Source organism: Cucumis melo, chromosome 5 (assembly GCF_025177605.1).
Source record: "Cucumis melo cultivar AY chromosome 5, USDA_Cmelo_AY_1.0, whole genome shotgun sequence".
NCBI lineage: Eukaryota > Viridiplantae > Streptophyta > Magnoliopsida > Cucurbitales > Cucurbitaceae > Cucumis > Cucumis melo.
This window is the reverse complement of record NC_066861.1, coordinates 22,959,133-23,022,313: the sequence shown is the minus strand read 5'-3', so window position 1 is coordinate 23,022,313 and position 63,181 is coordinate 22,959,133. Positions and strand designations below refer to the sequence as shown.

The following is a 63,181-nucleotide window of genomic DNA, read 5'->3' as shown; positions in this document are numbered from 1 at the left end:
CAGGTAAAGGATTTCTTACTACCGGACCCCAAACCAAGACTGGAAATGTAGTAACTCATATGAAGATTACAAAATAGCGACTGTACTGAACTGATTGATGCATGTATGCCTAGAAAACATCATTAGTATGTACTCTTGACTGATTAAAGGTGATATGATTGTCAGTTGTAGATTACATGTATATACATGTGAATGGGTTGTTCTGCCGATGAAGTATGGATGCTCGGATGTTCTATGTAATTTAGTTATATTGATGGACCGTGCTGTTAACTGAAATAGTAATGTCGATGGATTATGAAAATCTTGATGCTATGTCTAGTTAAAGAATGTTGTTGGGTTGCTATTTGTTGAGTTACGTCGTTGATGGACCAAGGGTTCGGAAACCTCGTGTGTAGATTCTGTATTCGCTGATGGAATGTGTTGTAGACTGAATAGGGACGTTAAGCATAATATGGACGTTATGCATAATATAATTTACTTGTAGTTATGCTAGCGTTTGGACTGAAACGAAATGATTGTCGGGTGTATTTCCGTAGTGATGATTTGATTCATTGGCTGGACTTAGATAAGATGACAGTATTGTTTGAATTGGATATATGTATAGTGACTGATGAAACTGTTGACTAAACCTAAACTGTCTGACTGACTAAGCTTATAAATTGAGCCGTTAGCTCGAACGATGATGTGATGTGACTGTTGTAGACGGTTTAGTATGGACAGAGGGGTAATAGTTAGCTTTATCTATGGGGTAGTGTACCTTGCAAGTACAGTGTCCTTCGGGATTCCTTGACTGATACGTGCATCCTCCGAGATCACTAGACTGATATGTGCATCCTTTAAGATCACTAGACTGATATGTGTATCCTCCGGGATCACTAAACTGATGTGTATCCTCTAGGATCACTAGACTGGTATGTGCAAACTTCGGGATCACTAGACTGATATGTGTATCTTTCTAGATCACTAGACTGATATGTATATCCTCTGAGATCATTAGACTGATATGTGTATCCGACGGGATTACTAGACTGATACGTGTATACTTTATGATCACTAGACTTATTGATGTGTGCGTTCTACGGAACCACTAGACTGTTTTATGTAAGGTACCCCTTAACAAGAAGCTAACTGTTATTACCCCACCGGGCGTAGTATTGAATCCCTTACTAGGTATATTTTTATACTCACCCTTTACTCTTTAACTTTTTCAGGCAAAGGTAACGTGAGGTGCTGACCGGCGAGAGGCAAGAAGGATGCGTGAAGGCCATATGGACATGTCTAGTTTTTTTATGCTTCTGCTGAATGTATTTGTTATTTCTGTTTCTTTTTACTTATTAAATGGAGTCATGGTTGGAACAACTGTTCTTCTGTTTTGTCTTCATGACGCCATGAACTATATTTTGAAACTTTTGGAAAGTGATTTAAAATAGGACCCGAAATTGCTTTTCTTTTTATGAGTTTGCATGTTTTACTGTCAAGTTTTAGCAGTAAGTAGTAACCTCAACTTAGTCCGAAAAGTTGGGTCGTTACATGAACCTAGGAATTTTCGTTTAGCATTGTTAGCAGATGGAATAAATCCTTATAGTGATATGAGCTCCAAGTACAGTTATTGGCCAGTCGTGATGGTGATTTATAATCTTTCCCCCATGGTTATGTATGAAACAAAAGTTCATGATGTTATCAATTTTGATTTTGGGTCCAAAGCAACCAGGAGATGACATTGGGATATGCTCAGAACCATTGATTGATGATTTAAAACTTTTGTGGAAATGTGGTGTGCAATGTTATGATGCCTATAATGAGGAACTATTCAACCTAAGAACAGTTCTATTATGGACGATTAACAAGTTTCCAACATATGGAAACCTTAGTGGATGTAATGTGAAAGGGTATAAGGCATGTCCAATTTCTGAAGATAACACATCTTCAATACGATCGAAATATGGAAAAAAAATGGTAACCTTGGGCATTGAAAATTTCTACCACATAATCATCCTTTTCGTTGTCAAAAGAAATCGTTTAATGGTCAGTGAGAACTTGGAAGTATTCCAGAACCTTTGTCTAGGTAGGTTGTATTTGAAAAAAAACTAAAGATCTGACTTTGAAAGAGGAAAAATAAACAATAAAAGAAAACACTCTAAAGGAAGTACCAAGAGTTTTTGGAATAGGAGGTCTGCTTTTTTTGAGCTCCCCTATTGGAAGCATCTTCATGTTAGACATTGTTTAGATGTGATGCATATTGAGAAAAATGTTTGCACGAATATTTTAGGTACACTTCTCGATATTCCAGGAAAACTAAGGACGGTCTGAATGCTAGACGTGATTTAGTTGATTTGAAGATTTGACCTGAGCTTACTCCTATTAATGGGGATAAAAAAAAATTCATTCCCTCTGCTTGTTATAAACTTACTGAGAAAGAAAAGATGTTTCTTTAGAAGACGTTATCAAAAATGAAAGTTCCTCGGGGTTACTCATCCAATGATAGGAATCTTGTGTCAATAGAAGATTCAAAATTGAATGGTCTAAAATCTCATGATTGTCATGTCCTCTTACAACAATTGCTCCCCGTTACCATCAGATCTGTACTTTCAAAACATGTTCGATATGCTATAACTCGTTTGTGTCTCTTTTTTTAATTCTATATGTAACAAAGTTATAGATGTTACACAAGTAGAGAAGCTGCAAGAAGACATTATGATTACATTATGTTTACTAGAGAAGTACTTCTCTCCTTCATTCTTCACGATAATGGTCCATTTCACTGTACACCTTGTTAGAGAAGTAAAACTTTGTGGGCCCATTTATTTGCGATGGATGTATCATTTTGAAAGGTTCATGAAGGTTAGAAAAAATGCTGTGAGGAATCAACATCATCTAGAGGGTTGTATTGCTGAAGGTTATATATTAAAAGAAGTTGTTAAATTTTGTTCAGAATTTTTAAGTGGAGTAGATCCTATTGGACTTGGTTGTCAAAAGTTAAGAGACAATTTTGACAATTCAGAACTTGGTAGACCATTGTTAAGTGGAGTTACTAGCCTACCTGAACGAGAGCTTTTACATCAAGCTCATCGATATGTTTTGGAGAATACTGTTATTGTGCAACCATATATAGAGTAAGTTCTTCTATCTATAATCTATTTATTTGATTGAAATTCATGAAACTAAAAGTAATTACATTTCAACATCCTTGTTGTACATCACAAGGAAACATATGATCACATTGCAACAACAACACAGAGTAGATCAAAAAAGAAATGGATTTAAGATGAACACAATCAAACCTTCATATCATGGTTACGAGAAAAGGTATAACTTGAAATTAATTATTTAACATTAACTAATGTTGTTTTAGTCGTTGTCACTTAGGTTGGAATGGAACTTGCAACAGAAGATGTGGAGATTTCAGATAACTTGCGGTCGATTGCTCATGGCCCTCATCCAGTTGTGACTAGTTACAATAGTTACACTATTAATAGATGTCACTACCACACAAAGTCGCATGACAAGAACAAAACTGTACAGAATAGTGGAGTTAGTTTAGTTGCAAAAACAATGCAAGTATGTAGCGCGAAAGATAAAAAATCCTATAATCGGATAAATGTCTTTTTATGGTGTGATAGAAGAGATTTGGGAACTTAATTATAATTCATTCAAGGATGCTATTTTTAAATGTGATTGGGTTGAAAATAGTGGTGATATCAAAACTGACGAGCTTGGGTTTGTGTTAGTTGACTTAAGTAGAGTAGGGAATAAGAACGATTCTTTTATATTTGCAACCCAAGCAAAAAACAAGTGTTTTTTGTCGAGGATCTAAGTGATAGTCGGTGGTCTATTGTTCTTACTCTACCCCAAAGAGATTTCGAGGATCAACACAATGATGACAAATTTGGAAATACAGTTCTAAATTGTCAAGGAATGCCCAAAGATACATTAGATATTGAATCTAGACCTGATTAAGATGAGAACACTCCAACATATGTACGAGCTGATTGTGAAGGCACATGGATTTCTAATGAGTAAATGTTTGGGTGTGTTTTTACTTGTTAATTTTTATGAATATTTTGCATCTTACACTTTCCTAACTAAACTTTATTTTATTTCTTAGATTGATTCTTATACAATGGAGCTACCAACTAATGAGGACTTAACACTTGGATTGAACGATTTATTCGTGTCAAGTAAAGGTATACTTGACGGTTTTTTAGTGTCAAGTAATCTGACTATACTTGATAGTTGATTACTTGATGCTTTTAAAAACATCAAGTAAAGGTTTACTTAATACTATATTAACGTCAAGTAATCCAATTTTTGAAGTAGTGATTCAAAACAACTATTCAAAGTACAGGAGTTACCAATGCTCAATACTTGCACAAATTAGTATTTGAAGGTCAAGACAACATATAAACAAGCAAAAGAAAGGTGAACATATATTATATATTATAATAATGTAATTAGAATCTTCTTAATTAGGATCGAATTAAATATATTTTCCTTTTATTTATATATATTTTAGAATATAATTACCATCTTTATCATATTATTGGTCTTTAATTAATTCATAGTATGAGCTACAACTTTAATTATGCGTTGATTTGTAAATTTTGAAAAATAACATTGGCTAGGACATGGCAAAATATAAAATTAAAATTGAGCCCATGACCCCTGTTCACGCGAGATTTTTGAAGAAATTTGATTTGTGGAGTTAAACTTGTGTTGATGTTGTATTTATGTTGATCTGATGTGATGTGGTTCGATCTCTAGAATTTGATCCTCTGATTCTCTCTCAGCTGGATGCTTACGCTTGATTTGAGAGAGCAGAACACGTGATATTCTTAAAGTTTGAGTCTTGGAAGAAAGCTTGTATCTTCAAAGGAGTTTCAATCTTTGAATGTGGTCGACTTAAGGAGTTGAGAGTCTTACACATGATCATATTATGCATACCAGCTACATCAAAGCATAATAAAAGAATTTCATGCAAGCTCTCACTTCAATACGAAGGTCTAGTAGGAAAATCTCTTACCTAGAGATTAGCTTAAACCAAAATTATCCTAACAGTCACGGTCAAGCTTTCCAACAGTAAAGTCCTAAACAACAAGAGAACTTAATAACTAAAGTAAATAAATTATTTAGCAGTCGCTTAAGGATTAAAATTCTAATTATTTCAACTTATCCAAAGTCGACAACACTGGTGGAAATTTGCAACTTGCGCGGGTTAATGGCTGGAGTTGGGGCGTGCGTGCTACTCAGACTGCGCTCGAAGACGGCTCTTCGAACAGATGGAGCGCATTTATTGACGACGGCGAGCGACAAACCGTGACGGCAAGCGGACGACCGGGACTTGCAACGGAGATGCTGACGGCTATAGACGGGCGACGGAGGCGAACGACTGGCGAAATGCGAGCGGCGAGAATGATGGGCTGGACGTGGTGGCTACGATGGAAAACCACGGCGACGACAGCGATTGTCTCGGCTTGCGACGAAGGAGTTGTAACGACTTGAGGTTGAAGCAGTGACGGCGGCAGTGGACTTGGGAGGCAAGGGTTTTTTTTTCAAAAAAGAAGAAGATGAATAGGGTTCCCACGTTTTCGAAGGCTATTTAATAATAATAATAATAAATTATTATTGTTGTTCTTTTTTTCTTTCTTTTCCCAAATAAACCAACCATATCTTCTTTTACTTCATTTAAAACCCATCAAATCCTCTTTTAAATCAATTATTCTCCCACGCTCCAATCACATCAACTTTTTCTCTAAAAACAAACTACTAATCTTATATAATTATATTATCCTCATACTATAATTATTTTATTCTAAAATAATTATTTTAACTTCACAGTCAATTAATTAGACAATGAAATATATAATTAATCAAATTTCCACAAATAAGTAACACCAAAAAATTAAAAATTTAACTTGAGATAATTACAAATAAATTACCTTAAATTTGCCGCATTACAATCTTTCCTCCTTTGAGAAACATTTGTTCTCGAAAGTTCTAATCCACTGTAACGACCCAACTTTCCGGACTAAGCTGAGGTCACTACTAAATACCAAAACTCGACCACACAACATAAAATTTAAAACGGACCGGTTACGATTCATTAAAAACGTTAGAAACATTACAAAAAAAAAACAGTTTCGGGCCCTATTTTAAACCAGTCATAAAAGTCTCAAATAAAAACTCAAGTCATCAGTTCAAAATCCCAAACCAAATATTCTGACAAAAATACATAGCGGAAGCAATAAGAAAACCAGACGCGTCCATATGGCCTTCACGCGTCCTTCCTGCCTCTCGTCGGTCTGCCCCTCGCTGTGCCCTTACCTGAAAAGTTTAAGAAGAGAAAAGGGTGAGTATAAACATACCCAGTAAGGGACCCACTACTGGGCCCGTCAGGGAACAACAGTTAACTTCCTATTCAGGGGTACCCTACATAACAGTCTAGTGGTTCCGTAGAACGCACATATCAGTCTAGTGCTCCCGAAGGATGCACAGATCAGTCTAGTGCTCCCGAAGGATACACACATCAGTCTAGTGCTCCCGAAGGATGCACACATCAGTCTAGTGCTCCCGAAGGATGCACATATCAGTAAGGCACACTACCCCATAGATGAAGCTAACCGTTACCCCTCAGTCCATACTAAACCGTCTACAACAGTCATACCCCGTCCACACTCATATTACAATTTCGCCATAGGCTTTGCCAGTCAGATAGAACAGGTTTAAACAACTACATCCTCAGTTGCCATACGCGTAACCGTAACTTCAAGGTCCATCGACATGAAATTCCAATCTACCACGTAGCCCGTTAACATAACCACACTATACCGAACATCTAGCATCGGGGTCTACTAGCAAGAAACTCCTTATACCCGATAACGCACAAATTACAACTAGCGGTCGCATTTCTCCTACATCAGACAAGAATATATCAACAATGCTTAAAAGTCAAACACACATATATTTATTCGGTACAATTACTAACGTGTAATCCCCTGTGGACTACTACGTTTCCAGCCTCGCTCCGAGGTCCAGTAGTAGGAAAACCCTTACCTGAAACTCGGTTATGCCCCTCGATCGAGTCCACGCTCAACGGATCCACCTAAACGAAAACACGAAGGTTTTAATCGATGACACTAGTAGAAGTCATTTTAAATGGTCCTAAGCGACATCCGTTGACTTACCCAAGGGAAGGAAAGCTATCTCCAACCAAGCCTGCCGCGGAACCCGAAAACTTGAACGTCAACTCCTTAATACCTTCAAGGGATAAAAGGTAGGACCAAATCTTCTTTCAAATATTCAAACTCGAATCGGATGCAGCAACATTAGGGAATTCATCAAAACAATCCTTACCGACAACTCACCGTGACCCGGAGTGGAGGAAGGAAGGCTTAGGTGGCTCGGCTCGGCTTGGCTCACTCTCGGCTCGGCTCGGCTTGACCTCGGCTCACAACTCGGCTCACTCTCGGCTCGGCTCGGCTCGGCTTGGCCTCGGCTCACAGCTCGGCTCAACTCGGCTCGGCTCGGCTTGGCCTCGGCTCAGCTCGGCTCAACTCGGCTCGGCTTGGCTTGCGGCTCGGCTCCACTCGGCTCGCGGCTCGGCTCGCAGCTTGAAACACGGGTCGGATTTGATTCGGGTTTTCGGGTCGGGTCGGCTTGAAAACGGGCAACCTCAACGACAACTTCAGGCGTTCGACGACGGGGATGTGTCGCGGCTGGGAGGAGTCCGACGACTGCTCTGTTTTCACGCGGCGGAGGACGACGGCTTGACGGCGGACACGGTCGGACGATTTGAAACCGAGAGGAGATCCGAAATGGTAGGGGCCGCGGCGGTAGGACAATGAAGCTGGAGAGTTCGACGGTGTAGACGGAGGCGAACGACCACCACGGAGACGGAGATGGAGATGTGCGCGAACGGAAGGGAAAAGAGAAAAGAAAAACGACGGCGGCGGCGATGTCGGAAGAAGAAGAAGGAGGAGGAGGAGCGGCGGCGCGGGGGAGAGAAACGAAAATGGATTGAGGGGGGGTAGCCGCGCGTTTTTAGGGTTAAATTTAAAAAATTTATTATTATATATATATATATATAACTTTTAATAATTATAATTAATTATAATAATAAATAGAATATTATTATTATTATTATTATATATATATATATATATATATATTAATTTTTAATAATTATAGTTAATAATAATAATATATAAAATATTATTATATATACATATATATATATATATATATATGTTAACTTTTAAAAAATTAATTAATAATAATAATACTAATAATAATAATAATAAAAGAAAATATTAATATTAAATTTATATAAAGATAATAATAATAAATAATAATAATAATAATATAATTACTATTATATTATTATTATATAAATTTACAAATATTAATTCAGAATTTCAGATTAATCCAAAATTTAACATTCCCGAAAAATTATATAAAACGAAAAAAATTTACCTCGAAAGTTCGGGGCGTTACATCCACGAACAGCTTAGAGTACTGGGCTCTCATGTCATCTTTCCTCTCCCATGTGGCTTCTTTAGCTCCATGGTTTCGCCAAAAAAATTTGACCAGTGCATTCACTCTATTACGGAGCATCTTGACCTCTCTTGCCAAAATCTCAACGGGTTGCTCCTCATAGCTCAAGTTCTCATTAATGTGCAACGGCTCAAAGTCAACTATATGTGTCGTATGCGACATACTTCCTCAACATAAAGGCATGGAATACATCATGAACTATAGAAAACATTGGGAGCAACGCCAAACGATAAGCTACATGGCTAATCCGCTCAAGTATCTCAAATGACCCTTCAAAATGTGGACTTAGCTTCCACTTCTTCTCGAACCTCAGAACATCCTTCATAGGTGCTACCTTCAGAAACACCATGTCTCCCACATCAAACTCAAGATCCTTATGTTGTTCATTAGCATAACTCTTCTGTCTGCTCTATGCTGTCAATATACGAGCTCTTATCTTCTGTATGGCTGCATTGGTAGTCTGAACTAACTGAGGGCCTAACATTCTCTACTCACCAACCTCACCCCAACACACAGGAGACCTACAACACCTACCATACAGAGCTTCAAATGGTGCCATGACAATGGTAGCCTGGTAATTGTTATTATAGGCGAACTACATCAAATGAAAATGAGAGTCTCAACTCCCTGAAAACTCTAGCACACAAGCTCGCAGCATATCTTCCAAAATCTAGTTCAACCTCTCTGTTTGACCATCACTTTGATGATGAAAGGCTGTGCTGAAATCTAACCTCGTGCCCAATGCAAGCTGAAGTCCTTTCCAGAACTTTGAAGTGAAATGAGCATCTCTACCAAAAACAATAGATACGGGCACTCCATGCAAACTTAGTATCTCAGTCATGTATAATTGTTCCCACTTATTGGCAGTGCAAGTGGATTTCCCTAGGGTGAAATGAGCTGACTTTGTACGCCTATCAACAACAACCCAAATCATTGCGTAACCTGTAAGGGTTCTAGGCAGTTCTACAATGAAGTCCATAAACACACTCTCCCACTTCTACCCTAGCACACTCAAGGGTTGCAACAAACCTGCTGGCCTCTATCTTGGTGCCTTTACCTGCTGATATACCAAGCATTTACTAACGAAGACTGCAACTTCTCTCTTCATATTTTACCACTAGTAGACTCGCTTCAAGTCCTGGGACATCTTTGTACTTCCAGGATGCATAGAAAATGGGGAACTATAGGCCTCAGTCAAAAGTTCAGTCTTAACTGCACTGTCTGCTAGGATGCACAAACGCCTCTCAAACATAAGTCCACCATCAGAGAATATGGAGAACTCCTCACCTTACCCTGCTTCTATCAGGCAGCGCTTCTCAACTAAATATGGGTCATTTATGTAAGCAACAATAATCCTCTGTCTCAAGGTCAACTGTACTGACAACTGAGCCAACTGTGAGGTAACTTCCCCTACTGAAACCGCAATCTCAGCTCTCTCAAAGTCTCTAAGCAAAGAGGTTTGCTCGGTAATAGGTGTTGCTGATTGTGACATCTTCCTACTAAGTGCATCAGCTACCACGTTTGCCATACCTGGATGATACAGAATCTCGCAGTCATAATCCTTTACTAACTCAAGTCATCTTCTTTGTCTCATGTTCAACTCCTTCTAGGTGAAGAAGTATTTCAGGCTTTATGGTCAGTAAAAATTTGTATCTTTTCACCATACAAGTAGTGTCTCCATATCTTCAATGCAAAAACTACCGTTGCCAACTCTAAATCATGGGTAGGGTAGCTTTGCTCATGACTCTTCAACTGATCAGAGGCATAAGCAACTACCTTACCTTGCTACATCAAAACACAATCTAGTTCTTTCTTGGAGGCGTCACTGAAGATCACAAAACTTCCAGACCCATATGGCACTGTAAGGACTAGCGCAGTCACAAGCTTCTGCCTAAGCTCCTGGAAACTACTCTCACATGCTGAGCTCCAAACAAAAGAAGTTCCCTTCCTAGTCAACTGAGTCAATGGAATGAGTATACTAGAGAAATCTTCCACGAACCTTCTGTAATAACCTGCTAAGCCCAGAAAACTACGAACCTCACTAACTGTAGACGATCGAGGCCAACTGGTTACAACTTCAATCTTCGTTGGGTCCACAGAGACTCTCTCAGTGGATACTACATGGTCAAGAAATGACACCTTCTTCAGCGAGAACTCGCACTTAGGAAACTTAGCATATAGCTTATTAACTCGAAGAGTCTCCAAAACCTGATGCAATTGCTCCTCATGCTCAGCCTCTTCTTGGAGTAAACCAAGATGTCATCAATAAAAACTATAACAAAAGTTTCTAAGAAGTCCTTAAACACCCTGTTCATCAGGTCTATAAACACCGCAGGGGTATTGATCAAGCCAAAAGACATTACAATGAACTCGTAATGTCCATATCTAGATTGAAAAATAGTCTTAGGAATATCACTGTCTCTAATCCTCAGCTGGTGATAGCCTGAACGTAAATCAATCTTAGAGAAAACAGTGGCTCCTTACAACTAATCAAACAACTCATCAATCCTGGGCAATGGATAGCGGTTCTTGACTGTCACCTTATTCAGCTCTCTGTAATCAATGCAAAGGTGCATCGACCCATCTATATCAGGATCAGTTTTCACTCTGAACGGAGAAGAAGTAGTATGGAGAAGCATAAAACAATCTTGTATTGCTGACTCCACTATGGAAGCTGAATATGTAGCTACCTGTGAAGCAGGAAAAGAAGCAGTATGGCTTAAAATGTTCTTAACAGATTTGGAAGTTGATCCAAATATGCATCTGCCAATCACCTTATACTGTGACAACAGTGGTGCAGTTGCAAATTCATGAGAACCTAGAAGTCATAAACGAGGAAAGCACATTAAACAAAAGTACCATCTCATCAGGGAAATCGTAAATCGAGGAGACGTTACTATAAAAAAATCTCCTTCGAGCAAAACATGGTTGATCCGTTTACAAAAGCTCTCACAGCTAAAGTGTTTGAGAGCCACCTACATGGTTTAGGTCTACGTGGTTTGTAAACTAGGACAAGTGGGAGACTTATTGGGATTATGCCCTAGTTTATATAAATGTTTATTGTACTCATGTATATATACTTTTCTCTCATTAAAAAATTCTAACTTACTTGGAGTTTTAGTCCAAGTGGAGTTTGTTGGAATTTGTGTCCTAAAAACTCGTATTTTGTTATTTGATTCAATATAATTTATTATTGAATGCTATAATCATAAAACCAATAAATTAAGGTTCCGAGGCTATTTACTAGTTTGTCACATATACTTGAACTTTATGTAGAGACATAAACATGGATTAAGTTCAAGTTAATAGCCCAAAATGGTCTATAGTGTATGAATAAGGTTAGGCACCTTATTCTAGATAAACACTATGGATGCGCCCTGCTCCGTAATAAGTACAAACGATGTAATCCTGAATCGTTCATGTAGAGACATGGGAGTGGGGGCGTCCTATGTAAATAGTTTGCATAAGACTGGATCCATGAAGTAGTCATTTTTAGTTGTAACACCGTAAACTATAAACTGACTATTTTCATTTATGATAACCTAGGTAACTTGATCTTAATCCTGAGCTAACTATGACCTTCTGTTCATTCGGTAGTATCTTTAGATCTGCATAGGTGAGGGCAGTTCAACATCGCTGACCCAATAAGCCTCCCATTTCAGGGGTAAGATCGAGTGGATAGCTAGGAACATAGGGTGCAAGATGGAATTCACTTCTACCTACTTTTGGGATAGTAGATAGGTTGTTCCCTTAAGGACTGAATCCAAGTCTTGAACAAGGGGCCCCACCTTCTCATTGGCCCAAGAAGGATTCAGGTTTATAGGTTGGACCTTAAACCAATTGTTCAATAGTGGATCAATGGGTCTTAAGGAACAAGATGTAGTCTCGGGGGTAAAACAGTATTTTGACCCAGTCGAGATTACGAACAATCTGTGAAGGATCGACTTACTCATCATGGTTATATCAGGTGGACAAAAATATATCTATAGTGAGGGGAGTGCAACTAAGAGTCTTTAGTGGAATGACTCTTTAGTTAACGAATGTTGATTAAGCTTGGTCTAAAAGAGTTTAGCTAGTTAATCTCAAATCGTTGGAGCCCATGATCTATAGGTCGGAGTCCATGATCTATAGGTCTATTACGTTCCCCTACTAGCTCATATGGATTCAACTAATAACAAGTATGTTGAAGTAATTCGAATTGTTCGAATAAAGACAAGAGAGAGAAACTGACAAATATATAAGATATAAGTCAGTAGAAATAAACGTTAAATTTTGTGTTTAAATATGATTTAAATAAATATGAATATAGATTCATATTTAAAAGCTTGAAAAGTTTTGAAACGGTCAAAGTTGTAAAAGTCAACATGTTGACTTTTAACTTTGAACTTTGACCAGATTTATATTCAAATATGATTTGAATTTTAGAAAAATGAATACGGATTCATACTCGAGAGATTGAAATTAGTGAAAATGGGAAAATTAGTAAAAAGTCAAAAAGTTGACTTTTGACTAAGAAAAGTCAAAGTTTGACTTTGACTTAAGTTGGTCAAATGACCAAAATGCCTCTTTGACTAATTACTTTATTAATTAATGGTTAATGGGAAATGTGGCAAATTATTATGAATTTGAAGCCACTAATTTCATTAAAGAGTTCATGAATTGATTGGGTGTTGATAAGATATGAAATAATTTACATGCAATTTGCATGTAAATTTCATATAAAACTTCTCATTACCGAATGAAAAAAAAAAGAATGAGGTTTTCTCTGAAAAAACACCTAAACGATTCACTCTCCATCTCTCTCTAAAATTCACTACAAGAAATTTTACCTTTGCCGACGACAAACATGCCGACGCCCTTAAAGTTCGTCGGTAGAAGTGGTATACGCCGACAGATTGTGTTATCGTCGACAATAAGTGGAATCACCGACGACAATAATTAAAGCGTTGGTGTAGATATGTTTTTGCTGACGACATATTTTTTACCGTCGGCATTTGTAGACATATGTCGACGGTGGATTAGAACCATCGGCTTAGATGAACAAACGGCGACGAAATTAAAATTACCATCGGCAATTCTTTTAAAACAAAAGTAGGGTTTTTCTTTTCTTCTCGATTATGTCTTTCTTCTCCCAGAATACGCCGACGCAGGTTCTTCTTCCCAATTTCGATTCCATCGGCCACTGCTTCTTCTTCCCAAATCCGATTCAATTGGCCGCCAACCGTTGCAAGTCTCCATTAGCCGCCGTTGTCGGAGTGCCCTCCTTTTTTCTTCTTTCTCCAATTCTTCTTCGTAAGTTCAAATTTAATTCCCTTCTTTTTCATTCTTACTTTCTTGTCAATTTATCATCCATTTTCATTATTTTGTATTTCCTAGGTTTGTTCTTGTTTCAATTTCAACTAAGGATTTTGTTTGGATTGATTAGTGTAAATTTAATTTATAAATTTTTGTTTTAATTTTTAGGGAAAACATTTTAGAACCAATGAATTATGATTTTATTTAACAAATAAGTTCACATAATTACTACTCATAATCAACATACAAATTTAATGATTTTTGCTCTTAAAGATATTGCATAAAAGGTTAAGTACTTTGAATCAAGTTGATGATCATCATGTTTTAGTTACTTTTCTGCTTGGATATAATAAGCATGTGTGGTATAAAGTAAATTTTCTTGTAATAAAATTGCATTGAAATTTAAGATCTTGAGAAATTTTGACACTTATAGCCTAAAATGTATAGTGGTTTCTTGGTTCATTTGCTCGACCAAATTGTGTCTATGAATACTCAAATGCCTCAAGATATAGTTTGTTATTATGTATTGTTTGGAATGAATTGTTATTAGCTTAATTTTTATAATTTTACATTCAAGTATGATTATTAGTTATTTTATTTTTAATGAACTATTCCTAATTTGTATAATTACAATAAGACTTTAGATGTTGGGGATGTGATTCAAAGTTAGTTAAGCTAACTTTGATCGTTTGTGCTGTTTGTATAGGTTTTAGGCTCTAACACTCTAGGTCAAGTTATTAACTAGTTGGAAAGAATATAATTGAAATGGATAGAGGTTAGATTCATCTTCGGGATAAATTTTCAATGACTTATATGGAAGGAGTAACTCAATTTCTTGAAAAAGCAAAGTTTCATGTCAATAACTTGGGGAAAACAAGATGTCCGTGTAAAAATTGTATGAATACAGTGTGGAAATCATTAGACGGGGTTGAGCGACATTTGCTCACATATGGAATGTCTCCATTGTATAGTCAATGGGTCTATCATGGTGAAACAAGTAATTTATCTAGAGAATTAAATCAAACAACTCATTCAATACGTGGTGAAGAATTAAATCCTGAAGAGTTTACTAATGTGCCAACTGAAGAAAACGAGATGTTGAATATTCTAAATGATTTACAAGTTCGAAGCTTTGAAGAAGAGTTGCATGAAGAAGATATCGAGACTGAGGTACCCATTAATGTCCATGAGAGTGATAATTCTAAACTATTTGAAGATTTACTAGGTCAAGCATGCAATCAATTGTATGCAGGTTGTACAAAATACTCTTCATTGAACTTTTTAGTAAGATTGATGCATATTAAAGTTTTAAATGGTTGGAGTAACAAGTCATTTGATATGCTACTTGAATTATTAAAGAGCGCATTTTCAACAGATGCATCTATACCTAGTTCATATTACGAAGCTAAGAAAAAGTTACGTGACTTAGGGCTAGGTTATGACCTAATTCATGCGTGCAAGTATGATTGCATATTATATTAGAAGGAAGTTTCTAATTGCCAACAATGTCCAATATGCAATGAGCCTGGGTATAAAATTAACGATGGAAAAGGTAAGAAGATCCCACATAAAGTCTTACGCCACTTTCCATTGATTCCAAGATTGAAACGATTGTTTGCATCGAGGCATGTTGCATCTAAAATGAGGTGGCATAAAGAAAAGAGTGTTGTAACAGATGATATATTACGACATCCAGCTGATGGAGAAGGGTGGAAGCATTTTGATTGTGAATTTCCTCAGTTTGCTTCAGATTCACGAAATGTTCGTTTATGATTAGCTTCAGATGGTTTCAATCCATTTGCAAACATGAATGTTTCTTACAGCATGTGGCTTGTTATGCTAATTCCATATAATTTGCTACCATGGAAATGCATGAAAGAAACAAATTTCTTCATGTCTTTGCTTATACCGGGTCCTAAATCTCCAGGAAAAGAAATTGACATTTACTTGCAACCATTGGTGGATGAGTTGAAAGAATTGTGGAATGTTGGTGTTCGTACTTATGACAGTGTTAGTGGTGAGTACTTTCAACTACGTGCAAGTTTGTTATGGACTATTAATGACTTTCCAGCATATGGTGATTTATCTGGGTGGAGTACTAAGGGTTATCAAGCATGCCACATTTGTAAGGAGGATAAATCATCGTTTGGGATTAGAGGAAAGATTTCTTTTATGGGTCATCGACGTTATCTGCCTGAAAATCACAGTTGGCGTAGAAGTAAGCAACACGATGGAAAGGTTGAACATAGACCTCCTCCAATTACAATGAATGGAGAAGAGATGTTAGAACAATTAAGTACAGTAAATCTTCCCGTGCTTAGCAAACATCCAACGAAACAAGATAAGAAAAGGAAACGTGATCTAAATTGGACAAAAAAAAGCATCTTCTTCCAACTTCCATATTGGTCACGATTGTTGTTGAGACATAAATTGGACGTGATGCATATTGAAAAAACGTTTGTGTCAACTTGATAGGCACGTTGTTGAATATTGATGGAAAAACAAAAGACACGGCCAATGCACTGTTAGATTTACAAGATTTAAAGATACGAAAAGATTTACATTTGTGACATGAAGGTTTTAAGTTTGTAAAGCCACATGCTGCGTATACATTAACAACTCATGAAAGAGTTGAGTTCTGTAAGTTCTTGAAATCAGTAAAATTTCCTGATGGATTTGTATCAAATATATCATGTTGTGTGAATGAGAAAGATGGAAAAATATGGGGGTTAAAAACTCATGAATCTCATGTTTTACTTCAAAGACTTCTTCCTATCGGCGTTCGAGCATACTTACGAAAGGATGTGGCAACTGCTATTGTTGAGTTATGTAAGTTCTGTCGTGATTTATGTGCGAAAACAGTACGCATAAGTGACTTGGATCGATTACAAGCAGATATTGTAATCATACTTTGTAAATTAGAAAAAATATTTCCACCAGCATTCTTTGATGTAATGGTGCATTTATCGGTTCATTTGCCTTATGAACTCAAAGTGGTTGATTCAGTGAGTTATAGTTGGATGTACCCAATTGAAAGGAGTTTACGGACCTTAAAGCAATATGTACCAACAAAGCACATCCCGAGGGTTCTATTGCAGAAGCATTTGTAATGAATGAATCACTTAATTTTTGTGCAATGTACCTATGTGGAATTGAAACGAGATTCAATCGAGATGAACGAAATAATGATAGAATTCTCGACAATGATGTTTGTGGTGAATTTGAAGTGTTCACACAAAATGCACGACCGATAGGGACCTCAACTTTAAGGACTTTATCAGTAGATGAGAAGAGAATTGCACAATGGTATATATTGAACAATTGTCCACAACTAGAACCATATCGTAGGAAACATTTGAGACAAATTCGTCAAGAAGCACAAAACTCTTCTGATCTCAAACAAATGCATAAACAACGATTTCCTGATTGGTTCAAATCTCAGGTATGTAGTATATAGAACTCTCTGTCAAATTCAAATTAAACACACACACGTATCTTTATGTTTGTATTTATATATAATGTTCTAATGTAATTATATAGGTTCACAGAGAAAAGGTGGCAAATGATATTTATTCACTAGCAATGGGACCGAATTATGAGGTGCGCTCTTATAGTGGGTGTATAGTTAATGGGGTACGATTTCATACTGCACAACGTGATAATCGCCTAACAACCCAAAATAGTGGAATATTTGTGCCTGGAGAAAGTGAAGGTGATCAATATAATTTCTATGGTGTCTTGGATGAGGTGTTAGACTTTCAATATGTAAGAAGAAGACATGTTATGATGTTTAAGTGTAGATGGTTTGACACCGATCCTAGAAAAAAAAGATCTCACATAGATTTAGAATTCACATCAATTAATACATCTCATTATTGGTATGTCGATGACCCTTTTATTCTTGCCAATCAAGCACAACAAGTTTTTTACCTCAATGACCCTAAATATGGTATGAATTGGAAAGTTGTTCAAATAGATCAAAATAAACGCTTGTGGGATGTGCCAGAAGTTGGTGATATTGGGAATGACCAACTTGATGTGTTAGAAGTTGTTGGAATTGAAGTCAATGAATCAATTGAGGATACCATATTCTGTAGAAATGATATTGAACCTACCCTCGTGGAACAACAATTACAGTCCCAAGATGACGATGCTGGATTCATAAACGATGGATCAGAAGATACACCATCATCTTCTAACATTAGTTCGAGATCTGATGAACTGCCTGATTAGTCAATTCCAGATGATGGCTAAGTAATTTGATGAGATTTCCATCTTATGAGTGTATATCTTGATTTTTTTTGTTAACTTTGTTTTTTTTGTAGGTGAGTGCTTAAATATGGCTGGTCCGTTGGATGATAACCGTGAGGCAGAGGATGAATTTGGTAGTGCTGATCCTCCTAGCGTGCGATCTTCCACATGAGACACTTCAGGTAATTAGTTAGCTTATATCATACTTACTTCAAATCAAAATCATAACGACTAATTATGTTTAGTTCTTCTTAGATGGAAGTTCTATGGTTTCTAGAACACGTGGGTACTCACGTAACATTGAATAAGATAAACATGTCGAACGTTTTGGAAGAATTCCTATTGAGATCTCGATTGAGTTGAAGAAGTCGATCAGTCCTTAGGCTACAAAATTCAGCAACACTATTGGTAATGTTATGAGGGAAGGCTTTCCAGTACGCTGTACAACCTGGTCTAACGTGCCATTAGATGTTATTGAGATTGCTAAAAGTCGAGTTCAAGTAAGTGTATAATTTTCTTTTGATCAATAGATATGAACTTGCCCTAAAAGCTTTTTTGTATGTAGAATTATTTTCAGGTTGACATGTCTTTAGCACATGTGTCAAAATTCGTCGAAGAACAAATGCAAAAGTCCTTTAGAGAGTACAGATCAGATTTGCATAGGCATTACAAGCATTATAAGACTGATGAAGAGGCACGTGCGAACCCACCAAAACGACTTAAAACTATCATTGAAGATTGACATTTTTTATGTGATAAGTTTGAGAGCCCTGAATTCAAGGTATGTTTGTTCTTGACTTGGCATTCATTAGAAAGGTGTACTTTTTTAAATTGTGTAATTTTTTTATTAGAAATCATCAGAGACTAACAAAAAGAATCGGGAAAAATTGACATACAATCATCGAGCTGGACCCAAGACATTCATCAACATACAACAAGAACTTGTAAGACTTGCATGATAAGAAGAATTATCTACATTTCAGTTGTTTAATCACTTATGTGCTTACTTTTGGTGGGATTTTGATTATAGAGTACGAAGGATGGTCAACATTGTGGACTAATTGAATTATTCAAGAAAACACATGCAAAAGATGAAAATTGGGTGAATGAGGCCTCCCATGCAGCACATGTAAACCATTGTCCTATTTCTTATAATATGTGTTTATATATGACATGTTACATAAATTTCTTGTGTATTGATCATTGTTACAATTGAAAAGTTGGATGGTAGAGTTAGAAGGATTGCCAACTTCAGAAGGGAGTCAACCACCATCAGAGGAAGAAATATGTGAGATAGTGTTGGGAAGACATCCAGGGGGTCCAAAATTAAAGCCAAGGAAACATAGATACTCGTCAGAATCGATCTCATCAATTCAGCAAAAAGAATATGAACAAGCAATTGAGATAAGAAATTTGAAGGAACAACTAGACATGCAAAAGGCGGAGATTCAAGAAGAGAGAGAAGTGAGGAATGTAACAAAGGAAGAGCTTATGGCAACGAAGGCAGAGGTTGACGATTTGAAAGAATTAATCAAGCAATTCATGGCGTCACAAGAAGGAACTTCAAAATAGGTATGCACTATTATTTTATTCATATGACCTTTGTTTGAGCATTTGTTGCTATCCTGTAGTTATGGTAGCAATTGTAATACATTACCATTTTAGGGATTGCTTAGATTTACCATTCTTTGAATTTGTTGCTATCCTGCAGTTATGGTAGCAATTGAGATGTTTTTAGGAGAGATGTTCTGATTTATTATGCAATTTTGCCTAAAATGTAGTGAAATGTAAATGTAGATTTGTTTTCTTGAATGTGGGATGAGAAAATGTAGATGTAAGTTGTTATGTTTTGGTATATAGAGAAAGGTTTATGAACATAGGTTTATATTTTGAGTTTAGATTTGTTTTTTTGAATGTGGGATGAGAAAATGTAAGATGATTGTCATTGTTTTTGTAAGTTATTATTGGTTTGGTTATGTAAAGTTTGATTACTTAGTATGAAGTAGTTATGTTTTGGTTGTAGAGAAAGGTTCATGAACATAGGTTTAGATTTGAAGTTTAGATTTGTTTTCTTGGATGTGGGATGAAATATACTTTTTTTTTTGTAAGTTGTTTTTGTTTTTGATATGGTTTTGGTTATGTAAAGTTGGATTAAGGAGTTTTTGGTAGATGTAAGTTGTTATGTTTTGGTATGTAGAGAAAGGTTTATGAACAAAGGTTTAGATTTCAAGTTGAGATTTGTTTTTCTGAATGTGGGACGACAAAATGTAAGATGATTGTCATTGTTTTGGTTATGTAAAGTTGGATTACGGAGTTTAGTAGATGTAAGTTGTTATGTTTTGGTATATAGAGAAAGGTTTATGAACATAGATTTATATTTTGAGTTTAGATTTATTTTTTTAAAACGTGGGATGAGGAAATGTAAGATGATTGTCATTGTTTTTGTAAGTTATTATTGGTTTGGTTATGTAAAGTTTGATTATTTAATATGAAGTAGTTATGTTTTGATTGTAGAGAAAGGTTCATGAACATAGGTTTAGATTTGAAGTTTAGATTTGTTTTCTTGAATGTGGGATGAAATATAGTTTTTTTTTTTTTAAGTTGTTTTTGTTTTTTATATGGTTTTGGTTATGTAAAGTTGGATTAAGGAGTTTTTAGTAAATGTAAGTTGTTATGTTTTGGTATGTAGAGAAAGGTTTATGAACATAGGTTTATATTTTGAGTTTAGATTTGTTTTTTTTTTTTGAATGTGGGATGAGAAAATGTAAGATGATTGTCATTGTTTTTGTAAGTTATTATTGGTTTGGTTATGTAAAGTTTAATTACTTAGTATGAAGTAGTTATGTTTTCGTTGTAGAGAAAGGTTCATGAACATAAGTTTAGATTTGAAGTTTAGATTTGTTTTCTTGGATGTGGGATGAAATGTAGTTTTCTTTTTGTAAGTTATTGTTGTTTTTGTTATTGTTTTGGTTATGTAAAGTTTGATTATTTAGTATGTAATTGTTATTGTTTTAGTTGTAGAGAAAAGTATGTAACTTGTTATTCTAAGTTTGTTTTTCAAGAAATTAAAGTATGTAAAGTACTTTTTGTGTATACATATGTATGTAAAGTGTAAATTATACTTAGTTTATTAAATATGTTTCTATTGTTTTATTTTTATTTGTTTTTCAGGTTCACCTTTCAATGGGGATTACTTCAAGCAAATTAGAAGTTTATGTAGAGTTTTATGTATTGTTGTAATTTTTGTTATTTTGGACGAATTTACTGTTTTTTGCTTATATTAATTGTGTAAGAAACAATTTTAACTTTTGTTGAAACATTAAATGAATTTTAATATTTTATATTTCCACAGTTTGAATTGTGTTTAGGTACAAACCAAAACAATTGTGGAAAACCAATACAAATGTAAAATATATATTAAAAAAAAGCTTCTGCCCACGACATTAATTTAAACCGTCGGCATTTCATGGATTTGCTGACGAAAATTTTAGCTATCGGCATAATAAATCAACATCGTCGGCTATAAATGTCGTCGGCAATACAAGGATATGCCGATGACATTCTTACATCGTCGGCATAATAAATGCCGACGAAATATTTTTTTCGTCGGTGAATATCCCTTTCGCCGACGGTTAATTTCTAGTGTCGGTATAGCTCCGTTAGTTCCATTTCGTCGGCGATTCCAATATTTGCTGATGGTCTCTTTTCGGGCGTCGGCTTAGGTTCTTCTGACGGAACTACACCGACGGTTTCTGTCGACGACTGAAAATCGTTGGCAAAAGAAAAGCCGACGGTTTTTTTAAGATATGCCGACGGTTTTTGTCATCGGCAAAAGGTGAATTTCTTGTAATGATTCTCTTTGCATAACCGTGTCCCACAACTCCGTTCTTGGTCCTGAGCATAGTAGGTCAGCTTGGTGGTTGTCCTTGTTCGTGATATTCAGGCAAAGAAGCATTGGATTAAAGAAGAAGTTTAGAACTACAAAGGTAAGAACATCGTTTACCTTTTGGCTTTTCGTTTAATTCCATCGCATAGTAGTTCCATGTTAACTTCTAAATTGTTTAGATGCATATGGAGTAAATCATGATCCTTTAAATTTCGTTGCTGCATGTCTCTAGTGCTTTGTTTTTTCCATCACTTTCAATGTGTTTAAAACTTGAAAAAAGAATGTGGTGACCTCTTTTGTTAGATTTGGAAGGATAATAAATTATTTTAAATTCTGTATATTTTTTGGAATTGATCTTGAGCACACTTGAAGATGCAGAATCCATGTAGCTATCTATCAGGATTGCTTTGGATTTTAGACCTCAATCTTTTCATGAATACAATACCAAAGAAACATTTGGAGGAGCTTTTCAAGTTAAATAAGTTATATGTTTTGTTTTAATATCCTAAGTTAAATCAATCAATTATATAGTTCGCATTGGTAATTCCTCCAAAAAAATAAATAAAGTGATAAATAAATTTGTGTCTTCGTAAACGTAATGTAGTTGTTAATTATCATTCGGTAATTATGAGAAATCAGGCGCAATTAAGATAAAGCATCGATACTAGTTCTATCATTTGTGTGGTTTTGAAGTCAATGCCTCCCTTTCCACCCTCATTCCATCTAATAAATGAAGGACACGATTAAGATGATAAAGAGTGATTCTAAAATGGTTAATATCACTTTACAAAATCAACCATGGTGACCTCTAATTATCTTTCTATGTGAGAAAATTTTGAAACTTCAAGATCCATTACAAAAGAGTAATATCAAAAGTAAGTTATTGAGTCCAAAAATAAAATAAAAGCATGAAGCAGAAAAAGGCAAAAAAAAAAAAAAAAAAAAAAAATCCCAACTTCCATAGTTCCAGAAAAAGAGAAAAAATGGTCAATATTGATTGATTTCTAATCATCTACCCTTATATCATCTACCCTTCGAAGAGCACCATAATGAAGTAAGGGACAAAGCATCAGCAAACAATTGTAGATGGCATGATGGAGGAGGAGGAAACTTACAGAGGGCTTCACGGATGACCAAGTGGTGATATGACAAAAAATGACTACTTTCTACACTGACATTTGTAGGCAAGGGTAATTGGCAGCGTTGGCAAAGACGGATGTGCAACATGAGCACTTAATTTAACACCTAAAGTGTGTCTATAAAAGAAGCGCAACTCCACCTTGAAAAGAGAATCAAAGGAGGACATCCCTTAAGGAGTCCCGTGAAGGACAAGTTTTAGAGTCCATCATTTGTAGTAGAGTTATTCCTTCATCCTCTTCTCTCGTCAATGTCTAAATGAGAGGTTAGAGAGAGATTAGAAAGAGAAGCTTCCCCCACCATTTCCTCTAACTTGTAAAAGAGCCAAAGAATGCAAGTATTTTGCGGCTCGACATATTTTCTTTCTTTACATTTTTGTATTTCTTTGATGTATTGTATGAATGCTTTTTACTTTATGGCCAAGAGGCTTACATTATGTATAAAATGCAGTCTTATCCACTTTCTGTCTTCCATTTATTTACTTTCCACTTTGTTGAAGTGTTTTATGTAGTTTAAGTTTAGGTTATGTATTTGGTAAGGATTCTTTATTTATAAGTCTCATCATGCTTAGCTTAGATTGACTCCATTGCTTGGCCAGTGTTTCTTACTAACTACTCTAAAGAGTAAGTAACAAAGATATAACCAAACACGTGCAGAACAAGTGTGGTGTTTAGGCACTGAGAGGTTGTTCACCTTAAATATAAAATGGTCAAGCAATCTGTATCGCATCAAGAACATGTTGCATAGCTTAGATCTCCTAAGATACTGATACTTTCCTTCATTCTTCTTAAACCAATTAAACATTATTCCAACAATTATTTAATTAGCCATAATTTCTACAAAATAACTCAATTAACACCCAAAATAATTTCAACATGATTCAAATTAAACTTAAGCTAATTAAATTTAAAATTAACTTACTTTGGAGCGTTACACTTATATTTTAATTGATTTAAGCAATTTATTTCTATTATTATTAGATTAAATATTGATTTAAGCAATTTATTTCTATTATAATTATTTTATATTTTTTTAAATGTGAAGGAATATATATTTTCAATTTCTTCTAAAAAAATAATTTTTTGCTTCTTTTAACTTTCCCAGATTTTTCCTATTACTCGATTTCTAAAGAAATCCCGAACTCCCCCTCACCCAATATTCTCCCTTCTTCTACGATTTTCTCCGATCTTTCCGTCTTCGTTCGTCCAATCTTTCCGTCTTCTTCCCCGATTTTCTCACGCTCCGATCTTCGTTCGTCCGCCGCTCGCTCGTTCCGTCTCACGCTCCACGCCTTATGATGTACCGATATATAATTTCCCCGAAATCGTCGCCCAACCAATGGAATGTGAAACAGAAGACTCTCTTCCCTCCCTAGATTCCCCCCCCCGACGAAAACTTCTCTCTCTTTCTCTCATACATTTTTCCATCTCCGGAGCTGTTTCCTGCCGCCGTTACCTTCTGACTGGCTGTCCTCAGGTGGGTTTTCATGTTTCTCATCTCATGTTTCTCTATTGATTAGATCGAGCGACCATTACGTGAATTCTTTTTATCCGCATTTAGCAAATTTGATTTTTCGTGGCACTCAATGCAATGCAACTTCATTTCCTGCATCTATTAGGCACTTAACGAATCCCCCCTTTTCTTTTTGATGAATTTTGTTGTGGTTTGCTAGGGCTGTATGTGTGAAAGAATAGCATTCTAATTAATGACCATGAATCTGATAGTTTAATCAAGGACATACGTTTGTTAATTACATTTAAATTTTTTGTTTGACCGCTATATTACAATTGTTTGTTAATACCAAATTACTTGAAATTAACAATTTGGAGATTATTTGATGGTAGCACTACTTTGGATCTGTACGACTGTTTATGTATGTTGTTTGATCCTAGAGTCAAGTGTGTTTCTTTTACCTGATCTATCGTTTCTCTTCTTTTTGAATATTGTGGTGAATATCTGCCTCCAGCTCTGTAAGTGAAAGACAGGGGATTCCCCCGTAACTCTAGTTTATAGGCCACTGGACGGACCAATCCTTTCAAGGATTTTATAAGGTCCGAAATACTTAGAAAAAAGATTCTCATTCCTCTTCCTCCTTAAAGACAGTTGATGGTGTGGTCTTATCTTCAAAAAGACAGGATCCCCAACTTCATATTCCACATGTCGCCTCTTTTGATCAGCATATTTTTTCATCTGATCTTGTGCAAGCCTTAAGTGTTCTCTTAGAGACAGTAGTACCATGTTTCTTTCTCTCAACTGTTCATCCAAGGTAGCATTAGATGTTACCTGATCACCATAATAAAGCAAAGATGGAGGTTTTCGCCCATAAACTACTTGAAAAGGCGTCATGCCTAAAGCCCTATGGAAAGTGGTATTATACCAATACTTGGCCCATGGTAACCACTTAATCCACTCCTTAGGCTTTTCACTGCAAAAGCATCGCAAATATACCTCAACTCCTCTATTCACCACTTCCATTTGACCGTTGGATTGAGGGTGATACGCAGAACTTCAATTCAATCTTGTTCCACAAAACATTTTCCTCCAAAAATTGCTAAGAAACACCTTATCTCTATCCGATACAATGGATGTGGGAAATCCATGAAGTCGAACTACCTCCTTGACAAACAATTCAGCTACTGATTTTGCAAAATATGGATGTTTTAATGACAGGAAATGGCCATATTTACTCAGTCGATCTACTACTACAAATTTAACCTCGAAACCAGTCGCCTTAGGTAGACCATCCACAAAGTCCATGGATATGTCACTCCAAACTTGTGTAGGAATCTCCAATGGCAGCAATAATCCTACTGGAGACGGGCACAGAGGCCTATTCTGTTGACATTACCAAGCATTCAGCACAGTATCTTTTTATAATAGATTTCATCAATGATTGGAAGGTAGCCGGAGCATTAGTTAGCCCAAAGGGCATTACTAGAAACTCATAATGGCCTTCATGTGTCCGGAAAGCAGTCTTTTCCACATCTTCATCTGCCATTCTGATCTAATGATAGCCAGTCTTCAGATCAATCTTAGTAAATAACGATGTTCCTCCCAATTCATCAAATAATTCTTCCACTACAGGGATTGAAAATTTATCTGGAACCGTGACATTGTTCAGGGCTCGGTAATCTACACAAAACCGGTCTTATGACTCTCGAGCCTAACATCTCCCCAACCAGTTTTTTCATTTCTTCCTTTTGATGGTATGCATAACGGTATGGCCTGACATTTACAGGGTTAGTACCCTTTTTAAGGTGTATATGATGTTCTATACTCTTTCTGGGCGGAAGTTTCTTTGGCCACTCAAAGACATCATTGTACTGATTCAACATAGGAGCAATTCTTTCCTCTGTTTCTTTAGATTCTGTTGTTTCTTCGGCAGTTAGTCCATTCAGTTCAATCAACTCAAGTGATCTACATTCAATCAAATAACCATGATCTTGATCCTCCCAAGTCTTCAACAAATTTTTCAGACTTACTCTTGCCTTAGTAAGGCTCGGATCACCTTTGGTACAAATTTGTTTTCCATGATCATAGAAGGTTAATATGAAATTCTTCCAGTCTACCATTGTCACCCCTAGCGAATAAAGCCATTGCATACCAAGGATGATGTCTACCCCTCCAAGTTCTAGCAGTAGAAAATCCTCTTTTACTTCCCACTCATTCAATTTTACCTCCAAAGACTCACATACTCCCTTTCCTTTGATAGCCGTGCCTGAACCAAGTATTACACCATAATGAGCAGTCTCTTTAATTGGTAATTGTAAAGACTTTACCAATTTTTCAGGCACAAAATTATGTGTGGCACCACAGTCAATCAAGATTACAACCTCCCGGATCATTCACACCAACCACAGAGTTGATCGATAATTCCACACAGGCTGTAGTGTTATTTTTCACCTCTACCATCCTCAATTCTATACTCTCAGCTTCAACTTCTTCAACAATTTCAAGTTCTTCATTGTTACTATTGATCACAAACATTCTGAGTTTCCTTTGCTCTTTCATTTTGCACTCATGATCAGCCGAATATTTCTCATTACACCTGAAACAGAGTCCTTTTTCTCTTCTTAATTGATATTCTACATCAGGTAATCGCTTAGAAGTTCCTTCCTTGCGCACTTCTCCTGTATTTGGACTCCTTAGTGTAATGGTTCTTATTGGAAACGAAGTGTTTCCTTTGTTATCGTTGATGGATTGATTAGTTGTAGACTTCGCATTTGCTGCAGCTTGCGGAGGATATTTCTTGCCAGCGAATCCATTCAAATTTGCTTCGCCTTTAATAATCTCTCTGTTTTTCACCAACTGAGCGATCAACGTCATTTCGGCTAAACCTTTCGGTCTACAAAAAGCCGCTTCTGCTTGTCTCCATGGTAATATTCAAGTACAAAAGTTTCTTCTACGACTCTTTCTGGTAAATCCGACAAAGGAGCTACCAGCTTATCGAACAAATTCCTATATTCTTCTACTGTAGTTTCCTGCTGGATTCTCAAGAATCGGCCACAAATGGACCCCTCTCTAGTAGATCTAAATCTTACTAGTAGTCTCTTTTTCAAATTGGACTAGCTCACAAATTTCTCCCTCTCCTCTTGCGAGCGATACCAATTAAATGTAGGTCCATCAAAACTAATCGTAGAAACTAACATTGTCTGAGAGTCATATAGCTTATGTATTTGAAAATACCTTTCCGCGTAGAAAAGCCTGGAATCGAGATCGTCGCCGGTGAAGACCGACATTTCTACTTTCTTGAACTTACTTCGATCTCCTGAAATTTTGTCTGTATCGGCCTTTCTCTCTGTGCTGGTTTCTCTGATTTCTCGACTAGAAGTTGCTTCATTCTCTTTCGCATTTGCTTCCATGTACGACAATATGGCCTACTGTTGCTTCTTCAATTCCATACTCTTTGTAAGTTCGATCAACGTTGCTTCGATTACCGACATCTTACTCAACTCCTTAATTCCATCTTCTCTTCGATTCTTGTCTACACCATCGTCACTTCTCCTTTTCGGATCGATCTTTCTCTGATACCAATATGGTAGATACTGAACTATTCGAAAATAATTTCTGAATTGTATTGATAGAATGAAATCGATTACAATATAGATTGAATTGAGTGAAACTCAATTCAATTACAAGAAATCTCTTGTCTTCTCCTCTCAGGAAGAACAAGCCCACTAAACTCTCAAAACTTCACGAGAAACATTTCCTGCCCAAACACTCTATTTATACTAGCTAACACCGACCTCCCTCTAACATAACAGACTTCTAACAAACTTACTATTAAAAGTCTTTTATTACAATATTGCCACTCCCACCACACCTTATTTCTTCTGCTATACTGGAATACTGGAATATTATTGGAGGTCTATCAAATACTCAAGTCTCTATTGTATCGTTTGATACCCAGATTTCTCAAATACACTTCCCTTGGGGTTTTATAACTTGCATTAGCTAGGCATTTAATGGGGAGTTAAGAAAAGATTATATTCCTAGCATGAACTTGAATCTTTAATGCCAATGACTGGATCTGGATAAAACACAAAACTCTCATGGTTCTGCTTGTTTTCCTTTTCTTCTTCTAGCTTCTTTTTGGTTCTTGGGTGTAATGTACTTGGACAAAGCAGGGTTCTTGGATCCTACTCCTTTTACCAACATTGACCTTAATAAATTTGTTGACCCGAAGAGAAACCGTTCGATTATTTTTCTTTAGAAATGGGTGCAATGTGATATTTCATGTTATTGTATAACATGATTTAGGCGATTTTGCAACTTGTAATTATGTGTTTTCTTCATCTACTTAATTGACATGTTCCTTCTTCTGGGCTTGTTAGTTGCATGGATGCTAAATGGTATATGGTTGATGGAACACAGGTGCAAGATTCATTTCCATTCTCAATTGGCTTCTCATCAGATGCAGGCCTAATTTGCTTAGGAATAAATAACGTACTAATTCCCAAAGGCCAGCACATTCCAAGTACTAAAATTCTATCATTCCAGCGCAATAGTTTATTCCACTTGGAAGCAGTCTATAGTAACCCGGATGAACTACCTCCTGGCATGTCTTCAAAAATTGGTTGCTTTACAGTATGTTCACTTTTAATCTTTTTTATTTATTATTGTTATCATTGAAGTAGTTCTTGTCGAGTCGGAAGGCTTTTCAACTGCTGCAGTGTTCAGAAACTACTCGAGAGAGTGTGTTAACCTGTTTCTGTTTCTTTTTTAATTTTTCTTAGGTTGGATTGGAATTGATTGTTAAATGTTAAGTCATTTGAGATGTAGATTTTTCCTTTCCAAGGCTCAAACAACTCGAATTCAAGGGTTAAAGTCAGAGTTCAATTAAATATGAATGGCATCACTACTGTTGAATCAGCTACAGTAAGTAATATTTCCGTCAGACTTCCCACTGTTTACTAGAAATTTCTAAGTATTTATATGAACTATGAATTTAGATTATAGAGGATACTATAGATCAACAAATTCCTAGGAGAGATGCTACTCACTCGAACACAGAGAAGATGGAGACCGAGTTTGTTGATTCTTCCCATTCAGAGGTATTGAAGAGATTCCTTTCAGTACTCAAAAAGCTTTATATGCATCAGAAATATGGATTTGCTGTTGATTCTATATTTTGGAAATGCCAGCTTTATATGCATCAGAAATATGGATTTGCTGTTGATTCTATATTTTGGAAATGCCTATACTCTCTCTCCCCCCTCCCTCCCTACCTCTCTCTCTCGGGAGACATGCCAATACTATCTTAGATCATATTATGTTTCTTATCTTCCAACTTTTCTTTCCCTGGAAATTTGTCTCTCATCTCTTTCAGTGTACTTCACAAAAAATTGGTGTCTTTAAATAAATTGATTTATTGCATTTGTCCAGTCTAATGTTTCAAGAAAAGCTAGGGGCACAAGGAGGATTGACATACCAGTTATATGATACAATGTTGTTATTTCAATTGCTACCACGCACCAACTTTTAGATCAAATGAGACAGAGAAGGTTATTTCTATTTTTGTTGTATGATACAATGTTGTATAACATTTTCTGAACCAGAAGTTTTCCATTTCAATCTCTTCTCTTTGCTTATTCTATTCTTCCACTTTTCTTAGTTGGTGGATCCTATAATTAACCGATACGAAAGAAGCTAGAGCACAAACTAAAGCACGTCAGTTAAAGCGTATTTCTGACTATAGAGACTTTGGGGATTCAATTTCACGTCAAGTTCGAGCATTGGTAAATGACTAATAACCTTTTGTATTACATTCTTTGAAGATTTTCCGTGATGTTTTTGTTTTAACGTTTTTGATTCGATACTAGACTTGGAAATTAGTCCTCAATCAACTAATTAGTCCTTATTTCTGTATGTCACTACTTTAAGTAGGTAACAGTTTGATATTCTTTTGTAGGTCGTTCAAACTTATCGAAGAAGAAAATACCAATCTGGAAGGTCGTGAAGGTATGAGAATATCTCTGTTAGTATAATCATTATTTTTAAATGATTCTTTTTTTTGGGGGGGGGGGGGGGATGAGGAGGATGTACCTCAAAGTTGGTTATCTTTCCGGTACTAAATTTCTTTCTATCCTCACAGGTCTACCTCATTGATTTACGAAAAATAGACGCAAACTACAAGTATATCAAAACAGACTAATGCTTAAACTACAATCAAACTAAACTAAAGAAAACAAAAGCATTTACTATTCAAAGCATTCGAATTAGCTAAAAGATCAAATAAGGCACGAGTGAAAAAAAATTAATTACCAACATTGATCTCAATCGAAAACCAACATGCATCACATTCTGAAGATATTGTGCTTCACATAACACTCCAAATAGCTATCCCAGAAAAGAAACATAATATTATAAAGCCTTCAAAACAAGCTCTTTTGGCAACTGTTTGAAGGCACATATATTAGGAAACTTTCTTAACTACCAGTTCCATTTCAAATTATAGAAAGGTGGTAGTCTCATATAAATATCCCACTTCCTTTTAAATCACCCATTAAAAAGTTTAATCATTAAAAAGTTTGTTTATGGTTGAACAAGAAAAACCATGAGGGTTAAATTAAAACAACCGAATATAATTAAAAAGGCAACCTACAAATTCATTCACATAAATGTGGCCAAAATAAGAAAGAGGATTTGGGTCATACCACTCCTACAAATATTGAGAAGGCATAAATGTAACCAATTCTACGTGGATCTCCACGTCGCATGCACTGCACATATGCAAATTTAAAAAAAAAAAAAAATTTAGAAAAGATACTGACCATCTCCACTAGGTGGACACCCCCTTAGCACCTTCATCATTCACACTTCATTAATATATGAGACGAAAACAAGAGAAGTAAGGAAGAGGACCAACAACAACAACAGTTGGAGGGCTAGAGGTAAGACCAAGCAATACAAGAAACTAAAAAGCATTAAGATTGAGAGCAATAGAAGTAGCACTATAATTTGAAAATAGCGATGATCTACTGGCCTAAAAACCCGAAAGAGCGTAAATATCCACCCAAAGATTGATTGTAGAGCTGTCCTTTTCATTGAAAATACAATTGTTTCTCTCCAACCAAATATCCCATAGCACAGTCGAGATGGTATTGAATTTGATGATACCCTTTTTGTTTTTTTGATTCATATCGCACATTCAGAGCACATAGTGGAGACACTGTGGTGCTGCACTTTGCATAATAGGAGACTTTCAACCTTTGCCCAAAACACTTGTGGAATACGACAGCTAATGAAAATATGGTCAAGGTCGTCGGAGCTGTTTTGGCATAGGATACACTAGTTTGGATTCTGATGAAGACTTGAGATTTTTCTTTGAAGAACCTCAACAGTGTTTAAGCATTTGTGAATAAGAGATCAAATGAAAAATCTACATTTTTGGGACCTTTTGATTTTCAGAGCTGGTTGAAAATGCCATTGCTATAATTTGAAAGAGGGTCTTGATCAATGTTGATAATATATCTTTTAATAGAAGCAATAGAGAAGCTGCCATTTGAGTTTAATTTCCAGATGGGAGTATCTTTGCCTCTCTCTTCATTTGGGCGAGTGAATGCTTAATTTCCTCCCATTGTTGAGGTTCAATGCTGCCCAAGGGTCTCCTAAGAAGAAAATCCCAATCAAAGGAAACAGAGTTCCAAGCATCTTTTATTGAGCCATCCAGAATAGTGGAGAGAGCAAATAATCTTGGATATTTCAAAGATAAAAGGGCCATCGATATTCCAGTTGCCTTTCCAAAAAGTGGGACTTCCCCATTGTTAACTTGCCATTTAATATGAGAATTGAACTAATCAATATCTTTTACAATATTCCTCCAAGAGTTTCAAAGAACTATGTTTTGCAATCGTAAGAATTTCATGAATAGCAGATTGTGTATATTTTGCAAGCATAACTCTTTTCCAGAGGGGGACTATTTTTAGAATCTCCGTAGCCATTTACAGAGAAAGAAATTTGTGTCCACCAGTTTATGAATACCTAAACCTCCATTTTCTTTTGGAGTAGTAATTTTTGACCATCTCAGGAGATGCGTGAGCTTGTCCTCGCTACGATTTTTCCAAAGAAAATTAAGCCACAATTTCTCAATTGATATACAAATGTCAATGGGGGCTTTGAAAACAGACAACTTATATGTAGGAAGGCTGATTAGAGTTGAGTGAAAAAGAGTTCAACTTCCCTCCCTTGGAAAGATAAGAGTATTTCCAACTATTCAACTTTTTGTGGATTTTCTCAGTAATATTATCCTAGAAATGAGCAGAGGATGATTTGCCACCCAATGGAACACCAAGATAATTGATGGACAGGTACTTTTTTTGGATCCCCCAACTATTTGCTATCTCATCAACTCTATTAGAATCCACATTTATAGGTGATAAGGATGATTTTGAAAGATTAATATTGAGCCCCGAAGCTTCTTCAATGAGGAAAATAGCATTCTTAAGGTTGGATATATAATCTTCATTATCTTCCACAAATATGAGGATATCATCAGCAAATAAAATATGTGTGAGATTACATCCATCATTGATGAAAACACCCTTGATTTTATCCTGCCTTTGCAAGTGTAATAAAATTCTACTAAAATAATCCATGACAAGGACATATAAATGAGGAAAGAGGTCACCTTGACGAATAGTACTTTTTGAAGGTTTGATTCTCCCTCTAGGTCTTCCATTAATAAGGACATAGTAGTGCACATTGCTAAGACATGACTGCATCTAAGATCTCCACTGATTGGAACAATTTTTCTTCAATAGAAAGTAGTCGATGAAACCCCATTGAATTTTGTTAAAATCCTTTTCAATATCAAGCTTTATAACATAACCTTTCACGTTTTTCATTTTCCAATAATCAATGGCATCATGTGCAATGAGAATAGCATCCGTGTTTGTCTTTCTTGATGAAAGCTATTTGATAACCAGAGATGGAATGAGGGAGAGTTTCTTCTAGTCTGTTTGCCATAATTTTTAGCCATAAGCTTATAGAGAGCAACAGTGAGGCTAATAGGCTAATAGGTAATTCCCACGTTTGCAACATTTATTTTTTTGAGCAATATAAGTCTCATTAACACCACCAATTGATAATCCGTAAATAGTTAGAGATAGGAGACCATTTCAAGTTGTTAATCAGCCAAGCCACCTATTTGTTTTCAGAGTAGATATTAGAGAAACGATTAACAGACACTTTCTCAATGGAATTGTTTGTGTTACAAATTTCACCGAAATTATTATGTATGCTAGAAATGGAGCTTCTTCTTTTCCTAGCATTACGTATTTTATGAAAAAAGGGCGTATTCTCATCACCATCAACAAGCCATAAGATTTTGCATCTTTGGGCCCAGATCTGAGCTTCTTTGTGGAATTGATTACTAAGATTAGATTTGAGAGCAAGCCGACGAGAGCTATTCACATCCTTTTAGTTATTTTCCTTTTCAAGCTTATCAATATCATCAATTTCTTTGATCCATTTCTTCTTTTCAGCCTCAGAGTTGGAGTTCTTGTTTTAAGCCCAATTTCGAATTTGAGTGTTGAGCTGCTTGAATCTTAGGAACATAATTGACAACATGTTTTTTGGAGTAATATTAAAATATTAAAAATGGTTTTTGTCAATTTCAAAAATGTTTTTAATAATTCAAAATCAATTTAAATGGTATGAAAGATGCATTCATTCAAAAGTGAAAATAAACCTACCTATTGAGATGTTAATTACAAAAGAGAAAAAAAAAAAAAAAACAAAAACAAAAATGGGAATTAACCAACCTCTAGAAGTTTATTCAAAATGACAGGTCCCACAAATTGAGAATCTACAAGTCCCAACTTATTAGTCAAATAGGAGTAGTAATATAATAAAATATATTAATAACGCTAAATATAAAGCAAAAAATTTCTTAAGTATTTGCCATTCCCAATTTTTTTTTTCTAAATGTTCTATTTATTTATATGTTGAGGGATAAGATTGTGTATTACCTTCCAAAGAATGAACGTTAACCATAAAGACATAAAGAATGAGGTACAAATTAAAACTAGTTGTATTTTGTAGTATATATATGCTAAATAAAACTATAGAAAACATTCAATAATTCATTTAAGATACACACAATTCACTTCCAGCTGCTAAAATTTCAAAGAAGTTTCATTATGATAACATGACCCTATCAATTAGCTAGATTAAATTTGGAGGATAATTTCATTGCTAAATTTATCATACCCCAAAGAATGAATGTTACAATGGTCTAATCTAAATTCACTATTTTTTCATAAATAGCCTAATGTGCTAAGATTTTTAAAAAATGTCGTGCTCAATTGTCTCATAAACCCATAATAATTATGATGGTTTAAAAAAATGAAAAATATATTTTTGAGAAAAATATAGAATCACATCTAAAATAAATATTTTTTTATCAACAATTTATTTTCAAATGGACGACCAAGCTTGAGGGTTTACATATACTGAATATAGCACAATCTATATTGAAGAAAAGTTATAAGATTGGAAATTATGGAATTAAAAAAAGTTTCAAGATGGGAAATTATGTAATTAAAAAAATTTATAGCGAATATAACAGTATATATTGAAAAAAAGTTACAAGGTAAGAAACTATATAATTAAAAAAGTTATCACGAATACACCACATAACATCTTACTAAAAAGTAGTTAAATATACTATAAAAAGCTAATTACATACAAAAATATTGAAAAAAATAATATATACTTAAAAAACTCATTGCATATAATGATACATTACTGTGTATATAATACAGTATATATCGAAACAAATACATTATAGTAAAGAGTTAGAATTTTGAAAATTAATTAGGGTAGATGTAGTATATGATAATGAGATATATATGAAAATCAGCATAGTGAAGGCTATACCTCTAAATCTTTCCTAATTAATAATTGAGAATCCAAGTTTATAAGCAACCTCTACTTTAATAATTGAGAATCGAAGTTTATAAGCAACCGCTACTTAAAAGCCTATTATTCCTTCAATTCTATATGCTACTGCATTCCTCTTTCATTCCTAATGTTCAGATTCTTGACTAAAATCCTTGATTTTGAGGGAGATTTTGTGTTAATTAAGTTGTTGATGTAATCAAATTTCACCGTAACTCATCATCTAAAATTTTGGGTCACAATTTGTAATTTAACATAGTATCAAAACTACATTTGTTAGTAGTTGGACAAGACCGGTAAAAAAGAACCCGAGGGTTAAATTGAAGACTTCCCAAGTGCGTCAAGTTGTGTTCAAAGATAAAGTGGGTTGAAGTCATGAACTACGACCAATATGACCATTCTATTGTTGAGTACTCGTGAGCCTAAACTCGAGGTTATTATTACAAAACAAACATATTCCTAAAATAATTGCACGTTTCTTTTAAATTAAGAGAAGAAGAAAAAGATGCCATAAAAAAGACTAGAAAAAGTATAAGTAATATATAAGAAACTAAAAGCTTCTTCGAACGAAAACTAAAGCTGCTGTTGTTGTTGTTGAGTGGGAGAGGTAAACAAACACATCGATTGAATGATGTTTCAGTTGGTCCCATATATCCAATTTCCATACATCATTCTTTGTCAACGGTCTTTTGTATCCTATCTTCATTATGTGATTCATCCATGCGAAAGTCATTTTTAGTAAATTAATGGGAGCCACAATTAAAGGAACAAACATTAAATTCATTACTTTTGATTAGGGAGATAAGCGGACGCAAACTGCTAATCACATGATCTGCCATAGGATAAGTGTTTGGGTTACCAATTTTAAGTGGGTCGATATATATCACTCACTCTATATTTGGGCTCCAATTATATATATTTTTTTTGGTATTTTCAACTATTATAACCTACAATTAAATGTAGTTTTACCAATTCAAATTTCGGTTACAATGTTTATTCTTTCCTACTAGTCCTCTATTTATCTCTTTCTTACATAGTTTTACTATTTTCTGCCCACACAATAAAATAGCCTACACTCGAAACATGGACTATATTATAACTCACAAGCTACAATATTTATTAGTTATAACAACCAACTCAATGCCCCAAATACCTCCTTAATCTATTTTTTTTCATTTATTAAACTCACCGTGTTTGTATACATCGGTTATTTCAATACAATGCATATTTGTTCCATATTCAAAATTCCATTTTTATTTCTTTTATTTTTGTTATTATATCTTTATAAATTTATTGTTTTCAAAGGTACAATTCGAGCTGCATTATTTTTCTAGTTTTTAGTCTTTGTAAATATGTGCATATTAGTTTGTTAATATATATATATATATATTGTATGTACTACAATCTTTATCTGTTGTCTTCATGTCTTGGTGGAAAAAAAAAAGAAAAGAAAAAACATAAAATATCGATCTTTATCGTTAAAGGTAATAATATCACAGGATGTTGTGAAATTGATACTGACTTGAATATAAGTTTGCTTGTCGCTCAGGACATAGATGTTCTCCTTGGACAAGTTCTTCATTTTCTCAAGTATCCACGAATTCATAAGTAATCACATCTGTACCTCCATTATAGAGAACATCCAAACTAGAAAAATATGCAAGTAAGAGAACACCAAATAAAGTCTGCATACGGTTAATAAAATCCCTTGTAAGAGCTAGCTAACAATGTGGTGGAACAAGATAAAATCTAACAATATAACAATTGAGGTGGAACAAGATAAAATCTAACAATATAACAATATGTACTCTAAAAGCCACATGTCACATTTGTATGTGGGGTTGCCTGATCGGCTGTACCACACTCAACCTCTTTCTTTCTTTCCTAAATTTGAGTAATATAAGACAAACATGCTTGGTAGAAGACTTCAATGATGTACAAACATAGAATATATCTGAAAAAGACAAACACACCAATGGTCAGTTCTTATTGAGTCTTTGAATATGAAACTTATTTCACATCTGTCTAATACATATAACACTCGGTTCAATTTCTAATTAATATAGTTATTTTATTTTATTTTCTTTTAATTAGGATGCCATCAAAATTTAAAGAGGTGGAATGCGTAACTAATAAAAGTGAAACCAAATTTGAAGCTTTTGGTGGCCATTTGTTTTCTTTTCCTCTCTTTAATTATCTCTTCATTCTTGACAGTGGCCAATGATACATTACTTATTGCCTTTTTGAGTTATGATTTCAATTTTGATTATGTTCAATTGCTTGAGAATTCTGGATTTCACATCAAGACTTGGCTATTACATCTTCAAAATTGAAATTGTGCATAAAGAATGAAGTTTGTTATGAACTTATACTCAAGTTGTGAACTCCAATCATAAAAATGAAAAACAAAAATTATATGGATATAGATTCACACCCAAATTCATTACAAGCTACTGCCTTTTTATATGGTAGTTGTTTTATCTTCTATGACAGAGGATTGGCTAGGCAACCTAAGTGGGGTCACTTGAGAGATGTTCATAAAGCTATAAAGATGTGCGAAAAAGCATTAGTGAGTACAAATCCTGTAGTTACTTCTCTTGGTCAAAATTAGGAGGTTAGTTCTTCCAATCAAACACTTTCAAACAAGAAATACTTCTCATTGATATAATAATAAAAACGATACAAACTTTAAAAGGGACAGAAGGACAAAAATACAAACAAACCAAATACAACCATAGATCATATTAGCTAGGATGGACACACCTTTGAAAACAAACAGACGTCAAACAATAATTATTTGGAGTCAAGATAGGTTAGGCCACTGATCACAGTTGTGATGACTTTATACAAAGAAAGCCAAATCATATGGAGGAAGAAAATGGCATATTGTAGCTCCACCCGGTTTCACCTTCAGATATTTGAAAGCAAAATGTTTTGGATCCCAACCGGAGGTGTCGTTATGGCAAACTGCCAAAACATTGGCCCTCTTTCCATCCTTATCAATAAAACCAACCTCATAGACTCGCGTTCCCCGATTTGAATGGCAATAAAACACGGCATATGGGTATGTTTCCTTATGGCAAAGAAGGTTGTTTACCTTCGACTTCTCCACCACCGTTGAAACTTGTGAATACGTTGGGTTCATTCCGTCCTCCACTGTAGCTGACATTACCTTAACTTCCTTCCCCATCTTCATGATCACCACATCCACCATGCTCTCTAATGACGTTGCACAATACCTTTCTTCCCCCTTGATAGGAGGAACTTCACAATCCATAATTGTGTTTTCTATCAATTTTGCTTCGTCGGTATTGGGTTTTATTGAGAATCTGGCAAGGATGTCTAATAGTTTGTTCGAAGAAAAGGGATATTTGTTTGCAGCCACTCGCACCAAGAAAGGGGAATTTTTTGATGAAATATTTAGAAAATACAAGTTATATGTTGAACCAATAGATAACATATTGTCTAAGAAGAAGATGCTTGAAACATTACTGTTTTGTGAATGAGGATGATCGACATACGCATATTTTTGACCAGCATTTTCCTCAATATAAAGAGATGGGCTTCCGTTGTGACTCTTCGGGGAGAAAAAGAAATCTGCAAGGCATGGTTACCCATCAAATCAATATTACTTATTAAAACATTTTTTTTTAGAAAAAAATGCACCTGGTTGAAGAAGAGCAAGAATTGCTTTTGGCAGTGGAGTGGTAGGAAGCATAGACTCCCAATATAATTTTGGAGAGATAGTAGTGAGGGCCAAACTATGCCCAATACCAATAATAGTGATCTGTAGTTCAAAAAAAAAAAAAAAAACAACAGTGAGATTGAGGTTATAATGAAACGAAGAAGAAGAAAATTATTGTGTATTGTTGATTACCAATAGAAACAGGATGTTGAAAGACTCCATTGCTTGAATGATGATGGAAATTGCTTGGATGATAACGAAAACACTTGAGAATGAGATTGTTTGAAAGTGGTGAAAGATAAGAGTGAGATTGTTTGAAAGTGATGAAAGATAAGAGTAAGGATGATCATATTTATAGTAGCCAAGAGAGAGAAAGGTAAAGATGCCTTACCAAGTGAATCCATCAATATGTTTGATCATTTCTACCATTTATTAGTTAGTGTAAGTTTTATCTTTTTATAAAAATTAACACAAAATGTTTATATATTTGCAATTTATATAAAAATGGGTACATAATCAAATGTTGTTTGTACTACTTATGAACCAAAAAAGATCTAAATCGAAGCATATTTTTCGTTTTTCTTGTCAAAATTATATTATTATAGGACAGTACATACATTTATTTTATGCATGTAGGTATGTAGGTAGGTAAGTAGGTACGTATGTACGTGCATATGTATGTGAATATTACATGAATTGAGTGTACAATTGAGTTTACAATAGAAATATGTCTTACCAAATAAATGGATGAATCAATCTTCTTTTTTTCTTTTTATAAATATTAGAAACAATAGATTTATATATTTGCAATATTTCGTAAAAATATGTATAAAGAAAGATTCAAATCGAATTTTCCTTTTTGTTTTGAACGTTAATATTATTATAGAGCAATATTTACAAATTTTATAATTTTAAAATGTTGCTTTATTTATATTTTTTATTTAAATTTTGTTTAAATATTTAAATATTTTAGCCGCTAGAATTTAAATAGTTTTTCAGTATCAAATTAGTAGTAATCCTTATCACCTTTATTTATACCCTTAATTTACTAGGGTGTTGAGAGAGTTATTATAGTTCACTCAACTCTTTTCAACCTAAAGCCATAACACCCTTAATTTTAATTATATAAAAAAAAACAAAATTCAAATGGCTACGGACTAAAATCTAAATAAATAAAATAAAGGATAATAAGAGATATAACAATGTTTTTAGGGGTTATTTTGAAAAAATGGTAAAACCATTTAGTATTTTTTGCAATATGCACGTGTGACGTGCATGTTATTTTGTAAAATACCAAAATACCTACATTTGATGACTGTAATTATTTCAATACTTGCGTTCTTATTAGAGTGTCTCAAATGTAATTAATTTGTGTAATTAATTTTGACGTGTAGAGGTATAGCAACCAACCTTTCTAATATATGTTTTAGGAATTTAACAACTTTATTTAATTATTTTAATTCTAAAATAACCATATTATTATATTTTTTGGTTGAATCTCTAACTTTTTTTTATTATTTCAATACGATGTTATGTCCAATCGTAAACTTTTTCATATATTTCGAGATTTAATAGCTGTTTTTAATATTTAAAACAATTTTAGTAGTAGTTTTGAATTTTGGAATCTTAGACACAAATTACAATTTCTGAAAGTTGTTTTTAGGTTTAAAATATTAGAAATCTATTAATTACATATATGAAATCTTTTTCATACATTTTGCATTTTTTGTAAGTGTCAGAGTGTTGAACAATATGCTAGCAAAACTTCGGTGTCTTGCACAATCATTCTAGGTGTAAGAGATTCATCTTTTATTTTATTTTGTATGCACACTTTCTTTTATCACACTTCTCTAAACTACCATACTCTTTAATTATTACTTTTGGAATGCAATCACAAAAGTCATTTATTACTAAATATGTGGTTACAAAAATTAATTATTACTAAATTTGTGGTTACAAAAATTAATTATTACCAAATTTGTGGTTACAAAAATTAATTATTACCAAATTTGTCATTACATAAATCAATGATTATTAAGTTTGTTTATATATTCAGAATGGCCATCCCAAATCCAAGTTTACTAAAATAATTTAATTAAAAGAAATAATGTTAATCCCAAAAATGTAATGAAGGAAATAAAGCTCATCCAAAATCCGCTTTACAGTTGCAACTGTGTTGAAATTTAATATAGTATAATAAATTGGAGTGTGTTCTACCAAATTAATGGGCCAATCTTTTCTTTTTTCCTTTTTATAAAAATTAAAAACAAAAATTTATATATTTGCAATATTTCATAAAAATGGGTACATTATAAAATCAAATGTTGTTTGTATTACTTCTTACAACATATAAGAAAGATCCAAATCAAATTTTCTTTTATAGGCAATTTATATGGTCACTAAGAGACCATCATGTTTACTTGACAGATGGTACGAGTGTTGGATAATAAATAGATTGACGTGTGGTTATGGTCATCTTTTTATATTAATAGTATTTGTAATATAATTAAGGTTTTTTAAAATATATATAATAATTAAAATTTAAAAATTTCATTTTTTTTAAATTAAAGAATTACATAAATTAATTATTGCCAAATTTGTCATTACATAAATCAATTATTACTAAATTTGTTTATATATTCAGAACCTATAATATGGCCATCCCAAATCCAAGTTTACTAAAAATAATTTAACTAAAGAAATAATGTTCATCCCAAAAATTTAGTGAAGGAAATAATGCTCATCCCAAAAATTTAATCAAGCAAACAAAGCTCATCCGAAATTCGCTTTACAGTTGCAACTGTATTGAAATTTAATTTAGTATAATAAATTGAAATGTGTCCTACCAAATTAATGTGCCAATCAGTTTTTTTTTATAAAAATTAAAAACAAATAATTTATTATATTACAATATTTCATAAAAATGGGTACATAATCAAATGTTGTTTGTATTACTTGTTACATATAAGAAAGATCCAAATCAATTTTTCTTGTTTTCTTTTCAACATTAATATTATCGTAGAAGCAATATTTACAAATTTTACAATTTTACAACCCCACCAAATAAAATAATATACTGGAAATAAAATATTGAAAATAAAATATAGAAAATAATATAAAATAATGTATTGGAAATAATATAAAATAATATATTGAAAATTATATAAAATAATATAAAAAATAAATTGGAAATAATATAAAATAATATATTGGAAATAAAATAGGCGTCTTTTCAAAAATATAAAAAAGTGGCAAAGTATTTACACTGTATAGAATAATTCCGAAAATATAAAAAGCCCAAAGGCCCAACATGTAAAATACCAAAAATACCTCGTCAACAATGTGCTTTTGACTATTTGTTACACGATCGTTTAAATAATTGGGTTACACGATCGTTTAGATTCGTTTAGATTTGGTTACACAATCGTTTACATTTGACTACCCTAAATCTAAACCAATTTTATTTAAAATTTGATATACGATCGTTTAGATTTGGCTATACGATTCTTAGATTTGGTAACACAATCGTTTAGATTTTGCTACACGATCGTTTATATTTGGAAAAAAATACACCGTTATAATTTATCACAGTCTCAAAAGGGAAAGGAAATGGAGGAAAAAAGTTAAAAGACTAATTTGACATAATAGTTTCCTTAGCTTTTTTTTCCAACCCTTCCAATTGATCTCAATCTAACATACCCTCTCAAAAAGAAATTCTCCTTTGTTTTTATATGTTTTTATAGGACAGAGAGAGCAGTACCATGTTTTAAGAGTGGAGGAGGTGGAAGAGTCTGAAGAGGCAGAGGAAAAAAATCTTAGGAGAGAAAATTCGGTGAGTTGAGGGAAAATAAGTACGAAGGAGATGTGATATTCATTTTTTTGTTTTAAAAAAACAAATGGTTAAATTCAAATTCAAATCCACTTTCAAAATAAAGTAGATAAATAAAATAAAAAAGCAAATAAATAAATAATAAATAAATGACAAAATATTATATCTACGACCTCTAACCTTTAGAAGATTACCCTTCCATTAGATCAAAAAAATTGCTGGAGTTTATTCTTACAACGCAAAATTTATATCAAGAAAAATTAAATAATGACGCAAAAACCGTGTCATAAAAAATTTCGCATTTGTCATTTTTAACGACACATTTACTTTCACCCCACCCTTTTTTTATTTTTAACGACACAATATTTTGATTACTAGTGTCGTTAAAACCCAAATTTGTACTAGTGATATTATATCACTGGAGAATATGTACGAGGCGTAACACTTTATCTGAGTTATACTTGTCCGTCCATTCGTTAGAGCCTTGCAAGCATGTGACACAAAAATTTATAGGCTGGTGGGCCTCGAGGCACGATACCTATTTTGAGGATAACAGACACCATTTGGTGAGTAGTGTCATTCCTCCCCTTTCACAACCCAAACTGTCTAAGAACCGAGGGAGCAACTTGAATGATAAAGAAATTTACTTGGTTGAGGCGATGGATGCTGCTCTCGAGGAGGAGATAAAGGAGCATAAAGATGAGAGTGAAAGCATCAAAAGTGATCGTCATTGGAAGAGACCTTTGAAGAAAGCGAAGGTATCAAGTGATGATCTCGACGGAAGGGTTTCAAGTGCTTTGGGAGTCCCTGATGTTCCACCACTGGTTTGCACATTTTCCTTTCTTAAATTTTTTTTTGTTCATCTTCTTCACAAATGACTTATTAATTGTTTACTTCTGCAGTCACCTTTGAACCATCATCTTGAAGGCCTTATAGAGCAGTTGATTCGACCATTGAGAAAGTTGGTACCTCGAAGACTCCTGCCTCTAAACCAGCCAAACAGTCCTTACGTCCATCTACTCTTCTCGAGGAGATTCGTCGAGGCAAGATGATAGTGGTAGGAAAAGACATTGGGAGTCCTTCATCCAAAGGAGATGCCTGTCCTAAAGCACCCTTACAGAAGGTCAGCTCGACACCTGCTCCCCTTAAGTTTTCTGAATCGTTTTTAGACACTTCTAATAGACAGACTACGAGAAACCCTAAACCTTCTCAGTGAGTTGATGAAAATATTGTTTCAAACTTCTTCAAGAAAACAGCCTTATATATGTTGGAGGATATTCAATATAAGATCATGTGAACTTCTTTTGAATATATCCCAAGACTTAGGCTAGAAATAGTAACGGTTCTCTCGGAGATTGAAAAGATCCATGCAGATGGCTTGATTCCTCTTGAAGAGTATTTAAATAGCTATCTTAAGAGGGACAATTTCAACGATGTGTAATTTTCATATTTTGCACAGTTGTTGTCAACAGATAAAGCTCGTCAATTAGACGAGAGGACATCTGCCATCAAGGAAGCTTTAACTTTGATGGAACAAGTACGAGGGGATGCCAAAGTTATTCAAGAAAGAGCCACGCAGTTATCTTTAGAAAAGAAGGAACTGAAAAGAAGACTTTAGAGGATAAATGTTGAGTCTGAACAACTGTCGATCTTATCTTGTGAGAAAGAAGAGGCCATAAACCAGCAAGAACTAGAAGTTGCCAAGCTCCAAGATGAAGTTAACACCCTTGAAAGCACCCTGTTATTACTGAAGAAGTGATTGAGGCACTGGCTACGGTTCCCAGGAGCATGGAAGCTTTGATTTATGCCTCATTTGCCCCATTTTCTTTTGTTGCAATCCTTGTAAATGTATAAAAAAAAATTTGTTGAATGATAATGCAAAAGATTTTTTTTATTCTAGTGTGGCTACATTTATATTTATTTTGCAATTTATATATGAGATGACAATGAAACATGATTGTTTTTTTTTTTTTTTTTACGTGTGACTGAACTTAAAGTGAACCTTAAGCTGCCTACTTACCCTTTTTATAACATAGGGATCAAGTCATAACGTAATTCAATTGATTTGTTTTTTTTACTAGACAATAACGTTAAGCATAAAATTTCTTGAGGAACTTGTCGTTGATTGGGCCAATTTTTAATCCACCTTGATCAACAATCTTGTATGCGCCATTTGTGTAAACTTTTTTGACAATGTAAGGTCCATCTCATTTAGGTGTGAACTTATTTCATGTATGCCTCGTTGTGATGATCGGTCTTCTTACAACAAGTCCTAAATCACCAATCTGAAAGGAGCGAGGTTTAACGTACTTATCAAAAGCTTTAAACATTCTCACTTGGTAACATTCCAATGCTTGCTGAGCTTCTAATCGCTTTTCATCAAGTGAGCCTAACTCTTGAAGACGTAACTTGACATTGTCTTCAGTAGTCAACCCCTCTTGCACTGCCATTCTTAATGATGGGATTTCTCTTTCGAGGGAAAGGACAACCTTTACATTGTAAACAAGCGAATATGGTGTAATCCCTGTAGGAGTGCGATGAGTGGTTCGATAAAACCACAATGCTTGATCGATTCTTTCTTGCCAATCCATCTTCGACCTAGAGACAATTTCTTCAGAAGATTACATAACGTTTTATTGAATGCTTCTGCTAGGCCATTCGCAGCTGCATTGTACATAGATGACTTGTATTGCTTGAACTTGAATTTTTCACATAATTTGTCTATCATGTTATTAGAGAATTACCTTCCATTATCTATCACGATCTGGTGAGGAATATCATATCGATAAATGATGTGGATACGAATGAAGTTCGCCACATTCTCTTTCTTGGCCTCTCTCAAGGGAATGACCTCAGCCCACTTTGAAAAATAATCTGTTGCTGGAAGGATATAAGAATGTCCTGCTGATGATTTTGGTGTAATAGGGCCAACCAGATCAAGTCTCCAAGCCTCGAACGACCAAGAAGCCACAGTTGGATGTAGAGGCTCTAGAGGTTGATGTATGAAGTTTGCATGGTATTGACAAGCTTCACACTCCTTTGCATAGTCCATTGAATCTTGAATCATCTTAAGCCAATAATAACATATTCTTCTCAACTGAAATTGAAGCTTTAGTCCCGATTGATGTGCTCCACAGACACCTGCATGCGCTTCCTTTAGAGCTTTTATTGACTCTTCATTTCCAAGACATTGTAGGAAGAGCCCTTCAAGAGAACGACAATATAAGGTTCCCTTGTAATAAATGAAGTGTGCAGCCCTTCTTCGTACCTTAATTTTATGATGAGAATCCTTTGGAAGCATTCCATGTTCAAGATACTCTATAATAGGTTAACGCCAAACTTCTTCGTCCATCAAATGAGATGTTGTTATGTTCGCTTATTGACAATCAGACAAAATTGGAGGCATAATCCATCATTGACAAAGTGGTATATTCAGAACTACGTCATCCACCATCGTCAAGGTAGTGGCCAAATTTTCCAATGTGTCTGTTCTCTTATTTTCTGTTCTAGGGACATGGTCCAACATCACACTGTCAAACATTTCCATCAATTGTTGACCATAAGCGAAGTATGACTTCAAGTCTTCATGTTTCACATCATACTTAAGCGAGAGCTGATTGATTATCAACTTTGAATCATCGTACATTTTTTTGAATGATACTTCGATCTCTAATGCCATTTGAAGGCCAATTATCAAAGTCTGATATTCAACCACATTGTTTGAGCATAGTTCAGCAAGTGAAAAGCTACAAGGCAACATATGTTTATCAGGAGAAATGAGGATGATGTTTGCCCCCGCGTCACTTTTCCGTGTCGCGCCATCAAAATACATAGTCCAAAGTTCAATAACTTCCGTGAAGAAAATTTCATCGTTTGGCAAGTCTTCACATAACTTCCAATATGAAGAAATTGGGTGGCCTACTAGAAAGTCTACCAACACTTGTCATTTTCTCGCGTTTTGGAGAATATAGACAATGTCGTATTGCTGGAGTAGAACTGCCTATTTGGCTAAGCAACCAGAGATAATTGGCCTAGACAAAACATACTTTATAGGGTCCGCCTTTGCTATTAGATGAACTGTAAACACCTGCATATAATGGCTCAACTTATCAATAGCAAAGAAAAGTGCAAGACACATTTTCTCAATGGGAGAATAGTTAACTTCGACCCCAACTAAGGTTCTGTTTAAATAGTAGAGAGCACGTTTCTTTCCCTTCTCCTCCTCTTGTGCAAACAATGCGCCTAGAGACCTTTCCTGTGCAGTAATGTACAATATTAATGGCTTGCCAGGTACTGAAGCTTCTAATACTGGAGGATAAAGCAGGTATTTCTTTATGCTATCAAAAGCATTCTGACAAGTCTCATCCTGCACAAAAATTTCTACTTTTCTCATCAACTTTTGAAAAGATTGGTACCGATCGGCCATGTTGGAGATGCACCTTCGAATGTAAGCCAATCGTCCCTGAAGACTTCTTAGGTCATGCAAACTCTTTGGCCTTGACATCTTCTAAGTGGCATCAATCTTGGACTGGTATATCTCAATTCCTCAGTGCCTTACAATGAAGTCAAGAAACTTTCTTGAAGTTACATCGAATGCATATTTGAGAGGGCGTTCATCCTCAGCTGATATTTTCGCAAGCGATCCAACACAACTTTTAGATCCTTCAAATGGTCTTATCGTCTCTTAGATTTGACCACAAGGTCATTAACAGAGCACTCGACATACTTATGTAGCATATCGTCAAACACTTTTTGTATAGCACGGTGATAAGTGGCGCTAACATTTTTCAATCCAAAGGGCATCACCTTGTAACAATATATTCCCTTTGGAGTCCTAAAAGCTGTCATTTCTTCATCTTCAAGAGTCATTCGTATTTGGTTATATCCAGATGACTCACATCCATAAAGGACAGCGCCTCGTGTCTAGTAGTTGCATCAACCATGATTTATGTGATGGACAGAGGAAAATCATCTTTAGGGCATGCATTATTCAGGTCACGAAAGTCTACACAAACGCGAAGCTACCCGTTTTTTTTACAGGGACAATGTTTACTATCCAGGTTGGATATTTGACCTCGCGAATGAATCCTGCTTCAATCAACTTGTTGACTTCAACCTCGATCTGAGGAATAAACTCTAGTCGAAAACGTCGTTGCGCTTGCTTAATCGATCGATACCCTGGTTTAATTGCGAGATGATGGACTACTACTTTTGGATCAAGTCCTGGCATCTCCTTGTATAACCAAGAAAAATCTAAGTATCCTTATACTCTGTGAGCAAACTCATGTACTTACCCTCCTCTTCACTAGAGAGAGATGTACTAATGAAAGTTGGACATGGTTCCTCTATTGTACCAAGGTTTACCTCTTTCAGCTCATCTATGGTAGATTAGCCACCATCCTCTAAACTCTGTGGGGGCATCTTTCGTGTCTTCTTCAGGGGTTTCAATCTCTAATTACTCAAGAATGGTGATATGATGACATGAGGTTTCACCTTTTTCTTGTTATGAGTCTTCTTTTTTAGGATTAGTTAGTATAACATCATGTCTTTTCACCTTCGAGGAACCTTGACTTGTATTAAGTGTAACAAAAAATTTTCTTTTCATTCGGGACAGTACATTGCTACGAATTTCTCTCTCTCCCTTTACCTCACAAGGAAACTACTTACCATGGTAATTATCGATGTCTGTATGCTTAATTCGGTGCCAAACTAACACGCGAGATGTTGGTTCCTTCTTCTTTGTATCTATGCTAGAACCAGTCTTGACACGTGGGCCTCCATCCCCAATATGATTAAAAATTGAAGCACGGGGTGTTTGTACATTTTTCTTTTTAGCCATGCTTAGCCTTTCAAAGGTTGATGGTCATGTAGTCGTCGAGGCCTGACATGTGTCTTTCTCCTTTTTAAAGGTCGTAGTTAGCCTTTGAAAGACCAATCGTTGGTTAAGGCTAGATGTTGACTGGTGGCCTTTTCTTTCTATCTCTATCATGCTTAGTCTTTCAAATACTGGGTCGTGTGCAACATGCGGTCTAATTCGATCAAATGCTGAGGTTCTCTAACTGTCACCTTCTTTTTCTTCCATACTATCAACCTTCTCTACAGTTATATGTTGCTGTCAACCACTTTTTCCTTCCCCTTTCTAGTTATATGAATTGGCTCTAGTGACTTGTATTCGAGTCCTTTTCTTGACACGGGTATAGAATGTCCTTCCTGTAACAGCTTCTTTTGGATTGAGAAGAGTTCAGATTGTTCGTGAATTTTCAAGCTTTTAAACTTGGTGTGAGTTGTGAAGTCATAACCTCCTTTCGCCATTAATTTGTAAGCCTTGGGGTTGAACCCATCTTTCGTCTGCCTTTGAGGCAAGCTTGCTTCCATCAGGTCTATCTTTATTTCTTACTTAGTTATTTTGGTAAGCGGTGTAGTGAAGCTTTCTTTTAGGACTTCAATATCACCAACTTTCAAGCCTTGTGGGGACTCTACAAATGGTGATTCGCCTTTCTTGCATCTCGACAGAGGGACATAGTGCAAAATCGGTGGTTTCGTCCATCAAGATCATACTTTTTGTGATGCTCGTGGATGCCTCACCCTTTTCAAAGTTAAAGGTTCCTGTACTTTTATGTGGTTCCCTGCTTGCAAGTGATTTCAACTGTAAATTATCTTTTCTGTTTACAAAAGGAATTTCTATAGGCATGGCTTTTGGGCTATTGTCATTCTTTAAATAAAACTTTGCATCTGCAAAGTGAGACTCAACCTCTGAGAACGGGTTAGAGTCGGCCTCAACCTTCTTTACACTGTCTTGATAAAATTTAAAGCACTGATGCATTGTCAAAGTTACTACTCCATTTCCATGAATCCAAGGACGACCGAGTAACAACTTATAAGTGGTTCTCGAGTCTATAACATGAAACAATGCACTAGCCTTTAGGTCACCAATTATGAGTTCTAAGCGTATCATACCTATTACTCTTTAGCTGCCCTGGTTGAAACCTTGAATTACTAGTTTACTATTTGAGAGTTTGTCCATTAAGATGTCTAATTGCCTCATAGTCGACTTTGGCATTATGTTCACAACTGATCCATTATTGATGAGAATTCGATCGACTCTCTGTTCTCGAACATATCAAAAAACATACAAGAGTCTATTATGAAGTTTATATCCCAACAGTAAATCCTCATCTGAGAAGTCTATACACATGGAATAAAGAGTACTCTCGTATGTCGCAGTTGGAGCACTAGAACTTGATGCTGCTGGATTCAATAATGCATTAATAAGGATGGTTTCGGTTTCTTGAGGAAGTGATAAAAAATAATCCACATTGAACCTCGATAGGTCTTTTGACACTCCCTTCTCCTCTAGTAATCTTGGCGGGATGCTTTCTTCCTTCATTGCATTAATAGCATGACATACAACAACTCCTGGATTTTCATCCTTATGATCACAAAGGAATCTTGTTGGAGAGAAGTCTGCCAAGGTTACTAAGCACTGAGGTTGAGGGAAATCCTTGTCTTCCTCGTGCACAAGCTTAGGCTTTCGAGTCTTCTTCTTTTTCCTATTCTTTTGAGCCTTATTCCCTCTTCTATAATTTATGTAGAAGCGAGACTCTTTTTAGGTCGAAGTCGACTTTCTTTTCGTTCAGTGAGTCACAACGATCCATCCTTCATCATCTTCTTCGATCGATTTTTCTTTTTCTTGAGAATCCTTGGGTGGAACTTCCTGATGGAATTGGACCACTATAGGCTTGAAGGTCCCGAACTGGATCAAGCTTTCCCTTTGTTTAAAAATCAATCTTAGCGAAAGTGCCTCTAACATTATCGTTACTGCAGCATGGTTTTTTTGAGCTACCTCCTCTAGGTCTAGCTTAATCTTTTTCTCACGAGCTAACCTTAGAATTAGCTCTTTCAACACAAAACATTTCTCTACTAGGTGACTGATGACCCGATGATACTTGCAGTAGGTGAGATCATCCACCTTTCTTGTTTGCTCAAGTCGCTTACATTCCGGTAGTTGGATCAGCTGCTTCTCCAGTAGTTGCTCTAGCATGTCAGCAATATCTGAATTGAAAAATGGGAAAACGTTTTCCTATCTTTCTTTAAAGTCAGATGTCGTCTCTCGCTTCCATCATCCTTCTTTTCAGCTCTCCCTTCTTTTCTTTTAGAGAACTTCAGTGGAGTCGCGTTTACGACCATAGATTCTTCACGGTGCTCATCACTACCTTTTCAGTACCCTTCGTCTCCTTCTTATCTTTTCTTACTTCAAGAACTGGAAAATCCTTAGTCCCTCTGTTGGCGATGCTTAATTCCATATCATGAGCGTGAGTTGCTAACTCTTCAAATGTGCGTGGCTTTATTCCTTGTAGAATGTAGAGGAGTCCCCAATGCATGCCTTGGGTGCATATTTCTACAGCCGACAGTTCGGTGAGTCAATCTTTGCAGTCAAGACTTAGAGCTCTGCATCGATGTCACACCTTGTTCTAAATTTTCCCCTCTAACCTAGATCGTTGTGTGAATCTACTCCTTAAAACAATCCTCTTTAAACGTAAGATTGATAAAATGCTTTCCAAAAATTCTAAAAAAAATTCGACAGAGTCTCCCCTGAAAAACGGATTAACCACACCTGAAAATAGAAGAAAATCACACTTCTATGCTTGTTAAAAACTCAAATACATCGAGTGTGTCTCACCACATAATCATCCAGAAAATTTAAGAATCTCATTTAGAGTTTCAGGCAGAGCTCATGATCAAACTAGATACCAGCCAAGAAATAATTACAGTTCAAAAGTGTCTAAAAACACATGACCTTGGCGTGACCCTTATTACTTATAAGCACCCCATTATACAAATACAAACTTGAAGTAAAAACATACGAAAAGAATGAAAATCTACGATCAATGACGGGAAGCTTAACCAATGCTTGGTCCTTGACTGCTACCTGAGGAAGGGGGAGAAAACATTGAAAATGTTGGCTAAATCTCAATGAGTGGCAAGTTTTAAAAGTAAAAGCTTATAAAACATATCTTTAAACCGTTTAAATATAACCTCAATAACGAAATAATAATTACAACGATAAAATCATATATTACCATAAACCAAAAGTAAGGCCAACAAACCTGTACCCAGTCAACCATGGCAAGGCGACTAAATATACGACGAAAGATAGCTCACACATGACCAATGAATCATGCAGCCAAAACTAGCTCACGTATATTTAGTACCTGCCACGATAACAACCTCCATCCAATCCGATCCAACCAATCCATCCCAACCATGATAGTATACTAAGCATACGACCCAAGGATAGCTCACGCGTGCTCCAAATCAACAAAGAAACACGAAGCCAAACGGAGCTCACGCATACTTAGCACATACCACGATAGCAACCTCCATCCAATCCGACCATGATAGCATACTAAATACACGGCCCGAAATAGCTCACACGTGATCCATATCCACAAGGAAACACGCTGCCAAACGGAGCTCACGCATATTTAGCACCTACCACGGTAACAACATACCGCTCCTATGTGCACATAGAGCCACCCAACCATGGGTTAAGCTAGGCATGAAGCCATATCACAATCTTCCATCCACGTCCTCACCTAGGCTCAGGTTCGTGGATCTTCGGTCATAGCCTCTTTCAACCCCGGAATCCCCTGACAACCTTAGGTGGCGCTACGGAAACACACTCACGTAGCTTAGGAAAATCACTTTCTCATTCACCATAAGCATCCGTTAACCATATTTCAAAACCAAGTATAATAAAAATTTCAAATACGATTTTAAAAAGTTCAAGCCATGCACATTATTACAATCGTGATGAACAAACAAGTCGTTTAAGTGTAATTGAAAACAGGAAGTTGAAACCCATTTTTATAAACACCAAGTCATAACATTCATTAAATCGCGATGTGTAAAACACATTGTTTAAACATAAACGAAAACGTGGTCATAAACGAGTCATGGTAGTTTCCAAGCAATATCAAGAGATAACGTGTATATGTATAAAGAAAGCTTAAAAATAATCCACTCACAATCAATTACTCGATCCCCCAGGATTTTACGCTTTCCCCACTTCAATTTAGCCTGAAACAAAGATTAAGGTTTATCAATTAACTTCATCAAGCAAAACGACACAACAATCTTCAACATACTTCATAAAGCCAACTCAAACTATTTTATGTTCCAAAGACTCCAATTGCTCTCTTTCAAGACTTAAATTGAATTATCCCTTCATGCTTTAATCTATTCTAAAAATTCCAACTTTGGACCTTAGCATTACATTAATCTCTTAACGCCACAAGCACCCAAACATGAGAGAACCCACTAAAATTTATCTAAAACCATATCAAAATCACCTCGACAACACATATCTAAAAAAATTTTCAGATTCGCAACATGAACTTTAAATGATCACAACTCTTCCAATACTAAACCAAAATGAGTGTTCTTTATGTCAAACCTTCATTTTGATATCCTTTATAATTTACCTGAAGGAAGGAAAATAGGATTCGCAACAGATTGCTACAGAAATGGCTCGAAACAGAGAGAGTTCAAAAACAGAGTCTTCTGCTATCCCCTGACTTGTTTATAAAATTAAGCTTACTTCTAATCATATTTAGCTCACAATTTCTTCAAAAAGTTGTAGTACATTGAATAAGCTTTCCAACCATACTAAATAGAGATCCTAACTTCACTGGTACACCCTAAAATACTAAAAAGAACAGAGATCTTCTGATTTCGCGTGAAAACACTTGCTCTGTCTTTTGTGTGACAATTCACCCAATAAACCTCAGAATTTGCTTAAGCTTCCTTCATAAAATTTGTTCAAAAATGAATTAGATTTCAAAATTTAAACCTCAACTCTTAATTCTTTTTGTGTAGCTCAAACCGATCAGAACATCAGAGGTGGTATGTGTTTACCACACTTCTGTTATAGCTGTCACTTTTCCAAAGTTCTCTTCTTCCTCTTCAGCCTCAAATTCACAAAATCTTCTATCTTTTATACATAACGTTATGGGTAATATCAAGTTCATGTTAAAACCAAATGGGTATTCACAAAATTTACCGAAATTACCCAAAATCTTACGAAACAGTTATCAAAGTAGCCTTAATCTTAATGGACATCACCCTAACAACTTCCTAATTCGAAAATAATCATCCACTATCATGGGCTATTAAATATTATCACTCAATTTAGATGGGCTCAAGATCGACTCCATAAAGCTTAGAATCTAACCAAAGTTGTGCCGAAATGCCTAAATTCGAGCTTTCAAGTACTGGACAGTGGCTCAAACTCCTCAAATAGTCCAATCTAGCATCGAAATGTTGTGGGTAATGTTTAATTCAAGTCAAGACTTAGTGGGTATTTGAAAGTGTACAAGAAACCCAACTAAAATATAATAGATCTTACTCCGAAGCCAAAATTTAGTGAGAACGGCGGAGCCATAGAATTTATAGCTGCGGTACAAGACAAATACGAGACAAGAACATTGCAGTAACCTGCCCTAAAGTTCAGCAATTCGAATGAAAACTAAGTTACTACCATATTCGTGAGTTTGGTGTGATAGCGGCAAATGGTGGTGTGCAAGTTGAACTCTTAAGCACCGCGCAAGGAGAAAGAGGGTCGAACGACGCTAACCATAATCCAAGCTAGAACGGTGGCATGCTGGTCATCGACAAGTGATGGTGTCGGTTTTAGGAGAGAAAGAGGGAGATGTGGCGGCGGAAGAAATTTTTTTGAATGAAAGGAGGGGGAAGCCGTCGGTCTCTCTCTCTCTAGAAGGAAGAAGAAGAAGAAGAAGAACAAGAAGAACAAGAAGAAGTTGTAGTTCTAAAATTTTCTTATCACACAAATAAATCTTAAGGAGATATTAAATAAATAGGTAAAATAGAAGAAAACGGAATGGGGCTTACAAGTTACTATCTCCTTTTAAGAATTTCGTCCGCGAAATTCGATCAAGGTGATGACGTGAAAAGTTGTGGGTTGTGGGTATCGAGCTTTCATTGCCTGTTCTGTCTCTTACGTTGTTTCTTCAATATTGTGGTTCCTCCAAAGAACCTTAACTAACGGTATAACTTTGTTCCTTAGCACTTGTTCTTTCTTGTCAAGAATTTGTATTGGTTCCACTTCGTAAGACAAGTCCTTGTTCAAATGGAGATCGGTTGTGCCTCGAGAATATGAGAGGGATCAGGAAAATACTTACGCCAGAACGACCATGAAACACATCGTGAACCCTAGCAAGTTCCATAAGCGACACTAAACGATATGTAAATGGTCCAAAACCTTTCAATATCTCATATGATTCAAGACCTTATTCTACAAAGAAAACTTTCCAAAGAGGAAACTTAAGGGGAAAACTTTAACATTAACTTCAACATTTATCTACAAAACTCCGTTTGCGATAATGGGTTGGTTTTTGTTTGCTTCAGATAACCTCTATTGTCTTATTGATGAATTATATCACTTGGCCAAGTCACTTTCTCAACCTTACTTCATCCCATAAAATATCATTACAAACAAATTCGAAGGGAGTCGTTTCAATGTTGGAATTGGAACTATTGTTACAATCAAATTCCATCAATAAGAGATATGAGTTCCAGTTACCCTTAAACTATGAAACATCGACTTGTAACATATCCTATAATGTCGAAGTAGTTTGCTCTGACTTTCCCTTAGTTTGAGGATAAAAGGTTGTACTAAACCTTAGTTTAGTAACTACAACTTGCTATAAACTTAGCCAAATTAATCCAAGTACTAAGCAGCATGTAAAGGTAAAAACAAAATCATGTTATCCTTGTCAATCTGTTGACTATCACCCAAACACCACTGTGTTTTCTCCATGCTCAAGGAAGTCCAAAAGAAAAATTCATCATAAAGTGTTTCTAGTTCCACTTTAGTAGTTGAAATGGATTCAATAGTTATGTTGCTTTTGTCTAAACAATTCAACCTGTTGGCAAATCAAACATCTTAATGCACACTCAACTATTTTTCGCTTCATTTGAGGCCACCAGTAATGTTGTTTCAAAGTTCGATACACCTTGGTACTTCTTGAAGTCATAGTATAAATTGAGACTTAAACTTCCTATATCATTTCATTCTTTTAACTCCAAATTGTTCAGAATGCACAATTGATTGTATCTTGTTATTACTCCATCGCCTCTTAGATCATAGTTTGCTTGAAAGCCTTGCTTTATTGGTACTCTCTACTTTAAACCTTCATCTTTTGTTTACTTTAATAGTTTTGCCAACAAGAGTAAGCCTTATCGAAATTTGTGCAAGAAAAACTCCCTAAGAATCCACACTCAACAATGAATTACGATATTGACCCAAGACAAAGAAAAACTTCTGGTCTTCAAGGAAACTTAAAGATGGGTCGCCTTTCTACTCAGAGCATCAACTTTCACATTCATTTTCCTAGATGGTGATCAATGGTGTAGTTAAAATCATTGATCAACCCTAACCATATCCTCCATGTCTAACATAACTCTTTTGACAAAAAATAAATATTTTTAGCATCTATCAAGATATGACATTTTTTCTCCATAAAAAAAAAAGGTGTCGTCATATTTTTACTGCTAACACTACTGTGGCTATTTACACATCATGAGTTGCATAGTTACACTCATGCTTCTTCGACTGTTTAGAATCATAAGCTATCACTTTACCTTTCTACATTAGAGCACAACCTTCCGTTGTTTGGTGTTTGTAAGCTTCATCATGTTCCCAGTTGTCAATGACTTCCGGCTCTAAATCCGTGTACCACTCGAAAGCATTTCCTTTCAAGCTTCGAACGAACTGCCTGACAAGTTGGTCTCCTCTTAATCCTTCATTCTCACATGTTTCGACGAAGTGGGCGATATGCTGCTTTGGGTTGCCCTTTCCATCGAATTGCTGAAATTTTGGAGGTTGGTACTCAAATGAAATTCTCAAGTTGTCGATTCTCTTGGTGTACGACTTAGAGTACATGAAAGAAGTTTGTGGCGGTACTCCATACTGATCTCTAATGGAATTCACGATCATATCCTATAGCTGCTGAACTGAGAGAGAAGCAACAGAAACTGATTATTGTTGTGGTTGGTTTTCCTGTACCACATTCTTCCCTTTATCAGTAGCTTTGACAATAGGAGTTTGACTTGATTCAGCAGTTTCATGAGTCCGCATTTGCTCTCTTAAAGCTGTGATTTCATGGTCTCGTTCCTTCACAACCTTCATCAGGAAGTTAACTTTCGTCTCCATCTCTGCCATGACAGCCTCGGCTGTTATATTAGCCATTATGATAGACATTACTCAAGGTGTGCTTCCTTCTTTGACTTGCTAGAGGCAGAATCATAATTATCATACAAAGAATTTTCTTTGAGGACAATCCCGGCTTTAAGAGACTCCATTAACTGCTTAAGAATGCTCTTAGCAATGTCAGAACCTTGATTCTGCTCCTGAGTGATTCCCTTAGAATGACTGTGGGTGATGGATTCTGTGTAAGCGTTGCTTGCAACAGAAGATTTGGATCCAACATTCTTTAATGCTATTGATTTTCTTGTAGATTTGGATGACGAGAGAGAGATGAGAGGTAGAGATATCCGATTGGCCATGCCAATTTGTTCACACGATATTTTCGAAGAAATTGATTCATGGAGTTGAACTTTGGTTGATGTTGAATTTATGTTGATTTAATGCGATGTGATTTGATCTAGAATGTGATCCTCTGATTCTCTCTTGGCTGGATACTTACACTTGATTTGAGGAAGTAGAGCACGTGATGTTCTTGAAGTTGGAGTCTAGGAAGAAAGCTTGTATCTTCAAAGGAGCTTCAATCTTCGAGGGTGGTCGACTTCAGGAGTTGGGAGACTTCTAGCTTTTGGGAAAATTCTCTCTAGACCTTCTGGAGTCAAAAAAAAATTTTCCGCACAAATGAAGAGAACTCCTCTATTTATAGAGTTCCTGGTGAGTTTTTCTGGACTTAGGTCTGGTCTGATCCATGGACCATACCCATGGGCTCAATCACATGGATTTGAGTCATATTTAATATTGGGCTAAATCAAGCTTATTTTTTTGGCTTAATTGAATTTTAGCCCAAGTAAATAATATTTAATTCAACCAAAATAATTAATTTGATACAATTGTCATGATAAAGACATGTGACATCATTAGAATTGTCTAATTTGTCTTTAAATTTAATTTGAGACACATGCTAATTTTTAGTTAATTTCAAATACAATTATTTTAGTAAATGACGTGACAATTTGTAATTGGTTCCAAAATTTCTTATTCAATAGCCTCATTGTTGCAGGAAATGACAAATTAACAAGTTTAACTCAAGCGAAAAAATATCCAATTACCAAAATACACTCACAAAATGCTTCCTAGATCAGTATGTTACAACTAGCGATCATGCGTGTTTTCTTACTACTATTGACCATTTTTGAAAAAAATGCTAAAATTTCACTTTTTTAGGAAAGAAGTCTAAAAAACTCTGAAACAATTCAAACTTGTTGATATAACTATGATGTAAAAATCAAATCTCATATTTGTAATTAATATATTTGTAGTATTTTAAACCTAAAAACAACTTTCAGAAATTGCAATTAGTGTCCAACATTTGAAAATTCAAAACTATTAAATTGATTTAAATATTCAAAACAACTATTAAATCCTGAAATATATGAAAAGGTTATGATTGGAAATAAATCTTATTAGAATATTTTGAAATAAAAGCGAGGGTTAAGATTCAACCAATAAAAAATAATAATATGGTTATTTTGAAATTAAAAAAATTAAATAAAGTTTTTAAACATATATTATGAAGGTTATGATAGGGGTTGCTATATCTCTATTCGTCGAAATTTATTGCATTGGAGAGACTCGGATAAGAGTACAAGTATTGAAATAATTACGATCCTCGAATGTGGATATTCTATTATTTTATAAAATGGCATGCAAACATGTGCATTTTGCAAAAAAAAAAAAAAAAAAGTTTTGTCATTTGAATTTTGTTTTTTTTTTTAATTCAAATTAAGGGTGTTAGGACTCTTAGGTTGAAAGTAGTTTAGTGGCCAATATAAGCTTAGCTCAATTGGCATCTGTATGTACTTGTAGACTTGGAGATTTCAAGTTCAAATCTCCACCCTTGCATTTTTTTAAATATAAACACAATCCAACCACCACAGATTATACACTCAAGTATGTATGTACATTTATATATAACATATTAAACTAGATCCTAAATGGAAATAATGAATTCTCAATTGCTTCGGCAAAAAATACAAGATGAATTCACACACTTGACTACATCAAAATGATCTACATTTCTTTGGGAAAGGATATCTTTAGACATTGGATTGGGTTTTGATACTCAAAACATCACGTCCCCCAGCTAGTATTTTAGCAAATTGGCTCAATCAAATAGAAGGAATGTTATATCACTCAATGTTGGATTAGGTGTGCTATGGTCTATGTTGAAGGAAAGAAACAACAGAATATTCAAAAATCTCGAAAAAAGCACAACAAACATTTGGGAAGACATCAACATCTTAATAAAACTGTGGTCGAGCAGAAACAAGATGTTCAAAGACTACCATCCTTAAATAATACATTTAAAAAAAAACCCAAAACGTCGAGCATTGAACACTTGACTAATATTTAAGAAAAAAATAAATTAAATGTTAAGAAGTGGGCAAGTCTTGAGTCTCGGCCGTGGATTTAGTTTTCAATGTTTTTCCTTTTTTTAATCATTTTCTTTAATTTTGAAAAAATGTAATTTTTAATTTTTAATTATTATATATATGTTTTAAAAAGCTTAATTATATTATAAATAGGGACTCTTGCAAATATGACAATTATAGTATCATAAATTAGGCCCATAGCACATCATTTTTAAATTTGCAAAAATAACAAAATTGAAGCTCAGCCCGCATTTTAAAAATACGAAATTACGAAGCTATCCTTCAGTCATTACTGATACCAATATATACCATTGATACACCAATATATACCGTTGATACACCTGATTTGTTTTCTGATGTACTGCTCGTACACTTTTTTTCTCTCTAATACTTCATTAATACATATTATTAGTTTAAAACACTTGATATGTTGTTGATACATTCCATCAATTAAATACACTTGAAGCACTAAGAATGATACACTTTATATATCGTTGATACACTTGTTATTGTTTCCTGATACACTCGATAGATTTAATACACTTAATCACTTGCTAAACTTCATGGATACATATTATTAGTTTGATACACTTGATATGTTGTTGATACAGTTGCTCAACTGTTGATATACTCAATCAATTAAATACACTTTGATGCACTAAGAATGATACACTTTATATATCATTGATACACGTTATATATCGTTGATACACTTGTTATTGTTTGCTGATAGACTTGAGTAATAAACTTAATCACTTGTTAAACTTTGTTGATACATATTATTAGTTTGAAACACTGGATATGTTGTTGATATACTTGCTCAACTATTGATACACTTAATCAATTAAATACACTTCATGCACTAAGAATAATACACTTTATATATCGTTGATACACTTGTTTGTTTGCTAATACATTTGATAGATGTAATACACTTAATCAATTGCTAAACTTCATTGATACATATTATTAGTTTGAAACATTTGATATGTTGTTGATACACTTGCGAAACTGTTGATACACTCAATTAATTAAATACACCTGATGCACTAAGCATGATACACTTTATGTATTGTCGATACAGTTGTTATGGTATGTTTACAATCTTAATAACATGTTGAACATCATTATCACCTATAGTCAACAAATTAAAACTGAAAGTTTAATACATGACTCAACCTGAATTTCAGTATGAATCAAGTTCACGAAAAGAATCAAATGATGATATCACTCCATCAACCAAAACACAATTTGTTTTGTAATCCACGTAGTAATGTTGCTCATCCCATTGACCACTCTGAAAAACAATTACTGCCAATTTAACCATAACTACAATGAACTGCAACAATTTTGGGAAAATAAAAAACACGTAGTAAGTATATCAGTCAACTAATACATATAATATAAGTATATCATATCGCTGATATAAAAAACTGATACAAATTAAAAAAAAAACAGAACCGAACGTAACTAAATAAAACCAAACTAATCTACGAAGTTCCTTTCGATAAAAGATATTAGGAATAAATAAAAGAACAAATAAAAGAGACGAGGAAGAACTAATCGTAGCCCTAATTTTAATAAATAATATATGAGCAATTCACAGAAATAATATTCGGGCTTCAAAAAAGGAGAAGAAATACATGCATAATTCTTGTTTTCTCTGAAGAAAAAATGAGAAGAATAGGAGAAGAAGACGAGGAGAAAATGAAAAAAAAAAAAAAAACCGACGAGAGGGAGAAATCTAAAAGAACGAAACTGAAGAGAGAAGAGAAGGATGGTGGAGAAGATGCAGAAGAAGACGAGGAGAAGAGAAGTAGGTGAATAGGAGAAATGGAGAAGAACGACAGAGAAGAGAAGAAGAAAACGAAAAATGAAGGAGAACAATAAAGAAAAACGAAAGAGGAAGAGAAAACACCAAAGAAGGGCAATTTTGGAATAACGAAAAAATAAAATAAGAAATATCAACCAAAATTAAAAAGTTGCTATATTTGCAAAATTGAAAAGGTTAGTGCTAATATTGCTAAATAAGATTTTTATTGTATCACCCAATATAATTTCCCTTATAAATACTATTAATATAAATAGATGGTCATAGCCACGTGTCAATCTATTTATTATCTAATACTCATGCCATGTGTCAAGTAAACACGGATTCTTAGTGGTCATGTATCCCACTACATGCTTGTCAAATTGCCTACAAATAATAACATTCGGTGAGGTTGTAAAATACACCTACATTGGAGAGAAATTGTAAAATTTGTAAATATTGTTTTATAATAATATTAATGTTGAAAAGAAAAAGGAAAACTCGATTTGGATCTTTCTCGTATATAATAAGTAATACAAATTATGTATCCATTTTGATGAAATATTGAAAATATATAAATCTTTTGTTTTTAATTTTTATAAAAAAGAAAAAAATTAATTGCCCCATTAATTTGGTAGGACATCTTTCTATTTATTATATTATAGTACTAAATTAAAATTTGATCAGATCTGGGATGGGCTTTGGGATTTGGGATTTGGGATTTGGGATGAGCATTATTTCCTTGGTTAATATTTTTAGTAAATGGTTGCAATAGAAAACCGGATTTGGAATGGGCTTTGGGATTTATGATGGCCATATTATAAGGAAAGAATATAAAGACAAATTTGATAATAATTGATTTTTGTAACAAAAAAATTTAGTAATAATTGATTTTTGTAATGGCAAAGTCAGTAATAATTGATTTTTGTGATTACATTCTAAAATAAAATTTGCAGAGCACATGGTACAAGTATGAAGAGTATGGTAATTGTCTACAATAGTATTATCACTCTCTAGAAAAATAGTTTCTATTCATTTAAAATATGCTTTTTTAAAAAACAATATTTGTAAAAATATATAGACCACCATAACATATAGAAATTAAAATTAGAGAAAATATAATAAATTCTATATAGTAAAATATATCAAATGTTGTACTTATATCTATGTTTTCTCTCAACTATGAAAACTAAAACTAAAAGGTATTTTGATGGCTATTAGCTTTTTTTTTAAATATAGATACAATTCAACCACCACAGATTGTACATTCAATTATGTAAGATTTGTATATATATATGTATGAATATATATGTACGTCTTAATTTCTAACAACATTAATATATATATATATATATAAAACATTGTTTTTCCTTTTGAAAAAAATGTAAATATTGCTTAATAATAATATAATGTTGACAAGAAACAAAAAATGCTCTGATTTTGATCTTTAGTGTAACAAGTAGTACAAACAATATTTGTTTCCATTTTTATGAAATATTGCAAATATATAAATATTCTGTTTTTAATTTTTATAAAAAAGTAAAAGCTTCCACTAATATTGATTGAAATCATGAAACTGATCAATTGATTCCTCTCTTAACTTGGTAAGGCATCTTTCTATATATTATATTATAGTACTAAATTAAATTTTAACCTAGGCTATGGAATATGTAATAAAGT

The 63,181-nt window shown here is 34.7% G+C and overlaps 2 protein-coding genes across 14 annotated transcripts; both read left to right on the top strand.

The window, feature by feature from the left end:
* The first annotated feature begins 24,210 nt into the window (after positions 1–24,210).
* On the top strand, positions 24,211–39,958 carry LOC127149456 (heat shock 70 kDa protein 16-like). Of its 13 annotated transcripts, none has more exons than XR_007821064.1 (8): positions 24,211–24,595; positions 28,994–29,206; positions 29,356–29,497; positions 29,572–29,673; positions 30,005–30,123; positions 30,234–30,357; positions 30,531–30,580; positions 39,059–39,958. XR_007821064.1 is itself a non-coding variant. In XM_051084962.1 (8 exons), the coding sequence occupies exons 1-5, from the start codon at positions 24,458–24,460 to the stop codon at positions 30,059–30,061; spliced, it is 606 nt and encodes a 201-aa protein (XP_050940919.1). In that variant the 5' UTR covers positions 24,211–24,457; the 3' UTR covers positions 30,062–30,123; positions 30,234–30,357; positions 30,531–30,580; positions 39,059–39,958. The 13 variants fall into 13 exon arrangements, 5 of the variants coding, with proteins under 5 accessions (XP_050940919.1, XP_050940920.1, XP_050940922.1 ...); XR_007821061.1 differs by having other exon boundaries at positions 38,017–39,958; XR_007821062.1 differs by lacking the exon at positions 39,059–39,958 and adding an exon at positions 37,616–37,979.
* Positions 39,959–42,469: 2,511 nt separating this feature from the next.
* LOC127149457 (uncharacterized) lies at positions 42,470–44,920 on the top strand. Its single transcript, XM_051084967.1, has 2 exons — positions 42,470–43,859; positions 43,938–44,920. The coding sequence occupies exons 1-2, from the start codon at positions 43,695–43,697 to the stop codon at positions 44,085–44,087; spliced, it is 315 nt and encodes a 104-aa protein (XP_050940924.1). The 5' UTR covers positions 42,470–43,694; the 3' UTR covers positions 44,088–44,920.
* The last annotated feature ends 18,261 nt before the right edge of the window (positions 44,921–63,181 follow it).

What these genes read in the sequence shown, in the direction of transcription:
- LOC127149456 (XM_051084962.1), top strand. Translation starts at nt 24,458, where the DNA reads ATGGAATGTGAAACAGAAGACTCTCTTCCCTCCCTAGATTCCCCCCCC. An exon ending in CAAAAATTGGTTGCTTTACA is followed by an intron (nt 29,207 to 29,401) that starts GTATGTTCACTT and finishes TTTGAGATGTAG; the next exon opens with ATTTTTCCTTTCCAAGGCTC. An exon ending in CTACTGTTGAATCAGCTACA is followed by an intron (nt 29,498 to 29,571) that starts GTAAGTAATATT and finishes CTATGAATTTAG; the next exon opens with ATTATAGAGGATACTATAGA.
- LOC127149457 (XM_051084967.1), top strand. Translation starts at nt 43,695, where the DNA reads ATGGATGCTGCTCTCGAGGAGGAGATAAAGGAGCATAAAGATGAGAGT. An exon ending in TCCCTGATGTTCCACCACTG is followed by an intron (nt 43,860 to 43,937) that starts GTTTGCACATTT and finishes TTACTTCTGCAG; the next exon opens with TCACCTTTGAACCATCATCT.